The following is a 72,089-nucleotide window of genomic DNA, read 5'->3' as shown; positions in this document are numbered from 1 at the left end:
AGTAAACACACTTAAGGATACCATCTAAAACCGTGTACCCCTCCAAATGGGCCATCCTTTGGCCGTGAACACCTTAAGAAGCCTTAGTTTGGCCGTGAACCACCCTAAGAATCCTTAGTGTGGCCGTGAACACCTTTAGGGGACTACCTTTGGCCGTGAACACTTTAAATGAGGTAAGGTAGGGTGTAAACTACTTTAGGGAGCAATGCTTGGGCGTAAACACCTTCGGTGGACCCACCTAGTGGGCGTTAACTCCATTCTAGGAAGCACTATGGCCGTGAACTCAATCCTAGGAGGCATCTAGGCCGTAAACAACTCCATTCCATGGGGTTTACGGACATAAGGAGCGAATAAGACAAGGGAAGTTGACCTTGAGATATGATGACTCATCTATTTCCAATATGATCCCAGTTAACCACGTAATAACCCCCAGATACCCATGCTTAAACCCCCAGTTAACCAAGCAAACACCTTATCACTCCCATCCTCCCTTTATGAACGAAAACCACTCCTCACATATCACAGTTATCATATTAACTTTCTGTGAACTTCTAAATTTACTCTCAAACGTAATCAAGCTTCAAGTCATAATTATACTTACTTCTTCAAAGCATTCCCTAGATTATTGTAAGTATCTCATATTTGACTAGTGAATCCACATATTGTTTTATTTAATTTCCTTCCATTTACAAGTGATTAGGCTTGAAAACCTCTCAACATCTCTTCAATTCATCCACCAAACCAAACCAATGTGAGCTTCATACCCCTATATTTTCAAGTTTTTCTATGTTTTGGGGGGGGGGGGGGGGAATACAAGTCAAACTATGTTTATTTCACAAATAACTACAAGTTTTTCATCTTTATGTTAAGGATAAATTATTATTCGTACAAGTTATGGTATTCTCTAGTTTTGATATAAATATGGTGGAAATGTATATATCTATCAGCAAAACTAACATGACCAATGTTAAGAAAAGTTAAGATCTGTAAAGTACATGGCTTTTGGGAAACTTTATTAAAAGATAGTTTTACTAGTAAGCTTTGATACAGTATAGTCATTTACAAATCTAGTGGGTTTAATACCTAAGTAATATGTTTTGATTTCATATTATTCATGCCAGAACACACCTTCACATTTATAAAAAAGGGTATATAAATAATTTCAAACCAACAAGATAAACTATAATAGGTATAGTTTATGGAATAAATGAACTTTTTTACAAAGTTACATGTTATTTACTAAAATGGTTTTCACTTATTACTCGTAAACTCGTCGAAGCAATTTGTGAGATGTCTTCACGTACTTACCTAAGTACCAACCAAGTCCTGACTTATTAACCAGAGTCTCCTGGAAGGAGAGCGTGAGTTTGTGTATAGATCTATACGGGACTGACAATCCCGCACCCTGACTGTTAGCTATAATTGGAATAGAAGTTCTAGGGTGACAAATGTCATTAACAATTTCCGACGTCTGAAGAACGCCGTATCAGGCCATCTGTCATATTAGCATGGTTATAAGAACTGGCATGGAGAAAACAACGACACTTTTACGTAGTAATACACTTTTCTTTAAACAGTCTTAAGGGGATATTAACTCTGTGATTACTTAGCATATACATCAGGGTTATATAAAATTAATGTCCGGTAGACAGTGGAATGTGTGATTTCCGCCTTACTTCCTGTTCCTTGTTTGGTTGTGGGCTTAGGGAAGATTTATCCATTCGACTGTCTGTTCGATCTCGATTTTATGCAACTTGTATATACCAAGTGATCATAGGAGGATATTATCATCGCATCTAGTTTATAGGGCAAACACATCTTCAACTAGTTTAATTTATAAACAAAATTGGGTATCATTCAATTAAGTATGGCATTTTACTTGTACTTTTCGGTATCGAAAAGTTTAAGACTACAATTCGGTTTTATGGAAAGTATGGGACTTTCCAGGATAAACACCATTATTTTACAAACAAACAGTTTACAATTCAACTTTCTGGAAACAAATACGATTAATTACTGAAAACAATACTTTATAGTAGAACGAGTAGAACTAGGAACATCTTTACAAAAGGTTCAACACTTATTTACAACTAGTATAACATAAAGGACCCTTAATTATAAATTCTATGATTTCTTAGATTATACATCAGAGTTATATATAAATGATATCCGATAGGTAGTGGTATGTGTGACTTCCGCCTTGTTTCCTGTTCCTTGTTTGGTTGTGGGCTCAGGGCAGATCCACACATTTAACTGTCCGTTCGATATTTGTTTATATATACCTAGTATGAACTAGGTAATCATAGAAGGAACTAGTATGGGTCACATTTCTTACATTCCATTTCACTAAGAAAATATAGGATGTTCTAAAGGAACACACAAACATTTTCAAGGAACAATAAATTACTTTCTAAAAGAAAATACTTATGAACTCACCAACTTTTTAGTTGACGCTTTTCAAAATGACTTGTATTATCAGGGAACCAGTAGGCAGGTACTCAACTTTCTTGAGGGACGACGTCGTCGTCTCATGTTTTTCCTACTTTTTAGTTATTGTATTCAACTTTTGTGTAACTTGTGAACAAATACAATATGTAAACAATGTAAGTTTGTTATCTCAATGTATGAATGTTTGTGTTGCTATGTTTCATTACTATTCAATTGTTATGATACTGTACATGACGTCCTCCGCCCCTGAACGTTTCCGCCATTCTGGTTTGGGGTGTGACAGATTGGTATCAGTGCATTGTTTATAGTGATCTAGTATATCAAGCCATACTAGATATATAACTATAAATACAATGAGACTAAAACACTCTGACTAAAAGTATACCTTAAAAGTATAATTATTTTATAGAAGTATACAAACTAGAACAGTGTCATAACAAGAACAAAACAAAAGTATTTAAATCTTGGACACTACAGTCAAACCTGGACAGTTATGTAATTGTATCTGGGATAAATATAACCTGATCAACTATATTTATTTGAGATACGACCAACATGTGTTTGGGAGTGGTTGTAGCGTTGCAACAAGCGTAAAACATACCAACTCTATATCAAAGGAATACCAGAACCAAACATAAAGCTTAAAATACTATAGGAGTATTTTATGATACTATACAATACCAACAAGACTGAAAACTTATCAACCTCGTATACCAAGAAGCTCTGGAATCAAACCCGCAATTAAAATACCATAGGAGTATTTTAGGTACTATAAATAACTTATGTGAAAACTAAAAGGCCCTTACTGGTAGGTTTATAATTACTGAGTGTATACGTTAAGGTTATGTATAATTGAGATTTTATAGACTTTGAATTTGGGTTCTTCGCTCTACTTCCTGTTCCTTGTTTGGTTGTGGACTTAGAGCAGGATCACTTATTCGAAGGCCTAATTGATCTTGGTTATATATAATCTGTATACACTACGTGATTATAGAAGGACCCGGTAAGGATCACCCCCATAAAAAATATTTTTAATACGAAATGGTTTATTAATCTAATACTCTCTTTACACACTCCTATTCTCGCACAACCGACACCCCCGACATCACAAACAGCCAACAGAGGAGTCAAGGCAGAATTAAAAGAGGGTTCACGAGGAGGATTCTGAGAAAGGATCGAACGAAGAGAAAGGCGTTGGAGAGATCGTCAACAAACCTTACCCTATTAGGAACAAACTAGAGAGCACCGTATGCGTAACACTAATGACTAAGAAATTGATATAACCTAGTGAGTCAGTGATTGCACTAATCATACTATGTGTTAGATTTATAACGTCCTTCGTCACAACTAATAACTACAAATCAAGTCATGAAGATTCAGTGAGGGTGGTCACTATTGAAAATTCATAAGTTTATTTTCATATAGACTTCTATTATCAATGGTTTACAAAGCACTTTCGAAGCATGATACACACGAAACTATAATAACCTAGTTCTTATGACATTCGATTTATAATCTCTACCAATACCTTACCGACCTTTCATCTTTCAAAATCTATGACAGAAAGATGCCGCCTCGTAGATATATCAGGCGTAACAACAACACGATGACAAATCCACCGCCGCCACCCCCTCAATATGACCCCGCTATGTTCCAGGTTGCGGTGACTGCCGCCGTAGCAGCCACCGTGACTCATATCAACGCAAATAGTGCCAGCGGAGCAGGAAGTGGTACCAACAACTTTAACCACAGAATTAGCTACGGACACCCCGGGGAGTGTACATATAAAGACTTCGTGAATTGCAAACCCAAATCCTTCAGTGGAAGCGGGGGAGTCATTGATATAATGCAATGGTTCGAGAAAACAGAGTCGATTTTTGAAATATGCGCGTGCCCAGAAGGGAGCAAAGTGAAGTTTGTTGCCTCCACCTTTTTCGACAGGGCCCTTACATGGTGGAATGGCCATATCAAGTCACTGACCCTTGCAGCGGCTAACTCAATGGACTAGGAGAACTTCAAATCCATGATGATGGAAGAGTACTGCCCGAGGGGCGAAGTACAAAAACAAGAACAAGAGCTCTGGAATCTAACGATGAAAGACTTCGACATTACTGCTTACACAGCCAGATTCAGTGACTTAGCTATTATGTGTCCCAGAATGGTCACTCCAGAAAGTAAGAAAGTGGAGAGATACATATGAGGACTAACTCCTTCGATCCAAGGGAACGTGATAGCTGCCAACCCAGTCACTTTCGATAGTGCCAAGCGTCTGTCACAAACCCTCATGGACCATGGAGTCCGCCAAGGTGTGATGGCCCCCGTTCCTAAAACATCCAAAGAAACTAAATATAAGCGGAAGTCTTGGAGCAAGAAAAAGGGACAGCCAACACCAGAGCCCCCAAAGAAACAGCAGATTGTTGTTGTTCATGCTACCACAACCCCTGTCGCTCTAGCACCCGCTAGTCGTTACACTAGAAACCTTCCGAAGTGTAACAAGTGTAACTTTCATCACACCGGAGGTTTCCGGGAGATGCATTGCAGAAATTGCAACAAGAAGGGGCACACCACCCGTTTCTGTAAGGCACCGGCACAACTAATCTCCCAAGTCTCATGCGTCGGAGTGAGACAAGCCTGTTACGGGTGTGGTGAAACAGGACACTATAAGAGGGATTGTCTGATATCAAAGAATTCTGGCGAAGATGGAAGAGTGTTTATGATCACCGCAGGAGAGACCCTCCCAGAACCACCTGTGAATAGCGGTACGTCTTCTCAATAAAAATAGTTTAAGGCTTAAATTTTTAATAAATAATTATAAATTACTCTCTCGTTCGAACAAAACACATCATTCATATAAAAACTAAGGATCCGAACAAGTGAGCTATGATGGCTTAGTGTATACATAAGATTCATATATAATTAAGATTATAAAGGCTTAGAGTGTGTGACTCCGCCTTACTTCATGTTCTTTGTCTGGTTGTGGATTTAGGGCAGAGTCACTCAGTCGACGACCTTATCAATTTTAATTATACATGACTTGTATACACCAAGAAATTATAGAGGGACCTGGTAAGGATTATATTATGAAATTTCCTCATTGTAAATTATCGGAGCGCTCGTACTGCTAGTACGCAGTAGTAATAAAAAGAATAAAATTGAAAGTACTAGAAGAGTACACATAGGATGCGCTATCGCTCTAACAAATACTTTTTCCTAATCGGCCTAACACCTATTACTATAAGAAGTTCTGACGCTGTCATTAGAAATGGATTGGTTTGGTCCTCACCATACTAATTTCCTGTGATACAAAGAGACCTTTCGCCTTACCCGACCGATTAACAAAACTCTTTCAACCCATAACGACAAATCCCCAAACCATCTCTAGCATCTAGGCTCGCGAATACTTATGTAAGAGATACCACGCTCCTTCCTAGCCTCAATAAAGATGAGAAACAGGAAACATAGACATCGAGGGAATCCCAGAGGTTTACAACCTCCCCCAGATATCCCCGAAGCTCTTTTAGGAACATCACCCATGTGATAAGTTGAGTTCGGAATCGACTCGACTCTTAGAACCATTCCAGTAACCAAACCCCCAATACCACCTAGCATCAACACAAAAACAGATATTGTCCGATCAATAGAACGACCTAATAAGTAAGGAAATTATCAGAACAAACCTCTAACCTCAGAGAACACCTTTCTGACTCAGAAGGAGGAAAAGCGGATTGCCCATAGGACCACTGACAACTAAGAGTCAAGAAACCCATCGTCAAGCATCGATATCCCTATTCCGAATCGACGGTCCACTCAGCCAACTCTAAGAACCAAGCAATAGTCGACATTCCACTAGTGCATAATTCCGTAAGAAGAAAACCCCCAAGGCAGCCAAGGATTCGTAAGGCCAGCTGCACCACACGCACCCTCAACCTTGGTAGAAATAGTGTCAATCCTTAAGGCCTAGGAACACTACTTCTTGGACACCAGGAGCACAATCTTTAGAAGAACATTCGAGATCTTCTCCAGGATAGGTCCGGTAACCTATAGCCTTCGGTTACCATAAGAAATCAGCTTCGTACATTTCATATTCCACATATTCAACCCTAATAAGTGTTTGACCGCCGACGTGCTCGTAGTCCCACTCGACGAGATCAAGGTAAACAAGAACCCACACCCCGAAGAGGGGCATGTGGGAATCATGAGCAGAGGAATCAAAAGAACAAGGACAAATACCAATAGCGAAAGTCCTTCGGAACACCCAACAGAACGAAAAGATCAGATGAAACATGAATACTTGCAACTTTCCCCAAGCTGCAAGAGCAGTTCAAGAAGCGAATTTTGGGACGAAATTCCATCTAACGGGGGGGATGATGTGACAACCCGAAATATTTGGATCAAGCAAGGCCTAAATTGTAACCTTATTACAACGAAAACCTTGGAAACCATCAGGGCATAAGTGCATGTATATGGAAGTGTACACTTTCGAAGCCACATACAAGGTAATCTCTTGAAAGTAACCAAGTTTATCAAGGCAAAAACTAGAAAAATGGATTTGATTAAGAATCACATGATATAGATATAAGAACTTGTGTTATGTTGCAACCTTGAATGCTTGAACATTAAGGACATCATTTTGAGCTTTCTAAGCACTAGAAACATATACAAATTTATAAAAAAAATCACCCAAAATGTAAACACACTTAAGGACACCATCTAAAACTGTGAACCCTTCCAAGTGGGCCATGCTTTGGCCGTGAACACCTTAAGAAGCCTTAGTTTGGCCCTGAACCACCCTAAGAAGCCTTAGTGTGGCCGTGAACACCTTTAGGGGACCACCTTTGGTCGTGAACACTTTAAATGAGGTAAGGTAGGGCGTAAACTACTTTAGGGAGCAATGCTTCGGCTTAAACACCTTTGCTGGACCTACCTAGTGGGCGTTAACTCCATTCTAGGAAGCACTATGGCCGTGAACTCAATCCTAGGAGGCATCTAGGCCGTAAACATCTCCATTCCATGGGGTTTACGGACATAAGGAGTGAATAAGACAAGGGAAGTTGACCTTGAGATATGATGGCTCATCTATTTCCAATATGATCCCAGTTAACCACGTAATAACCCCTAGATACCCATGCTTAAACCCCCAGTTAACCAAGTACACACCTTATCACTCTCATCCTCCCTTTATGAACGAAAACTACTCCTCAGATATCACAATTATCATATTCACTTTCGGTGAACTTCTAAGTTTACTCTCTAACGTAATCAAGCTTCAAGTCATAAGGAAACTTATTTCCGCAAATCATTCCCTAGATTATTGTAAGTATCTCATATTTGACTAGTGAATCGACATTATTTTATTTAATTTCCTTCCATTTACACATGATATTATGTGTTGATATTCCTAGGATATACTAAGTTTCAAAGAGTTTATCAAACTCTTCAAGTGATTAGGCTTGAAAACATCTCAACATCTCTTCAATTCATCCACCAAACCAAACCAAGGTGAGCTTCATACCTCCATATTTTCAAGTTTTTCTATGTTTTAGGGGGGGGGGGAGATACAAGTCAAACTATGTTTATTTCACAAATAACTACAAGTTTTTCATCTTTATTTTAAGGATAAATTATTATTTGTACAAGTTATGGTATTCTCTAGTTTTGATATAAATATGGTGGAAATGTATATATCTATCAGCAAAACTAACATGACCAATGTTAAGAAAAGTTAAGATCTGTAAATTACATGGCTTTTGGGAAACTTTATTAAAATATAGTTTTACTAGTAAGCGTTGATACAGTATAGTCATTTACAAATCTAGTGGGTTTAATACTTAAGTAATATGTTTTGATTTCATATTTTTCATGCCGGAACATACCTTCACATTTATATAAAAGGGTATATAAATAACTTCAAACCAACAAGATAAACTATAATAGGTATACTTTATGGAATAAAGGAACTATTTTACAAAGTTACATGTTATTTACTAAAATAGTTTTCACTTATTACTCGTAAACTCGTTGAAGCAATTTGTGAGACGTCTTCACGTACTTACCTAAGTACCACCCAAGTCCTGACTTATTAACCAGAGTCCTGGAAGGAGAGCGTGAGTTTGTGTATAGATATATACGGGACTGACAATCCCGCGCCCTGACTGTTAGCTACAGTTAGGACGGAAGGTCTGGGGTGACAAATGTCATTAACAATTTCCGACGCCTGAAGAACGTCGTATCAGGCCATCCGTCATATTAGCATCGTTATAAGAACTCACATGAAGATAACAACGACACTTTTACATAGTATTATACTTTTTTTAAACAGTCTGAAGGGGGTATTAACTCTGTGATTACTCAACATATAAATCAGGTTTATATAAAATTAATGTCCGGTAGACAGTGGAATGTGTGATTTCCGCCTTACTTCATGTTCCTTGTTTGGTTGTGGGCTTAGGGCAGATTTACCCATTCGGCTGTCTGTTCGATATCGATTTTATGTAACTCGTATATACTAAGTGATCATAGGAGGATATTATCATCGCATCTAGCTTACAGGGCAAACACATCTTCAACTAGTTTAATTTATAAACAAAACTGGGTATCATTCAATTAAGTATGGCATTTGTACTTGTACTTTTCAGTATAGAAACATTTAAGACTACAATTTGGTTTTATGGAAAGTATGGGACTTTCCAGGATAAACACCATTATTTTACAAGCAAACAGTTTACAATTCAACTTTCTGGAAACAAATACGATTAATTACTGAAAACAATACTTTACAATAGAACGAGTAGAACTAGGAACATCTTTACAAAAGGTTCAACACTTATTTACAACTAGTATAACATAAAGGACCCTTAATTATAAATTTTATGATTTCTTAGCTTATACATCAGAGTTATATATAAATGATATCCGATAGGCAGTGGAATGTGTGACTTCCGCCTTGTTTTCTGTTACTTGTTTGGTTGTGGGATCAGGGCAGATCCACACATTTAACTGTCTGTTCGATATTAGTTTATATGTAGCTAGTATGAACTAAGTAATCATAGAAGGAACTAGTATGGGTCACATTTCTTACATTTCATTTCACTAAGAAAATATAGGATTTTCTGAAGGAACACACAAACATTTTCAAGGAACAAGAAATTACTTTCTAAAACAAAATAATTATGAACTCACCAACTTTTTAGTTGACGCTTTTCAAAATGACTTGTATTATCAGGGAACCAGTAGGCAGGTAATCAACTTTCTTGAGGGCCGGTGTCGTCGTCTCATGTTTTTCCTACTTTTCAGTTATTGTATTCAACTTTTGTGTAACTTGTAAACAAATACAATATGTAAACAATGTAAGTTTGTTATCTCAATGTATGAATGTTTATGTTGCTTTGTTTCATTACTATTCAATTTTTATGATACTGTACATGACGTCCTCCGCCCCCGAACGTTTCCGCCATTCTGGTTTGGGGGTGTGACAACGTGTTTCCTTAATGCGATCTCTAACACTTCGCATCAAGCTCACTATGATGCGCCCTACTGATTCTGATGTTGATTCCCTTCTTCCTGCTTCAAACAATCTGAAGATCGATGATGTTCCTGGTAACACGGATGATCCATCGACCAACGAAGTTGAGAAGACTCTCATTGATGATGTACCTAGTTACACCTTCACTCCGGATGAACCTCCTCAGAACAGTCTTGTTACTGCAGATGAAGTTAAAGTGATGTTTGAGGATGATTCTAAGGTTTCTACTCTTCCGTCACAAACAGTGTTTCCTTTCCCAATACAATCCACATCCAAATTTCAAAATGGCTTCGGATTATCCTCATCCTTGGATGAAATGGATATTGAGGATAAGGATGGTGATCAAGGTAATCAAGCTCAAGGTGATCAAGATGATGATACTAAGGGCGCTGAACACTGTGATGATAATGATGATGGTAATAGAAGATCTGAAATCTCTACCTCGGACACAAGATCCTCGGATGAACAAGATTTTGATACTTTCACTCTCTTAGAATTCTGATATAATGTTGACAAAGTTAATTCCAAAGTCAACAACGTCAATACCAAGGTCGACTAACTTGACTCAAAATTCGATTTGGTGATCAAATCTCTGTGACAACCGTCAATTTCTGGTCAAGTCAAAGTCAAATAAAGTCAACAAATCAACCAGTAAACTCAACTAGTGCTTGTGTGATATGACTTACTCTATGTGTACTAATTTACAACTCGCTATCTTAATATAAATTATCGTTTAGAATTTTCTCGTGTTCAGAAAATCTAAACCCTAATAAGGGTAAGTGATTGGACTACTCGATAAAATATTAATACATACCTTACGGGAGCGTATAACACTCATAACAAGGCAAAACGGGGTTTACAAACCTTGCATTTTGAAGATAAACACTCGCAAAGGTCATAAACAAAGTCTCTCTCAATCTCTCTCGCTATCTCTCTCTCTCTCTCTCTCTCTCTCTCCCCAATCTCTCTCAAATTTCTCTCAAAATCTCTTTCAACTTTTTATAATCACCCGAGGCATCCCGACTCTTAATTTATTCGAAAACAACTCAAAACAGGAAGATAAATGGAGAAACAGCCTTAAGGAACCGAACCCTCTTGAGAACCGAAACTCTAATGGGAACCGAAACCCTAGGAACCGAACCTACGAGAACCGAACCCAAAAGAGGAACCGAAGTCGTTGGGGCCGAAACTGCAAGGACCGAAACCGCCTTGGACCGAAATGAACCGAGCCTTCGGTCCATTTCGCTCCTTATCACATTCGCTCCTAATCGCTTTCGGTCCGGATCGGACTTTCGGGCTGAAACTCATTTTCGCTTCATTCATTCTACCTTCACCTGCACCTCAGGACCGAAACCTCTTAACAACCGAAATGAACCGAGCCTTCGGTCCATTTCGCTTCCTGTCACTTTCGCATGCTCCAAGGACCGAAACCACTTTCGGTCTCAGCATCAAGAACTGAACCTACCTTCGGTCCTCAACACCAAGAACCGAACCTTTGCGGGTTCGCCTCTTTTGTCCGGTTTTCGAGTACTTTCGCGTTTTAAGCCCGTTTTTCATGATTTTGACGGGGGGTTTTCACCCAAACCCATATGTTAATATATTAAACTCCATAGACCCATAATTTAATCATATCTTTGAGGGAAAATCATATCTTTGGACAAAATCCTGTACAAGGTATGGCTTTGGAGTGTTGACTTTGCCAAGAATCTATGACACCAACCACCCACCCATTCCATGACCACTCCATGCCACTATTCCCACCTTACCTTAGTCAAATCGAGATCTCCCCATACCTCTATCAACTCTCTTCCATCAACTCACTCTCTAATCCCTCACTCTCCTCACTATAAAACCCCACTCTCCTCCTCCCAAGACACAGTTTTTACACCCTCTCATACTTCTCTCTAAAAAGTCGAGTTCCTTTAGGAGTCACAAGTTCTTCCCCTGTTGCAGGTAAGTTTTTCCTTCCCACACATAAACATTCTACACTACTTCACTAAAATCATGGAATTCTTACACAAATATCGACATATTTCTTCTTAGATCTTCAAACCTTCAAGCATCTTCCAAGTGTTCTTGACTTGGAAACTCATTTTCTTCATCATACATCTCATAAAACCACTCAAGGTGAGTTCATATCCCTACATTTTCATGTTTCATTCACGTTTTAGGGGGGGGGGGAATACAAGTTAAAATACTAAAAACTCAACATAACTCAAACAACAGCTTTCAATAGGAAAGTTAAGTCCTATTCTCGGACTGTTTTGAACACCTTAAACTTCTTAGTTTTCAAAACTGTACAATGTGCAAATAGTTCAGCTTTATACCTTTAAAAAGACTACTTTCACAAGTTCACACGATTTTTCTACAATGTATGGCGATTTTTACAAAACTGCCTATCACTACAGATTCAACTTCGGACCAGTCTGTGAAGATGATCAATTTAATATAAGTTAGGGACTTCTAAAAATAATAATATAATTATGAATAAACAAGAGACAATTTCTAAACTCTCAGAGTTTACGGATTCAGTTTTTGACTCCGTATGATTTTTATATGATTTTCGTAAAACAGTGTAGGAAAGTGAAAAGCAAGCTTAACAGCTCACTGTTTTAACACACTTTGTAACATGTTGAGCAAAGTGTTTATCACTAGGTTTCTATACGTTGAATGCATTTATTGTTACTTTAACATTATATTCAGAAATGGTTATTCATGATAAAGGTTTTCATTCACTTAAACATGCATAATAAACTATTATAGATATAGTTTATGGAATTCACACTACAAACTTGTCATATAAAGGGAATTCATTTCCACCATACAAAAGGTTTTACTTGCACACTACACGTAAACTCATTAACGTAAGTTGTGAGACAATTCTTCAAATGTACTCTTAGAGTACAGGTTAAAAATTCCTGTAAGTTATAACCAGAATCTCTTGTACGGAGAGCGTGATAATTATGTGTAGATCTATATTGGGATTGACACCCCACACCTTGCTGCTAGCTACAGCGGGACCTGCAGGTCTACGGGTGACAAAAGTCATAGTATCTTGACGTCTGAAAAACGTTGTAGCAGGTTCACTCTAGTTATAGTATGGTTATAACGACTCACATAGGAAGTTAACAACATTTCAAGTTTACGGGAAAATGCTACTTTACAAAAAGGGGTTTATCTATCTAAAACTGCATACTCTCAGTCTTGGGATTTAAGACTACACGACTTTGTATATGGAAAATATTAGATTTTTCTTGAGTATTCATTTACATTTACAAACAATGGTTTGTTTCAACATTTCATCCAAAAGATTATGAACTCACCAACTTAATTGTTGACACTCTTTCAAAACTACCTGTATTCTCAGGAAATCAGTGAAACAGGTAACCAACTGCTTTTGAGGATGGGACGCAAGACGTCAATTTATACATTTTTGTCATCATAATGTAATTGATTTTGAAACATGTAAACTCATACTATGGTGTAACTTTTTCAATTATATTTATGATGGTTGTATTTACTATGAGCACTATTATACTTGTTGTTGTGATACTATACATGAAGTCCGCCACCCCCGGACATTTCCGTCATCCTTGGTTTGGGGGTATGACAGATTGGTATCAGAGCATTGTTTATAGTGAACATAGTATATCATACCACATAAGATATACAAACCATAAACACAAAGGGACTAAGATTCTCTGATTTAAAGGTTTTCTCTACAAGTATACTTTTAAAAATAATAAAAGCTTTATTTTTATGAAAAAGTATAATTACATACATGCATACCGGTATAGTGTCACGTCTAAGGAAAACACAAAAGTTAAAAATAGAGGAGTTGTGCAATGTGAATATGCCCCGGGATATGCAATCAAGTCTGGGAGGAATATAGTCTGATCAACTATATTCGTCCGAGAAGTGACCAATATATGCCGGGGGATAGTCATAGTGGACAATAAGTCTATCAACTTACCAACACCCATACAAGAAACACGTTAAGAATCAAACACAACCGTTAAAATACTATAGGAGTATTTTATGTTAACTAAGCACAATATTTCTAAGATTCATTATGTGCCTCTCACACCCCTATTCTCGTACAGACGACATGGTAGGATTTCATTTACCCGGAGACCCCTACTTTCCGAACCAGGGGAACGGTGGTTGGTTCAAAGCAGAACCAGAAGAGGATCCCGAGGAAGTATTCGAGGAGGAAGCTGAAGAAGACCCCGAAGAGGACGAAGAAGAAGAGGAATGGGAGGACGAAGAAGAAGAGGAAGAGCCGGAGGAGGAAGTTATCAACCCTCCTTACATCACCAGGGTGCCTGCGAACCGATTTGGCTACAACGGGCCCGAGCCCCGTTGGGCAACAGTGATCGAGAGATGGAGCCGTCAACAACGAGAACGATCACCATTTGGCGATCAACGGGGTTTCTACGACCTCAGTCATGGGGGACCGGCTGACAGAGCCCTCCCAGTCGTGATCCAGCAGATCACGAACCTTGGGGACCAGAATAGGGAAATGGCGAATCAAGTTCGGGATCTCAACGCTGTTATAGAAGCCTCAGATGCTCGTACCAGGGACTTGGAAAGAGACTTCTATCCCATGGACCAACTCATCTAGGACCTTACCACCGCTCGGGCGGAGATAAAGGAGTACCAGATAAGGCACGCGGCTCTCGAGGAGAGAGTGATCGCGGCCGAACGCCGAATTGCGGGGCTACAGGGAGCCTCGACCTCGTCTCAAGGCCCGCAAGGGACCAGCTCATACTACCTGTCTCGAGTAGTGCTTGCACTACTCACATTTTGTTATAAACTAGGTTTATGGGTATGCGTTGGGGCTACTCTTCCCTGCAAGTAGGTTTAACCCTGCTTCTAAGTGATTACACTAGTCGAAGGGTCTATGTGCTGTCAAAATTTTCCGTTTCGTTGATATAATGTAGACCTTTTATAAGGTCAAATTTTCCTAAAAACATGTACTAAATTGTATCAATGAAAATTGGCATGCATTTTATTTATTGGGAGTTCACCTCAGATTGCATAACATGGCATTACAAATGATTTGCTTATGGTAACTCTGAGATTATTTAATATATACCTCGAGGTTATATGTAATTAAGAGGCGATTGACTTAGAAATGGTGAGTCCGCTTTGGATGTTGTTCCTTGTTTGGTTGTGGACTTAGGGAAGACTCATTAAGTTCGACGGTCTATCGGACCTTAGTTGCACACAACTAGTATACATTGAGTGGTCTTATGAGTAGATCAGGCATGGAACAAAGATTACAAGATTTCATTTGAGTCATTAGTACTGAATTCATAAGTTTATTTATATAGACTTCTACTATGAATTGTTTGCAACATTCGAAAAATCGGGAAATACTATACTTGAAAACTAATAACCTAGTTTTGCAACACCCGCCTAATAACCATTACTAAAAGACTTATACTCATTTCGTCTTTCAAATTCTATAACAGAAAGATGCCGCCTCGTAGGTCTGCTAGACGCACTGGCGGAACGCAAACAATTCCACCACTGCCGCCTCCCCGGTATGATCCTGTTATGTTCCAAGCTGCGGTCACGGCCGCGGTGGCAACTGCTATGTCCCAAATCAGCACTGATGGTGCCAGGAGGACAGGGAGTGGTACTAATAACTCCATTCAAGGAGATAACCAAGGGCGTTCGAGAGAGTGTTCCTTTAAGGACTTCACTAATGGCAAACCCGATTCGTTCAAAGGTAGCGGGGGAGTCATCGATTTGATGCAGTGGTTCGAGAAGACCGAATCTGTCTTCGAGATCTGTGCGTGCCCCGAAGCAAACAAAGTCAAATTCGCAGCTCACACTTTCACCGGCAGGGCCCTTACTTGGTGGAACGGCCACGTAAAATCTCTAACTCTCGTCCTGGATAATTCAATAAGGTGGGAAGACTTGAAAACCATGATGTTGAAGGAGTATTGCCCAAGGGGTGAAGTGAAAAAATTAGAACAAGAACTGTGGAGGCTTAAGATGACGGGCTCTGACCTTGCAGCTTACACTTCCCGATTAATTGATCTAGCACTCCTTTGTACGGCGATGGTCACTTCGGAAAGCAAGAAGGTGGAACGATATCTCTGGGGATTATCTTCCCAGATTCAAAATAGCGTGTTGGCCTCATGGCCAACTACCTTCGACAATGTCAAGGAGTTGGCACAACAACTCATTGATCATCGGGCCAGCCATGTCACTTTGACAACCACCTCCGATCAAGAAAGAGGAGGGAACAACAAGTGGAAGTTATGGGATAATAAAAAGAAGCTACCAGCGTAGGATACCGCCAAGAAGCAGAAAACTGTTGCCATCCATGTTGCCACTACTCCTTCCACTCCATCACCACTGAGACAATATGTTGGAACCCTCCCCAAGTGCAACTTTCACCACACCGGTCCTTGTCGTGAAATACACTACAACCGCTGTAACAAAAAGGGGCATACCGCTCGTTTCTGCAGGGCGTCTTCCCAACAAGCCAACGCCGGAGCAAGCCGAGCCTGTTACGATTGCGGGGAGACTGGGAACTACAAGTGGGACTGCCCAAAATCTAGAAACTTAAACACCGGCGGTGTCGGAAGGATCTTGGCCTTAGGGCAAGGAGAAGCAAGGGAGAATCCCGCGGTGGTTACCGGTACGTTTCTCCTCAATAACTCATATGCATTCATATTATTCGATAGTGGAGCGGAGAGGAGTTTCGTTAGCCACAAATTCAAACAATCATTAAAACAAAATCCCCAAACACTAAAAGATACATACGTCGTAGAAATGGCAAATGGAAAGACAGAAAGCACTAACGACATATACTCAGGGTGTACCCTCACTCTAGACAATCACTCATCCAAAATCGATCTATTACTGGTCTCAATAAAAAGCTTTGACATCATTATTGGCATGGATTGGTTAAGCTCAAATCGTGCTGACATTCTGTGTTACGAAAGGGTCGTACGCCTTAATTTGCCGTGTGGCGAAACTCTCGTCGTCTACGACGACAAGCCTAGTGCAAACTTACAAATCATCTCGTGCGTCAAAGCCCAAAAGTATCTCCGCAAGGAATACCACGTCTTCTTAGCCCACGTAGTGGATAAGAAAAATGAGGTGAAAAACATCAAGGACATTTCGGAGGTCTGTAATTTCTCTGACGTATTCCCGGAAGACCTTCCCGGAGTTCCATCCGCACGACAAGTCGAATTCCGAATCGACCTAATCCCCGGAGCTACCCCCGTAGCCAAAGCGCCCTACCGTCTAGCGCCAGCCGAGATGCAAGAACTATCCGGCCAGCTAAATGAACTACTGACCCAAGGGTTCATTAGACCCAACTTCTCACCTTGGGGAGCACCAGTTCTGTTTGTGAAAAAGAAGGATGGATCGTTTCACATGTGCATCGACTACCGCGAGCTAAATAAGCTTACCATAAAAAACCGATACCCTTTACCCCGAATCGACGACCTATTTGACCAACTACAAGGAGCATCTTACTTCTCAAAGATCAATCTGAGGTCGGGATACCATTAACTACGAGTTCAGGAGGAGGATGTTCCCAAAACGGCGTTCAGAACTCGGTACGGTCACTACGAGTTTGTAGTAATGCCCTTCGGGTTAACAAACGCACCCGCAGTGGTCATGGATCTAATGAACTGAGTGTTCCGGCCTTACCTAGACAAGTTCGTGATTGTGTTTATAGACGACATCTTGGTCTATTCAAAGAGTAAGCAAGAGCATAGCCAACATCTACGACAGGTATTGGAGACACTAAGGGTGGAAAAATTATATGCAAAATTTTCAAAGTGTGAATTTTGGATCCGAGAAGTGGACTTCCTCGGCCATGTGGTTAGCGAGAAAGGGATACACGTGGATCCCTATAAAATCAAGGCAATCGAGAACTGGTCAGCACCAAAGACGCCTACAGAAATCCGCCAATTCTTAGGCCTCGCTGGCTACTACCGAAGGTTCATCCAAAACTTCTCCAAGATTGCCAAACCACTTACCACCCTAACCCAAAAGATTGTAATTTTCAGCTGGGGAGAGAAACAAGAAACCGCCTTCCAAACATTAAAACAGGCCATGTGCAGTGCCCCGATTTTATCCCTGCCAGAGGGAACCGAAGACTTGGTGGTCTACTATTACGTATCAAACCAGGGTCTGGGGTGTGTGTTAATGCAACGAGGAAAGGTCATTGCCTACGCATCGAGGAAATTAAAAACGCACGAGGTCAACTATGCTACACATGACCTCGAATTGGGAGCAGTAGTATTCGCCCTAAAGATCTGGAGGCACTACCTTTACGGGAGAAAGTGTACCATCTTTACCGATCACAAAATCTTTCAGCACATCCTCAATCAAAAAGAGCTCAACATGAGGCGGAGACGATGGGTAGAACTACTGAATGATTACGAGTGTGAGATACGTTATCACCCAGGTAAATCCAACGTGGTAGCTGACGCCTTAAGTCGAAAATAATACTCGGGTCGCCGAGTAAAGTCATTAACCATGACAATCCATTCGCACCTGTCCATACAAATCAAAGAGGCTCAGGTGGAAGCTTTGAAGCCTGAGAATGTGGCGGGTGAGGCATTAAGAGGAATGGATAAAAATCTAGAAGTCAAGGACGACGGAGCTCGATATCTCATGAATCGAATTTGAACACTAAAATTTGGCGGGTTCAGGGACGTCGTCCTGAACGAAGCGCACAGAACTCGATACTCCGTACATCCCGGTTCGGACAAGATGTACCTGGACCTAAAGAAACTCTACTGGTGGCCTAACATGAAAGCTAAAATCTCTACCTACGTGAGCAAGTGTCTGACTTGCACCAAAGTTAAGGTAGAGTACCAAAAGCCTTCGGGACTACTCCAGCAACCTGCGATACCCAAATGGAAGTGGGAACGAATAACCATGGACTTCATATCCAAACTGCCTAAGACAACGGGTGGTCTTGATACCATTTGGGTAATCGTCGATATATTGACCAAATCCGTGCACTTCTTGCCAATAAAGGAGACTGACAAGATGGAAAAGTTGACTAGGATGTACATCAAAGAGGCTGTACGACTACATGGTGTGCCGATATCCATTATATCTGACAGAGATATTAGATTCACTTCACAGTTCTGGCAGTCCTTACAGAAAGCTCTAGGGACCAGGCTAGACATGAGTACGACCTACCATCCACAAACCGACGGGCAGAGTGAAAGAACTATTCAAACCTTGGAAGATATGCTAAGAGCTTGTGTTATTGACTTCGGTAAAGCGTGGGATACCCACTTACCACTTATTGAATTCTTGTACAACAACAACTATCATACTAGCATCAAGGTCGCGCCATTTGAAGCTCTTTATGGCCTCAAGTGCAGATCACCATTGTGCTGGGATGAAGTGGGAGATACACAATTAGCAAAAGGGCGAGTCCCTAACAGCACCCTCACTGGCCCTGAAATCATAAGGGAAACTACGGAAAAGATTGTTCAAATTCGAAAAATACTAAAAGCATCTCAAGATCGACAAAAGAGGTACGCCAATAAGCACACAAACCCTTGGAATTCTAGGTTGGGGACTGGGTGCTACTGAAGGTCTCACCATGGAAAGGAACGATACGTTTTGGTAAACGTGGTAAACTAAATCCAAGGTATATCGGGTCGTTCGAAATCCTTGCCAGGATTGGCCCGGTAGCATACAAACTTCGGCTACCCCAATAACTTAACAACATACACCCGACCTTCCACGTGTTAAATTTAAAGAAGTGTCTGTCTGACGAGACTCTTGTGATCCCACTCGAGGAAATCGAGGTCAACGAGAGTCTCCACTTCGTAGAAGAACCGGTGGAAATCATGGATCGAGAGATCAAGAGAACAAAACAGAGTCGTATCCCTATTGTGAAGGTCCGTTGGAATGCTAAACGAGGACCCGAGTTCACCTGGGAGCGCGGAGATCAGATGAAACAAAAACACCCACATCTTTTCCCCAACGCCTGAAGTCCCGGTCGAAACGCTAATTTCGGGACGAAATTCCTTCAAACGGGGGGATGATGTGACAACCATCAATTTCTGGTCAATTCAAAGTCAAATAAAGTCAACAAGTCAACCAGTAAACTCAACTAGTGCTTGTGTGATAGGACCTACTCTATGTGTACTAATTTACTACTCGCTATATTAATATAAAGTATCGTTTAGAATTTTCACGTCTTCAGAAAATCTAAACCCTAATCCGGGTAAGTGATGGGACTACTCGATAAAACATTAATACATACCTTACGGGAGCGTATAACACTCATAACAAGGCAAAACGGGGTTTACAAACCTTGCATTTCGAAGTTAAACACTTGCAAAGGTCACAAACAAAGTCTCTCTCAATCTCTCTCGCTATATCTCTCTCTCCCAAATCTCTCTCAAAATCTCTTTCAACTTTTTATAATCACTCGAGGCATCCCGACTCTTAATTTCTTCAAAAACAACTCAAAACGGGAAGATAAATGGAGAAACAGCCTTAAGGAACCGAACCCTCTTGAGAACCGAAACTCTAATGGGAACCGAAACCCTAGGAACCGAACCTACGAGAACCGAACCCAAAAGAGGAACCGAAGTCGTTGGGGCCGAAACTGCAAGGACCGAAACCGCATTGGACCGAAATGAACCGAGCCTTCGGTCCATTTCGCTCCCTATCACATTCGCTCCTAATCGCTTTCGGTCCAGATCGGACTTTCGCGCCGAAACTCATTTTCGCTTCGTTCATTCTACCTTCGCCTGCACCTCAGGAACGAAACCTCTTAACAACCGAAATGAACCGAGCCTTCTGTCCATTTCGCTTCCTGTCACTTTCGCATGCTCCAAGGACCGAAACCACTTTCGGTCTCAGCATCAAGAACTGAACCTACCTTCGGTCCTCAACACCAAGAACCGAACCTTTGCGGGTTCACCTCTTTTGTCCGGTTTTCGAGTACTTTCGCGTTTTAAGCCCGTTTTTCATGATTTTGACGGGGGTTTTTCACCCAAACCCATATGTTAATATATTAAACTCCATAGACCCATAATTTAATCATATCTTTGAGGGAAAATCATATCTTTGGACAAAATCCTGTACAAGGTATGGCTTTGGAGTGTTGACTTTGCCAAGAATCTATGACACCAACCACCCACCCATTCCATGACCACTCCATGCCACTATTCCCACCTTACCTTAGTCAAATCGAGATGTCCCCATACCTCTATCAAATCTCTTCCATCAGCTCACTCTCTAATCCCTCACTCTCCTCACTATAAAACCCCACTCTCCTCCTCCCAAGACACACTTTTTACACTCTCTCATACTTCTCTCTAAAAACTCGAGTTCCTCCAGGAGTCACAAGTTCTTCCCCTGTTGCTGGTAATTTTTTCCTTCCCACACATAAACATTCTACACTACTTCACTAAAATCATGGAATTCTTACACAAATATCGACATATTTGTTCTTAGATCTTCAAACCTTCAAGCATCTTCCAAGTGTTCTTGACTTGGAAACTCATTTTCTTCATCATACATCTCATAAAACCACTCAAGGTGAGTTCATATCCCTACATTTTCATGTTTCATTCACGTTTTAGGGGGGGGGGGGGGAATACAAGTTAAAATACTAAAAACTCAACATAACTCAAACAACAGCTTTCAACAGGAAAGTTCAGTCCCATTCTCTGACTATTTTGAACACCTTAAACTTCTTAGTTTTCAAAAAGATACAATTTTCAAATAGTTTAGGTTTATACCTTTAAAATGACTACTTGCACAAGTTCACACGATTTTTCTACAATTTATGACGATTTTTACAAAAATGTCTGTCACTACAGATTCAACTTCGGACCAGTCTGTGAAGATGATCAATTTAATATAAGTTAGGGACTTCTAAAAATAATAATAAAAATTATGAATAAACAAGAGACAATCTATAAACTCTCAGAGTTTACGGATTCAGTTTTTGACTCCGTATGATTTTTATATGATTTTCGTAAAACAGTGTAGGGAAGTGAAAAGCAAGCTTAACAGCTCACTGTTTTAACACACTTTGTAACATGTTGAGCAAAGTGTTTATCACTAGGTTTCTATACGTTGAATGCATTTCTTGTTACTTTAACATTATATTCAAAAATGGTTATTCATGATAAAGGTTTTCATTCACTTAAACATGCATAATAAACTATTATAGATATAGTTTATGGAATTCACAGTACAAACTTGTCATATAAAGGGAATTCATTTCCACCATACAAAAGGTTTTACTCGCACACTACACGTAAACTCGTTAACGTAAGTTGTAAGACAATTCTTGAAATGTACTCTTAGAGTACGGGTTAAAAATTCCTGTAAGTTATAACCAGAATCTCTTGTGGGGAGAGCGTGATAATTGTGTATAGATCTATATTGGGATTGACACCCCACACCTTGCTGCTAGCTACAGCGGGACCTGCAGGTCTACGGGTGACAAAAGTCATAGTATCTTGACATCTGAAAAACATTGTAGCAGGTTCACTCTAGTTATAGTATGGTTATAACGACTCATATAGGAAGTTAACAACATTTCAAGTTTACGGGAAAATGCTACTTTACAAAAAGGGGTTTTATCTATCTAAAACTGCATACTCTCAGTCTTGGGATTTAAGACTACACGACTTTGTATAAGGAAAATATTAGATTTTTCTTGAGTATTCATTTACATTTACAAAAAATGGTTTGTTTCAACATTTCATCCAAAAGCTTATGAACTCACCGACTTAATTGTTGACACTCTTTCAAAACTACTTGTATTATCAGGAAATCAGTGAAACATGTAACCAACTGCTTTTGAGGATGGGACGCAAGACGTCAATTTATACATTTTTGTCATCATAATGTAATTGGTTTTGAAACATGTAAACTCATATACTATGGTGTAACTTTTTCAATTATATTTATGATGGTTGTATTTACTATGAGCACTATTATACTTGTTGTTGTGATACTATACATGAAGTCCGCCACCCCTGGACGTTTCCGCCATCCTTGGTTTGGGGGTGTAACAATCTCTTTCTTAAATCATGTTAGACAATCAGACGATGCTACTTAAGACTAAAAAAATCTGATGTCACTTGCCAAGTTCTGATGACCCTTGTTAGGAAGTAATGTGGATAACAAGCAAAACTAAAGGCACACAAATACATAGTATTTACGTGGTTCGGTCAAGGTGACCTACGTCTATAGGCAAGAGGGGAGTATTCTTTATTTTAGAGTTCTCAAACAGAGGTTACAAGTACACTTGACAATAGATTTGTCCTACTCACTAAGGATACAAGCGAGAAGACACATCAAATGACTAAGAAGGCATTCATATTTATAGTCGAGGTATCAAACCTAAAACTATCATGGCCAAGCCTATTGGCCCATACGCCCATGAATGATGCCAACCAATCATATTCTGTCATGTAACATCTTTTAGAATATTCTTCCATGCCATACAACCCATGAGCATCAGCAACATACATAATGGACCACCTTAAACATAGTGGAGCAACATGATGCACATGTGGAGCATCATGATCACTAATGGCCCAACATCCATCATGGTGGCACAACATGGTGTATTTCTTGAGCATCATCATCTTCTAAGCATACGTGGATCACCATAACAAAACAAAGGAATCAATATGGTGCATCATGTATCAAGATGGTCAATGATGGTGCAACATCTCCTTCATGGCGCAACAATCCTTCTTGATGGAGCAACAACATCTCCATGGCTTAACATCTCCTTGGATCAAAATCTCCTTGGCTCAACATCACATTCGCGTAACTTCATACATGATGGCTCATCATGCTATCACTTGGCACAACATCCCCAAGGTCGGCGCAACTTCCTTCTACATGGCGTAGTATGATGTTCCATGTTGCTCTAAGTGCTCCAAGTTACTCCAAGTGTTATATGTTGCTCCAAGTGCACCATGTTGCTCCAGGTTCTCCAAGTTGCTCCATGTTGCTCCAAGACACTCCAAGTTTCTCCATGTTGCTCCAAGTTCCTCCAAACCAATCCAAGTTGCTCCAAACCTCCTTTTGGAAGATCCATTTCTTTGCTACATAATCTGTTCCTTTGTATGATGATCCAAATCCATCTCAGATGATCTGTTCCTTTTTCACCTGCTCCATAAACCTCAAGTGCTCCATTGAGATCTAAGTGCTCCTAATGCTCCATATGCTCCAAATGCTCGAGTCACATTTAACAGATCAAGTATGTTGCTCCCTCATAATTTTACAAAGCTAATCATCAGTGTTCAAGACATTTGTGGTTGATGATCGTTGACCTAATTTCTTACGGTTTTCGCAATATTCTTACTCCTTTTTTTTGGAGTTCTATTCAAGATATAATAGGTTGTGAACATAGTTGCACCCCAGAATCCATCACTCAGACCGGAATAGGATAACATGGAATTAACCATTTCCTTTAACTTCTTGTTCTTCCATTCAACCACACCATTTTGTTGTGGTGTACAAGGAGTTGTGGTTTGATGTATTATTCTAGTAGATTCAAATAAACTAGATTATAATACTCACCACCTCTGTCGGTACGCAAAAATTTTATCAAATCATTCTTATGTAGCTCTAATTGGTGTTTATAAATTTTAAAGTTATCAATAGCTTCATCTTTTGAATGTAACAAATAGATATAACAATATCTAGATGCGTCATGAATAAAATTAATGACATACTTTTTGTTTCCTAGAGATGGTGTTTAATGAAAATCACATAAATCACTACTTATGACTTCCAACACTTTGCTTTCTCCGTGAACATCCTTAAAAGATTGTCTATTGTTCTTAGTTAACATGCAAGTTTTATACTTTTCATTATTTATTTCAAAATTAGGTATTAGACTCATTTTAGACATATATTTTAATCTTTTATAGAGAACATGTCGTAGTTTAGCATGCCATAAATATGATTTATTTAAGTTGTTGCTAGTACTAGATTTTGTCATGCAAATTGAATTATCATAAGAAGGATAATTTGGATTAAGCATAATCATACCATTACATACATAACCAAATCCAACAAAATTACCATGTCTTGAGAAGATATACTTGTCACTTTGCAACATTTGTTTGTAGCCACACTTATATAACACAATTTCAGAATCTCTTTCAACTTTTTATAATCACCCGAGGCATCCCGACTCTTAATTTATTCGAAAACAACTCAAAACGGGAAGATAAATGGAGTAACAGCCTTAAGGAACCGAACCCTCTTGAGAACCGAAACTCTAATGGGAACCGAAACCCTAGGAACCGAACCTACGAGAACCGAACCCAAAAGAGGAACCGAAGTCGTTGGGGCCGAAACTGCAAGGACCGAAACTGCCTTGGACTGAAATGAACCGAGCCTTTGGTCCATTTCGCTCCTATCACATTCGCTCCTAATCGCTTTCGGTCCGGATCGGACTTTCGGGCTGAAACTCATTTTCGCTTCATTCGTTCTACCTTCACCTGCACCTCAGGACCGAAACCTCTTAACAACCGAAATGAACCGAGCCTTCGGTCCATTTCGCTTTCTGTCACTTTCGCATGCTCCAAGGACCGAAACCACTTTCAGTCTCAGCATCAAGAACTGAACCTACCTTCGGTCCTCAACACCAAGAACCGAACCTTTGCGGGTTCTCCTCTTTTGTCCGGTTTTCGAGTACTTTCGCGTTTTAAGCCCGTTTTTCATGATTTTGACGGGGGGTTTTTCACCCAAACCCATATGTTAATATATTAAGCTCCATAGACCCATTTTTTAATCATATCTTTGAGGGAAAATCATATCTTTGGACAAAATCCTGTACAAGGTATGGCTTTGGAGTGTTGACTTTGCCAAGAATCTATGACACCAACCACCCAACCATTCCATGACCACTCCATGCCACTATTCCCACCTTACCTTAGTCAAATCGAGATCTCCCCATCTCTTCCATCAACTCACTCTCTAATCCCTCACTCTCATCACTATAAAACCTCACTCTCCTCCTCCCAAGACACACTTTTTACACCCTCTCATACTTCTCTCTAAAAACTCGAGTTCCTCTAGGAGTCACAAGTTCTTCCCCTGTTGCAGGTAAGTTTTTCCTTCCCACACATAAACATTCTACACTACTTCACTAAAATCATGGAATTCTTACACAAATATCGACATATTTGTTCTTAGATCTTCAAACCTTCAAGCATCTTCCAAGTGTTCTTGACTTGGAAACTCATTTTCTTCATCATACATCTCAGAAAACCACTCAAGGTGAGTTCATATCCCTACATTTTCATGTTTCATTCACGTTTTAGGGGGGGGGGGGGAATACAAGTTAAAATACTAAAAACTCAACATAACTCAAACAACAGCTTTCAACAGGAAAGTTCAGTCCCATTCTCGGACTATTTTGAACACCTTAAACTTTTTAGTTTTCAAAACTGTACAATGTGCAAATAGTTCAGCTTTATACCTTTAAAATGACTACTTTCACAAGTTCACACGATTTTTCTACAATTTATGGCGATTTTTACAAAAATGTCTGTCACTACAGATTCAACTTCGGACCAGTCTGTGAAGATGATCAATTTCATATAAGTTAGGGACTTCTAAAAATAATAATAATTATTATGAATAAACAAGAGACAATTTCTAAACTCTCAGAGTTTACGGATTCAGTTTTTGACTCCATATGATTTTTATATGATTTTCGTAAAACAGTGTAGGAAAGTGAAAAGCAAGCTTAACATCTCACTGTTTTAACACACTTTGTAACATGTTGAGCAAAGTGTTTATCACTAGGTTTCTATACGTTGAATGCATTTATTGTTACTTTAACATTATATTCAGAAATGGTTATTCATGATAAAGGTTTTCATTCACTTAAACATGCATAATAAACTATTATAGATATAGTTTATGGAATTCACACTACAAACTTGTCATATAAAGGGAGTTCATTTCCACCATACAAAAGGTTTTACTCGCACACTACACGTAAACTCGTTAACGTAAATTGTGAGACAATTCTTCAAATGTACTTTTAGAGTACGGGTTAAAAATTCCTGCAAGTTATAACCAGAATCTCTTGTAGGGAGAGCGTGATAATTGTGTATAGATCTATATTGGGATTGACACCCCACACCTTGCTGCTAGCTACAGCGGGACCTGCAGGTCTACGGGTGACAAAAGTCATAGTATCTTGACGTCTGAAAAACGTTGTAGCTGGTTCACTCTAGTTATAGTATGGTTATAACGACTCACATAGGAAGTTAACAACATTTCAAGTTTACGGGAAAATGCTACTTTACAAAAAGGGGTTTTATCTATCTAAAACTGCATACTCTCAGTCTTGGGATTTAAGACTACACGACTTTGTATAAGGAAAATATTAGATTTTTCTTGAGTATTCATTTACATTTACAAACAATGGTTTGTTTCAACATTTCATCCAAAAGCTTATGAACTCACCAACTTAATTGTTGACATTCTTTCAAAACTACCTGTATTCTCAGGAAATCAGTGAAACAGGTAACCAACTGCTTTTGAGGATGGGACGCAAGATGTCAATTTATACATTTTTGTCATCATAATGTAATTGATTTTGAAACATGTAAACTCATACTATGGTGTAACTTTTTCAATTATATTTATGATGGTTGTATTTACTATGAGCACTATTATACTTGTTGTTGTGATACTATACATGAAGTCCGCCACCCCCGGACATTTCCGTCATCCTTGGTTTGGGGGTGTGACAGATTGGTATCAGAGCATTGTTAATAGTGAACATAGTATATCAAACCACATAAGATATACAAACCATAAACACAAAGGGACTAAGATTTTCTGATTTAAAGGTTTTCTCTACAAGTATACTTTTAAAAATAATAAAAGCTTTATTTTTATGAAAAAGTATAATTACATACATGCATACCGGTATAGTGTCACGTCTAAGGAAAACACAAAAGTTAAAAATAGAGGAGTTGTGCAATGTGAATATGCCCCGGGATATGCAATCAAGTCTGGGAGGAATATAGTCTGATCAACTATATTCGTCCGAGAAGTGACCAATATATGACGGGGGATAGTCATAGTGGACAACAAGTCTATCAACTTACCAACACCCATACAAGAAGCACGTTAAGAATCAAACACAACCGTTAAAATACTATAGGAGTATTTTATGTTAACTAAGCACAATATTTCTAAGATTCATTATGTGCCTCTTATACCCCTATTCTCGTACAGACGACATGGCAGGATTTCATTTACCCGGAGACCCCTACTTTCCGAACCAGGGGAACGGTGGTTGGTTCGAAGCAGAACCAGAAGAGGATCCCGAGGAAGTATTCGAGGAGGAAGCTGAAGAAGACCCCGAAGAGGACGAAGAAGAAGAGGAATGGAGGACGAAGAAGAAGAGGAAGAGCCGGAGGAGGAAGTTATCAACCCTCCTTACATCGCCAGGGTGCCTGTGAACCGATTTGGCTACAACGGGCCCGAGCCCCGTTGGGCAACAGTGATCGAGAGATGGAGCCGTCAACAACGAGAACGATCACCATTTGGCGATCAACGGGGTTTCTACGACCTCAGTCATGGGGGACCGGCTGACAGAGCCCTCCCAGTCGTGATCCAGCAGATCACGAACCTTGGGGACCAGAATAGGGAAATGGCGAATCAAGTTCGGGATCTCAACGCTGTTATAGAAGCCTCAGATGCTCGTACCAGGGACTTGGAAAGAGACTTCTATCCCATGGACCAACTCATCTAGGACCTTACCACCGCTCGGGCGGAGATAAAGGAGTACCAGATAAGGCACGCGGCTCTCGAGGAGAGAGTGATCGCGGCCGAACACCAAATTGCAGGGCTACAGGGAGCCTCGACCTCGTCTCAAGGCCCGCAAGGGACCAGCTCATACTACCTGTCTCGAGTAGTGCTTGCACTACTCACATTTTGTTATAAACTAGGTTTATGGGTATGCGTTGGGGCTACTCTTCCCTGCAAGTAGGTTTAACCCTGCGTCTAAGTGATTACACTAGTCGAAGGGTCTATGTGCTGTCAAAATTTTCCGTTTCGTTGATATAATGTAGACCTTTTACAAGGTCAAATTTTCCTAAAAACATGTACTAAATTGTATCAATGAAAATTGGCATGCATTTTATTTATTGGGAGTTCACCTGAGATTGCATAACATGGCATTACAAATGATTTGCTTATGGTAACTCTGAGATTATTTAATATATACCTCGAGGTTATATGTAATTAAGAGGCGATTGACTTAGAAATGGTGAGTCCGCTTTGGATGTTGTTCCTTGTTTGGTTGTGGACTTAGGGAAGACTCATTAAGTTCGACGGTCTATCGGACCTTAGTTACACACAACTAGTATACATTGAGTGGTCTTATGAGTAGATCAGGCATGGAACAAAGATTACAAGATTTCATTTGAGTCATTAGTACTGAATTCATAAGTTTATTTATATAGACTTCTACTATGAATTGTTTGCAACATTCGAAAAATCGGGAAATACTATACTTGAAAACTAATAACCTAGTTTTGCAACACCCGACTAATAACCATTACTAAAAGACTTATACTCATTTCGTCTTTCAAATTCTATAACAGAAAGATGCCGCCTCGTAGGTCTGCTAGACGCACTGGCGGAACGCAAACAAATCCACCACCGCCGCCTCCCCGGTATGATCCTGTTATGTTCCAAGCTGCGGTCACGGCCGCGGTGGCAGCTGCTATGTCCCAAATCAGCACTGATGGTGCCAGAAGGACAGGGAGTGGTACTAATAACTCCACTCAAGGAGATAACCAAGGGCGTTCGAGAGAGTGTTCCTTTAAGGACTTCACTAATGGCAAACCCGATTCGTTCAAAGGTAGTGGGGGAGTCATCGATTTGATGCAGTGGTTCGAGAAGACCGAATCTGTCTTCGAGATCTGTGCGTGCCCCGAAGCAAACAAAGTCAAATTCGCAGCTCGCACTTTCACCGGCAGGGCCCTTACTTGGTGGAACGGCCACGTAAAATCTCTAACTCTCGTCGTGGCTAATTCGATAAGGTGGGAAGACTTGAAAACCATGATGCTGAAGGAGTATTTCCCAAGGGGTGAAGTGAAAAAATTAGAACAAGAACTGTGGAGTCTCAAGATGACGGGCTCTGACCTTGCAGCTTACACTTCCCGATTAATTGATCTAGCACTCCTCTGTACGGCGATGGTCACTTCGGAAAGCAAGAAGGTGGAACGATATCTCTGGGGATTATCTTCCCAAATTCAAAATAGCATGTTAGCCTCACGGCCAACTACCTTCGACAGTGTCAAGGAGTTGGCACAACAACTCATTGATCATCGGGCCAGCCATGTCACTTTGACAACCACCTCCGATCAAGAAAGAGGAAGGAACAACAAGTGGAAGTTATGGGATAATAAAAAGAAGCAACCAGCGTAGGATACCGCCAAGAAGCAGAAAATTGTTGCCATCCATGTTGCCACTACTCCTTCCACTCCATCACCACTGAGACAATATGCTGGAACCCTCCCCAAGTGCAACTTTCACCACACCGTTCCTTGTCGTGAAATACACTACAACTGCTGTAACAAAAAGGGGCATACCGCTCGTTTCTGCAGGGCGTCTTCCCAACAAGCCAACGCCGGAGCAAGCCGAGCCTGTTACGATTGCGGGGAGACTGGGAACTACAAGAGGGACTGCCCAAAATCTAGAAACGCAAACACCGGCGGTGTCGGAAGGATCTTGGCCTTAGGGCAAGGAGAAGCAAGGGAGAATCCCGCGGTGGTTACCGGTACGTTTCTCCTCAATAACTCATATGCATTCATATTATTCGATAGTGGAGCGGAGAGGAGTTTCGTTAGCCACAAATTCAAACAATCATTAAAACAAAATCCCCAAACACTAAAAGATACATACGTCGTAGAAATGGCAAATGGAAAGACAGAAAGCACTAACGACATATACTCAGGGTGTACCCTCACTCTAGACAATCACTCATCCAAAATCGATCTATTACTGGTCTCAATAAAAAGCTTTGACATCATTATTGGCATGGATTGGTTAAGCTCAAATCGTGCTGACATTCTGTGTTACGAAAGGGTCGTACGCCTTAATTTGCCGTGTGGCGAAACTCTCGTCGTCTACGACGACAAGCCTAGTGCAAACCTACAAATCATCTCGTGCGTCAAAGCCCAAAAGTATCTCCGCAAGGAATACCACGTCTTCTTAGCCCACGTAGTGGATAAGAAAAATGAGGTGAAAAACATCAAGGACATTTCGGAGGTCTGTAATTTCTCTGACGTATTCCCGGAAGACCTTCCCGGAGTTCCATCCGCACGACAAGTCGAATTCCGAATCGACCTAATCCCCGGAGCTACCCCCGTAGCCAAAGCGCCCTACCGTCTAGCACCAGCCGAGATGCAAGAACTATCCGGCCAGCTAAATGAACTACTGAGCAAAGGGTTCATTAGACCCAACTTCTCACCTTGGGGAGCACCAGTTCTGTTTGTTAAAAAGAAGGATGGATCGTTTCACATGTGCATCGACTACCGCGAGCTAAATAAGCTTACCATAAAAAACCGATACCCTTTACCCCGAATCGACGACCTATTTGACCAACTACAAGGAGCATCTTACTTCTCAAATATCAATCTGAGGTCGGGATACCATTAACTACGAGTTCAGGAGGAGGATGTTCCCATTACGGCGTTCAGAACTCGGTACGGTCACTATGAGTTTGTAGTAATGCCCTTCGGGTTAACAAATGCACCCGCAGTGTTCATGGATCTAATGAACCGAGTGTGCCGGTCTTACCTAGACAAGTTCGTGATTGTCTTTATAGACGACATCTTGGTCTATTCAAAGAGTAAGGAAGAGCATAGCCAACATCTACGACAGGTATTGGAGACACTAAGGGCGGAAAAATTATATGCAAAATTTTCAAAGTGTGAATTTTGGATCCGAGAAGTGGACTTCCTCGGCCATGTGGTTAGCGAGAAAGGGATACACGTGGATCCCTATAAAATCAAGGCAATCGAGAACTGGTCAGCACCAAAGACGCCTACAGAAATCCGCCAATTCTTAGGCCTCGCTGGCTACTACCGAAGGTTCATCCAAAACTTCTCCAAGATTGCCAAACCACTTACCACCCTAACCCAAAAGAGTGTAATTTTCAGCTGGGGAGAGAAACAAGAAACCGCCTTCCAAACATTAAAACAGGCCATGTGCAGTGCCCCGATTTTATCCGTGCCAGAGGGAACCGAAGACTTTGTGGTCTACTGTGACGTATCAAACCAGGGTCTGGGGTGTGTGTTAATGCAACGAGGAAAGGTCATTGCCTACGCATCGAGGAAATTAAAAACGCACGAGGTCAACTATGCTACACATGACCTCGAATTGGGAGCAGTAGTATTCACCCTAAAGATCTGGAGGCACTACTTTTACGGGAGAAAGTCTACCATCTTTACCGATCACAAAATCTTTCAGCACATCCTCAATCAAAAAGAGCTCAACATGAGGCGGAGACGATGGGTAGAACTACTGAATGATTACGAGTGTGAGATACGTTATCACCCAGCTAAATCCAACGTGGTAGCTGACGCCTTAAGTCGAAAAGAATACTCGGGTCGCCGAGTAAAGTCATTAACCATGACAATCCATTCGCACCTGTCCATACAAATCAAAGAGGCTTAGGTGGAAGCTTTGAAGCCTGAGAATGTGGCGGGTGAGGCATTAAGAGGAATGGATAAAAATCTAGAAGTCAAGGACGACGGAGCTCGATATCTCATGAATCGAATTTGAACACTAAAATTCGGCGGGTTCAGGGACGTCGTCCTGAACGAAGCGCACAAAACTCGATACTCCGTACATCCCGGTTCGGACAAGATGTACCTGGACCTAAAGAAACTCTACTGGTGGCCTAACATGAAAGCTAAAATCTCTACCTACGTGAGCAAGTGTCTGACTTGCACCAAAGTTAAGGTAGAGTACCAAAAGCCTTCGGGTCTACTCCAGCAACCTGCGATACCCAAATGGAAGTGGGAACGAGTAACCATGGACTTCATAACCAAACTGCCTAAGACAACGGGTGGTCTTGATACCATTTGGGTAATCGTCGATAGATTGACCAAATCCGTGCACTTCCTGCCAATAAAGGAGACTGACAAGATGGAAAAGTTGACTAGGATGTACATCAAAGAGGTTGTACGACTACATGGTGTGCCGATATCCATTATCTCTGACAGAGATATTAGATTCACTTCACAGTTCTGGCAGTCCTTACAGAAAGCTCTAAGGACCAGGCTAGACATGAGTACGACCTATCATCCACAAACCGACGGGCAGAGTGAAAGAACTATTCAAACCTTGGAAGATATGCTAAGAGCTTGTGTTATTGACTTCGGTAAAGCGTGGGATACCCACTTACCACTTATTGAATTCTTGTACAACAACAACTATCATACTAGCATCAAGTTCGCGCCATTTGAAGCTCTTTATGGCCTCAAGTGCAGATCACCACTGTGCTGGGATGAAGTGGGAGATACACAATTAGCAAAAGGGCGAGTCCCTAACAGCACCCTCACTGGCCCTGAAATCATAAGGGAAACTACGGAAAAGATTGTTCAAATTCGAGAAATACTAAAAGCATCTCAAGATCGACAAAAGAGGTACGCCAATAAGCACACAAACCCTTGGAATTCTAGGTTGGGGAATGGGTGCTACTGAAGGTCTCACCATGGAAAGGAACGATACGTTTCGGTAAACGTGGTAAACTAAATCCAAGGTATATCGGGTCGTTCGAAATCCTTGCCAGGATTGGCCCGGTAGCATACAAACTTCGGCTACCCCAAGAACTTAACAACGTACACCCGACCTTCCACGTGTTAAATTTAAAGAAGTGTCTGTCTGACGAGACTCTTGTGATCCCACTCGAGGAAATCGAGGTCAACGAGAGTCTCCACTTCGTAGAAGAACCGGTGGAAATCATGGATCGAGAGATCAAGAGAACAAAACAGAGTCGTATCCCTATTGTGAAGGTCCGTTGGAATGCTAAACGAGGACCCGAGTTCACCTGGGAGCGCGGAGATCAGATGAAACAAAAACACCCACATCTTTTCCCCAACGCCTGAAGTCCCGGTCGAAACGCTAATTTCGGGACGAAATTCCTTCAAACAGGGGGATGATGTGACAACCATCAATTTCTGGTCAATTCAAAGTCAAATAAAGTCAACAAGTCAACCAGTAAACTCAACTAGTGCTTGTGTGATAGGACTTACTCTATGTGTACTAATTTGCAACTCACTATATTAATATAAAGTATCGTTTAGAATTTTCACGTCTTCAGAAAATCTAAACCCTAATCCGGGTAAGTGATGGGACTACTCGATAAAACATTTATACATACCTTACGGGAGCGTATAACACTCATAACAAGGCAAAACGGGGTTTACAAACCTTGCATTTCGAAGTTAAACACTCGCAAAGGTCACAAACAAAGTCTCTCTCAATCTCTCTCGCTATATCTCTCTCTCCCAAATCTCTCTCAAAATCTCTTTCAACTTTTTATAATCACTCGAGGCATCCCGACTCTTAATTTATTCGAAAACAACTCAAAACGGGAAGATAAATGGAGAAACAGCCTTAAGGAACCGAACCCTCTTGAGAGCCGAAACTCTAATGGGAACCAAAACCCTAGGAACCGAACCTACGAGAACCGAACCCAAAAGAGGAATCGAAGTCGTTGGGGCCGAAACTGCAAGGACCGAAACCGCCTTGGACCGAAATGAACCGAGCCTTCGGTCCATTTCGCTCCCTATCACATTCGCTCCTAATCGCTTTCGGTCCAGATCGCACTTTCGGGCCGAAACTCATTTTCGCTTCGTTAATTCTACCTTCGCCTGCACCTCAGGAACGAAACCTCTTAACAACCGAAATGAACCGAGCCTTCTGTCCATTTCGCTTCCTGTCACTTTCGCATGCTCCAAGGACCGAAACCACTTTCGGTCTCAGCATCAAGAACTGAACCTACCTTCGGTCCTCAACACCAAGAACCGAACCTTTGCGGGTTCACCTCTTTTGTCCGGTTTTCGAGTACTTTCGCGTTTTAAGCCCGTTTTTCATGATTTTGACGGGGGGTTTTCACCCAAACCCATATTTTAGTATATTAAACTCCATAGACCCATAATTTAATCATATCTTTGAGGGAAAATTATATCTTTGGACAAAATCATGTACAAGGTATGGCTTTGGAGTGTTGACTTTGCGAAGAATCTATGACACCAACCACCCACCCTTTCCATGACCACTCCATGCCACTATTCCCACCTTACCTTAGTCAAATCGAGATCTCCCCATACCTCTATCAAATCTCTTCCATCAGCTCACTCTCTAATCCCTCACTCTCCTCACTATAAAACCCCACTCTCCTCCTCCCAAGACACACTTTTTACACCCTCTCATACTTCTCTCTAAAAACTCGAGTTCCTCCAGGAGTCACAAGTTCTTCCCCTGTTGTTGGTAATTTTTTCCTTCCCACACATAAACATTCTACACTACTTCACTAAAATCATGGAATTCTTACACAAATATCGACATATTTGTTCTTAGATCTTCAAACCTTCAAGCATCTTCCAAGTGTTCTTGACTTGGAAACTCATTTTCTTCATCATACATCTCAGAAAACCACTCAAGGTGAATTCATATCCCTACATTTTCATGTTTCATTCACGTTTTAGGGGGGGGGGGGATACAAGTTAAAATACTAAAAACTCAACATAACTCAAACAACAGCTTTCAACAGGAAAGTTCAGTCCCATTCTCGGACTATTTTGAACACCTTAAACTTTTGAGTTTTCAAAACTGTACAATGTTCAAATAGTTTAGGTTTATACCTTTAAAATGACTACTTGCACAAGTTCACACGATTTTTCTACAATTTATGGCGATTTTTACAAAACTGCCTATCACTACAGATTCAACTTCGGACCAGTCTGTGAAGATGATCAATTTCATATAAGTTAGGGACTTCTAAAAATAATAATAATAATAATGAATAAACAAGAGACAAATTCTAAACTCTCAAAGTTTACGGATTCAGTTTTCAACTCCGTATGATTTTTATATGATTTTCGTAAAACAGTGTAGGAAAGTGAAAAGCAAGCTTAACAGCTCACTGTTTTAACACACTTTGTAACATGTTGAGCAAAGTGTTTATCACTAGGTTTCTATACGTTGAATGCATTTCTTGTTACTTTAACATTATATTCAGAAATGGTTATTCATGATAAAGGTTTTCATTCACTTAAACATGCATAATAAACTATTATAGATATAGTTTATGGAATTCACAGTACAAACTTGTCATATAAAGGGAATTCATTTCCACCATACAAAAGGTTTTACTCGCACACTACACGTAAACTCGTTAACGTAAGTTGTAAGACAATTCTTCAAATGTACTCTTAGAGTACGGGTTAAAAATTCCTATAAGTTATAACCAGAATCTCTTGTGGGGAGAGCGTGATAATTGTGTATAGATCTATATTGGGATTGACACCCCACACCTTGTTGCTAGCTACAGCGGGACCTGCAGGTCTACAGGTGACAAAAGTCATAGTATCTTGACGTCTGAAAAACATTGTAGCAGGTTCACTCTAGTTATAGTATGGTTACAACGACTCACATAGGGAGTTAACAACATTTCAAGTTTACGGGAAAATGCTACTTTACAAAAAGGGGTTTTATCTATCTAAAACTGCATACTCTCAGTCTTGGGATTTAAGACTACACGACTTTGTATAAGGAAAATATTAGATTTTTCTTGAGTATCCATTTACATTTACAAACAATGGTTTGTTTCAACATTTCATCCAAAAGCTTATGAACTCACCGACTTAATTGTTGACACTCTTTCAAAACTACTTGTATTATCAGGAAATCAGTGAAACAGGTAACCAACTGCTTTTGAGGATGGGACGCAAGACGTCAATTTATACATTTTTTTTCATCATAATGTAATTGATTTTGAAACATGTAAACTCATATACTATGGTGTAACTTTTTCAATTATATTTATGATGGTTGTATTTACTATGAGCACTATTATACTGGTTGTTGTGATACTATACATGAAGTCCGCCACCCCCGGACGTTTCCGCAATCCTTGGTTTGGGGGTGTAACAATCTCTTTCTTAAATCATGTTAGACAATCAGACGATGCTACTTAAGACTAAAAAAATCCGATGTCACTTGCCAAGTTCTGATGACCCTTGTTAGGAAGTAATGTGGATAACAAGCAAAACTAAAGGCACACAAATACATAGTATTTACGTGGTTCGGTCAAGGTGACCCACGTCTATAGGCAAGAGGGAAGTATTCTTTATTTTAGAGTTCTCAAACAGAGGTTACAAGTACACTTCACAATAGATTTGTCCTACTCACTAAGGATACAAGCGACAAGACACATCAAATGACTAAGAAGGCATTCATATTTATAGTTGAGGTATCAAACCTAAAACTATCATGGCTAGGCCTATTGGCCCATACGCCCATGAATGATGCCAACCAATCATATTCTGTCATGTAACATCTTTTAGAATATTCTTCCATGCCATACAACCCATGAGCATCAGCAACATACATAATGGACCACCTTAAACATAGTGGAGCAACATGATGCACATGTGGAGCATCATGATCACTAATGGCCCAACATCCATCATGGTGGCACAACATGGTGTATTTCTTGAGCATCATCATCTTCTAAGCATACGTGGATCACCATAACAAAACAAACGAATCAATATGATGCATCATGTATCAAGATGGTCAATGATGGTGCAACATCTCCTTCATGGCGCAACAATCCTTCTTGATGGAGCAACAACATCTCCATGGCTGAACATCTCCTTGGATCAAAATCTCCTTGGCTCAACATCACATTCGCGTAACTTCAGACACGATGGCTCATCATGCTATCACTTGGCACAACATCCCCAAGGTCGGCGCAACTTCCTTCTACATGGCGCAGTATGATGTTCCATGTTGCTTTAAGTGCTCCAAGTTACTCCAAGTGCTATATGTTGCTCCAAGTGCACCATGTTGCTCCAGGTTCTCCAAGTTGCTCCATGTTGCTCCAAGACACTCCAAGTTTCTCCATGTTGCTCCAAGTTCCTCCAAACCAATCCAAGTTGCTCCAAACCTCCTTTTGGAAGATCCATTTCTTTGCTACATGATCTGTTCCTTTGTATGATGATCCAAATCCATCTCAGATGATTTGTTCCTTTTTCACCTGCTCCATAAACCTCAAGCGCTCCATTGAGATCTAAGTGCTCCTAATGCTCCATATGCTCCAAATGCTCGAGTCACATTTAACAGATCAAGTATGTTGCTCCCTCATAATTTTACAAAGCTAATCATCAGTGTTCAAGACATTTGTGGTTGATGATCGTTGACCTAATTTCTTACGGTTTTCGCAATATTCTTACTCCTTTTTTTTGGAGTTCTATTCAAGATATAATAGGTTGTGAACATAGTTGCACCCCAGAATCCATCACTCAGACCGGAATAGGATAACATGGAATTAACCATTTCCTTTAACTTCTTATTCTTCCGTTCAACCACACCATTTTGTTGTGGTGTACAAGGAGCTGTGGTTTGATGTATTATTCTAGTAGATTCAAATAAACTAGATTATAATACTCACCACCTCTGTCGGTACGCAAAAATTTTATCAAATCATTCTTATGTAGCTCTAATTGGTGTTTATAAATTTTAAAGTTATCAATAGCTTCATCTTTTGAATGTAACAAATAGATATAACAATATCTAGATGCGTCAGAATAAAATTAATGACATACTTTTTGTTTCCTAGAGATGGTGTTTAATGAAAATCACATAAATCACTACTTATGACTTCCAACACTTTGCTTTCTCCGTGAACATCCTTAAAAGATTGTCTATTGTTCTTAGTTAACATGCAAGTTTTATACTTTTCATTATTTATTTCAAAATTAGGTATTAGACTCATTTTAGACATATATTTTAATCTTTTATAGAGAACATGTCGTAGTTTAGCATGCCATAAATATGATTTATTTAAGTTGTTGCTAGTACTAGATTTTGTCATGCAAATTGAATTATCATAAGAAGGATAATTTGGATTAACCATAATCATACCATTACATACATAACCAAATCCAACAAAATTACCATGTCTTGAGAATATATACTTGTCACTTTGCAACATTTGTTTGTAGCCACACTTATATAACACAATTTCAGATAAGAGATTCTTTCGAATCCCTGGTACATACAACACATTGTCTAAACATAAACATTTTCCAAAAGTAAAATTAAGTAGAACAAATCCTAATCCTTTGATTGGTTTAGTTGCAACATTTCCCATCTTCACAACATATCCATCTTCAATTGGTTGACATTCTTTAAGCCAACAAAGATCCTTGCAAACAAGAATTGTTGCACCAAAATCATCCTACCAATCAACATCATCATCATACACATAAAATGCCTCAAAATGTACAAAAACATAATTATGAACATAAATAAATTTATGCGCTAAATTAGAATCCTAACCTTGTTGCTTTTGCAGATCCTTAGACCCACTTGGACCAACATCTTTGTTCACTTTATGAACACAACAATCCTTATTGAAATATTGGTTTGTTAAAGTTCCAACACACCAATTTGGACATTTTGTTGGAAGATTTATCATCTTTTCCTCTGTACTTCTTTTTTACTTTAGATTTGTTAGAATTCTTTGATCCATCACATTCCACCATATTCATAAAAGAAGAGCCAACTTGGTTCTTGTCTTTAATATTATTTTCAAGTTCTTGAGTCCTTAAAGACTCTCTAGTTATTAAATAGCTTCCGCTTTGAACTAAAGTTAAATCTGCCTTGTTATGTTTCAAAAGTATGTTTAACTCTTTCCAGGAAAGAGGCGGTTTGTCAATGATGACAACCACAAAAATGGCTTCATCCATTTTCAGATTATGTTGGAAAAACTGTCTTAGAATCCTTAACAGTTCATGGAATTGTTCCATGACAGGCCTAGTATCAACCATCTTGTAACTCATGAAGTTACTAACCATAAACTTCTTACTAGAAGCATCTTCTACTACATACTTGGATTTCAATGAATCCCATAGTTCCTTTGCAGATTTGACATTTTGTTAAACATCAATTAGAGAGTCATACATACCATTGAGAATGTGGCCACGATAGATGTAGTCATCGTTCTCTCACTTCGATCTCCTCCTAGTTGCTTCTAAGGGTTCATCTTCGACGTTTTCAGGCATTGGTGTACTCAGAACATATACCACTTTCAAAGTAGTTAGGAGGAAATACATCTTCTTCTACCATCTACGAAAATTCCAACCTCAAACTTCACCAACTTGTCAAACTTGTTGTTCATGTTCTTCATAGATTCTTCATTCAACATTGTTACATAATGCTTTAATCTTTGTTAGAAAAATGGGGTGTTTCAAATGCTTGGAAAATACTGAGTCATGATATCACTTTCAGATTAAAGCATTTAAATGGTACACTCAAAAATCTATAATCAGATAAAACTCAGTATATGAGATAAAAAAATAAAGAATGATGAATGTTATTGTCTTGTGTGGACCAAAATTATGACCAAAATGGAATAATAACTCCTACATTTGAAAACTGCCAAAAACTATCATAAGGTAGTTTCAAAATGTCATGAAACTGCCACTAAAACGGTTCCATGCCATGGGTAAACCATCAGGGTCAACGTCAGTGGCTTTTCCCCTTAGACCCAGCCAGAGGTTGCAGCCCCTTGGACCCCACTAACAGGGTGTTGCCGCTGGACCCGCATAGTTCAGAAAATCAAACAAGTGTGTACTCTACACCACTCTTACTTGTTCAAAATTTATCAAGATGTATTGGTCAACAAATTAATCTAATTACACTCGTATAACATTGATTAAGCAAATCACCATCACGCAACAAGTGTGAATACTTCATCAAAAGTCTACATCAGGTTTTTGAAGATATCCCTTCACCACGAGTCTTGCTTTATACTTTATCTTATTAATATTTGGATCTTTTTGAACTTGTAAACTCATTTTAGTTTAAAGGGTTTACGACCCGGTGTAGATCTATCAAGCTACAAGTTCAGCTCTATTAGTTACATCGAACTTGACTTCCATTGTCTTCACCTTAAAATTGTTTGTGATTGCAACCATAGTATGATGTGAGTTTATCTTCATCTTGTAAGAACAATAACTTAACACAGTCTTCACAGATATTAACAGGGTGTGATACCTCTTTGGCACACCTCACCACGAACTTGATGTTGATTATGTTGCTAATGAGAGAGAGAGAGAGAGAGAGAGAGAGAGAGAGAGAGAGAGAGAGAGGGGGTTAGGGAAAGAATTAGGTTGTAATTAACGAAGGCTTGATACTTTATTGTTGATGAGAAATTATGGAAACCCCTATAGTAGGTCCATCCACCATACAACAAATAGATACATATGCACAATACACATAGATAATACACAAATAAAAGAAACTATCTATCAACCGTTAACACTGCTAGTAATCATTTGCTATAAAAAATGGATCGATTGTCATATACTTCAATTTTGAAATGGTCTAAAGAATCTAATTAACGGTTGCGATATTTTAATTTTTTGTTAGGATATGGTTCCCTTCACAGTACACACCCGGAAACCGATGCCTTAGCACTCGAGGTGTCATTGTGTCAATATGCCATTTTTAACGTTTAATAATAATAATAATGAATTATTAGCTTCCAAACAACCTTAAAACACATGGGCATCTTAAATTCTTAAATGCATTAAATGAATGCAAGATTTGAGTTCAGTAATTAAACTGCTGGCAGAAAACGAAAGAGCATGACCAATCAATTACAGCAAAGAGGGTTAGTGTTCAAGGTATTAATGAAGCTTCAACAACCTTCGTTCCATTGCAGTTAATACGAATGGCAGAAATAATAATTGGTCTGTGAATTCAAGTGATGCTGTAAAAAACAGCTTTTGGTTCGTAAAGATGGCGATGGGGTTGATAAACATGCGAAAGCATGTTCTTCGTTTAATCTGTCTTGGCTAATTTAGGAAACTGAAGTGTCCACATGGGCAAATCTGACAGAATGAAATTACGACACACTTTATTTTTATAGTGAGGAGCCGAAAGCAACGCCATTACTACCATTGTGGCACTACTGTTCTTAACTTCCCTATACGATCTTTATCAGCATTTGTTGTTTCGAAGGGAACAAGAAATCTATTTGCTACCCACCTCACAATTTCAAGAAAATCTTCGCACTTGTTTTAGTGGTGACTATGGAGTGGAACTGGGAGATTGAAATGCCAAAGAGTTTAGCAATTTCTAGCCATGAAAATGATGATCATCATTATTCTTTTTCGGGTCTGGTGGAAGAAGGTGCAGTTATATCGGGTGAGGCCTTGATTGGGTTGAAGCTAGGGCGTGCATCATCGTGTTCTCCAGTCGTGAAGAGAACTCGAGGGTCATATCAGAGTTCTCATTTGGCACGTTGTCAAGTTGAAGGCTGCAATCTTGACCTTGCGTCAGCTAAAGATTACCACCGTCGGCACAGGATTTGTTCTGATCATTCCAAAAGCCCGAAAGTTGTTGTTGCAGGGATGGAACGTCGGTTTTGCCAACAATGTAGCAGGCAAGTTTTGCTTTATCTATTATAACCACGTTCAATTCAAATCGTGGGGAAAAAATTGGCTTTATCAAATATGACTTTTGGTAAAATGGTGTATTAGTGATTGCCATTAATGAATAATCACAACATGCCATCACCAAAATTAATAGTTTATTCCAAGGCCTTTGTCACAAATATAACCCGGTAAGCACAACTTGGCATCACAAAACGGAGCAGTTTATATGTCATAATAAAATGATTTTACGTCATCAAAAGGATGTAGTTAAATAGCCAAAATCGGTTGTTAACTTTCTAAGGTCCCAAAATGTTTTGTGAAGATGTCACACTTAGTGATGGATGTTGACCACAACTTGCCATCACTAAAAACCACAAATTCATCCTTCCATGATGGTGATTTTCCGTAACCAACATAATTTCGTGGAATAACCTATTCTAATTACCTAATTTAGATCGTTATCTTTCACAAATAACTTTAGGTAAGATGACTCATTTAGTCATTAATCACAACTTGCCATTACTAATGCGTCCGTTCATCCAAAGGATGTACTTATTTGTTATTTCTCTACCATTATTTCAAGAGGTAATGTACGACAATTTGATTGGTAATTTTGAAGGTTACATGATTTGTCGGAATTTGACGAGAGGAAGCGTAGCTGTCGTAGACGCCTGTCAGCACACAATGCCAGACGAAGGAGGCCGCAGTCTGAGGACACGTCATTCAATTCCACAAGTATGTTTACATTTTGTCCCATGACATGTGAATTCGTTCTCATCTTCTAACATTTATTTTTGAGTTCAACAGATAGGAGAGCACATATGAGTTTTCTCGTGAACAGGGGCTCGACCCCATCCCCGAACTCAACTCCACAAAGTTCTTCCAACTTCATAGGTCGAGGCCTTGACGTGATACCCAATGGTACTTTATCAGACCGCTCGTCTTTCCATGGGGTCATGCATAGAAACGTTAATCATGAAGGTATGCAGCCTAAATAAATCGTCACGATAACTATTAAATCTTGTCATAATAAATTCTCAAGTTTAGTCGAAAGCATTTTGACACTAGAATAACGTAATCTCTCTCTCTCTCTCTCTCTCTCTCTCTCTCTCTCTCTCCAACGAGAGCTTTTATACATCGGGTCGGCGAGACGGATCAACCTGAAGACCCATGCGTTTATGAAGAATCCAATAAGCGATCGAGCTTACTCATTCTCATTCACCTATGCAACATCTACAACTTAATCCTTTCTTCTTTCAACTTCGTTCACTTTACTCTTGAGCGCATTAGCCCAGCTTCAAGCCTAAACTTGTTTAGCCCATTATTGCACACAGATCCAATACGAAATCTGTAACATGTTCCTATACTATCTGACCAACCAGAATAAGTTAAATTCTTTTATTTTATGTCCATTTCAAAATAAGATTGAACTGATACATGATTTCAATATAGGAAAAAAAATATGATATTGAACCATGTTTAGCTCTAATTTTTATTTTTATTTTTGCTAATTTATACAGGTTTAGAAACAAATTCTAACATGATTTACACAATGGAAGTTCAACATGCTTTCTCTCTTCAGACGACAACTTCTTGGGGATTTAATGGCCCCGGTGAACCTTCAAGTTTTGATCAATTTATACATGGAAACAACATCGACTTGACACAAAGTGAGATGCCACTCGAGCTTCAAAATAGCTGCAACGATCAAATACCACCTCATAATTTCGACTACTTTTCTTCCGATTAAGCTTGTTTATTTGTAGTTCATGAGAAGCGTTTCTCAGGGAGGATTTTGGATGTTAAGGTCGTTAAGTTGGTGTTAGATTCAAAATCATAATAACGTCAGGTTCTATTAACGGATTAGGGTTGTTATAATATATATATATATATATATATATATATATATATATATATATATATATATATATATATATATATATATATATATATATAATATGTGTGAAGGGGTTGTAAGTTTCTGTGTGATGGATTGAATAGTAAACATGCTACACCTATTATGATTTTCAAGGTCACGTGAGATATGGATCTTCATAGGTGCATAACTTAGTTGAAGGGCTTTTCGAGAATTAGTTTTCCGTTTAGTTTGGTCCAAACCAGTTTGTTATACTTAAATTTAAAATGATGTTGTTTTAGGTTTTTTTTATCTAAATAAGAAAATGTAAGAACTTTGTTGATAATAGCGGTTTAGACAAAAAAAAAAGTCTAAGTAACTGAATCGCTTAAAGATTGCAATATACCCACTAGAATATAAATACAAGAGTACAACCGAATATATTATATTTGGAAAAAGAGATCGAGAAAAAATTTAAAAGATAATTCAAATATATTATATCTAATAGTCCCCCTCGGTTTGAGAAGTAATCATACGAATGCATAGACTGAACTTGAATCTGGTGAAAAGGTGCCAAGTAAGACCATTGCTAAAAATATTAGCATATTGGTAGTCAACACGAACGTGAAGGAATCGAACATAAATGAAGCATGTTTTCTCTAACAAAGTGTATGTCAATTTCTATGCGTTTCATACAATGATTTTGAACTAAGTTTTCAGAGAGGTAACTAGCTGAAATATTATCACATTATATTAGCATGGCTTGGCGACTAGGAACCAATAGTTTAAGGAGAGGATTTTGAAGCCAACTTATTTCAAGTTTTCAACGATGACATTTACAACACACTGGTATTCAATCTCAACACTAGAGTATGAAATTATCGGTTGGCACTTTGATGACAAGAAGAGTAGGTATTTTTCTAAAAATATGAGTAGATTGAAGTTGAACGATGTGATTCAGGGAATCCCCAATCAACATTAGAATATACGGTGAGCATTGTTGATTGTGAGGGAGTTATATGTAAACTATGGTAAATGGTGTATTTAAGGTACCTAAGAATACCTAAGAATACGTTGATCACGAAACTTATTGCACACCATAAGTGAGGCATGGACGACTGAATGTGAGTTATTGTAGGGGACCTTGAAAGATTTTGGTAATGAGTATCAATGGGTAGTGGGTCTCATCTATTATATTGAGTTTGGAGGCAATGTTAACATGTGTAGCATTGGGCTTATAATTTGTCATATTAGCTTGTGCAAGAATGTATGCGACATAAGATTCTTGGGACAAAAAGAGCAAGTATTGTTGGTGTTTGTGTAATGATCGAGTTTCAGGTACTCTTCAAAATTAGACTTTGTTTTAAAAAGATTTCACTTTGGTCCCTGTTACATTGGGCGCAACATGGAGTACGTTGGGCGTACTCCCTTAAATGAATCATGGGTGTTGATGCCATACATTGAGCATACCCATGTGTACGTTGGACATACGTACGCAGACCACAAACCCTAATTTTTAGGGTTTGACCCCTATTTAAATGCCGTTATGAGCCTTGAGGCTGCCCCCTCATCAGCCCCCTTTCCTTTAAAGACTCCCCACGAAACCTTAGCCTTTCCTTGTGTGTTTTGAGCTTTGGAAGTGAACTTTTGGTGCTTTTGGTGTATTGTGAAGAAGTAGGAGCTTGGTGATCAAGCATTGGTTGGAGTGAAGCTTGAAGATCCATAATCTTCCTTGTCTTGGCAAGCCTCAGAAGGTATAAAGTTACAACCGTGATGATTTATCTTCTTAATCTAGCTAGTTTAGAGATTTTGGTTTATTTTGGTCCCTTGAGTAGTTTCTTGTGAGTATAAGCTAATCCAGGAGCTTAGGATGGTAGATCTTAGTGTTTCTGAGGTCCTTTAAGCATTAAAATGGTAGCTTTATGGGTTTAGCTCAACCATGCAAAGGTTGATGTTCATTTCATGAAGTTAGAGTGTGAAAATTGGGTTTTGGGGCTTATTAAGCCATGCACAAGCATAAAGCTTCCGAATTTATGGATTAAGACCTTGTTTTGGACTAGATCTGAAGTTTGAACGAAAGGGTCTTAACAGATTAATCCATCCTTATGGGGTTTGGGTTTCAAGCCAGTACGTCGGGCGTACTTATATGTACGCTGAACGTACTGGGTTTGAACCATATCTTCTAATTGGTGCGCGTACGTGGGGCATACGAGTTGGGCATGTTCGGCGTACTCCCAACTGAGGGCTAATGGGTTTTGGGCCATTTTCGGGTTCTAGTACTTTTGGGCTTGGGTCATGGTGTCTGGGCCGATTAAAGAAAAGGGTAAAATAGCCCTTTTTCCCTAAGGATCGGGTTTTATGAATTAGGTTCCCAGTTATGGTATATGACCTAATTGTTAATTCCATTTTTATTATTTGTGATTTAGTGTGGGGATTCTTCAGTTCAGTAGCCCGATTGTTATTGTCTATCAGTAGATAGAGGTGAGTCTCCTCATAGTGTTTGGCGGGTTGAAGGCACCAATAACGACCCATGGATTATTGTTATTAGTATGCTAGTTGTCTGTGTGACTCTTGCATGTGTTGTATGTGTTTGTCTGTATACCGGGCAGGGCACGATGCCAGGCGGGGCTTGATAAGTGTGTTGGGCGGGGCCCATCGTATGTTATTGACAGATTTGTACCGGGCGGGTCTCGATGTTGGGAAGGGCCCATTGGATAACGGCCAAGGCCCATTGTATGTATGGTATGGGGTATTTTGGGGAACTCACTAAGCTTTGTGTTTACGGTTTTCAGTTTATGTTTCAGGTACTTCCGGTTCGAAAGGGAACGACTCAGGACGATCGCATCTCACACACTAGGATTTTCAGGATTCCTTGAATCTGATGTATTTCATGGATGATTGTTGACATACTTTGATTTCCTTTATGACTTTTATGAACATCATGGTTGATGGTTTTACAAATAAAAAAATAAAATTTTTTGTTATGATTTTTGGGACGTTACAAGTTGGTATCAGAGCCTTAGTTTGAGGGATTCGAGCATACTCTCGGGTGTGTCTGAACTCAAACTGAGGGTTTGGTGGATTTTTCATAAAAAAATGTTTTATTAAAGGATTTTCTAATAAAAGAAAGGGGTGTAGTGCATTCAATCGACCGACCTCAAGTAAGTTTTCCCAAAATACCCATGCATGTTCTATGTGATATGCTTTGAATTGTGAATTTGTGAATCGCTTCCTAGAATAGGGATAAGTATCTACTCAGGATTGCATGATAGAATGCTAGAAGAGATACATTTATATGCCTACTGTATGAGTTTATAGACTTGCATGCTAGTATTGGATCAGTCAGTTGATAGGACGGTCTGTTTAGGTTATGCTTTAATTCGGATTAGTCAAAGCTCGAATGTTGCTTGCTTTGTGCTTTTAGGAATTCCCATTAATATCAGATAACTAGTAAGCAAATGCGTTAAGTTACATATTACTAAGATTAGATACTTTTAGGAGGTTAGGTTTAACCCTATTGCATAACTCTTGTTTGAGTCCAACCATTGCAGTGTGAGACCTTTCGGTCAAAGAATTATCTGGTGTCGTAATATGTAATTAGTTAGAAGGTGTTAGAGAGTTCCTTCTGCAGCTGATGGAGAATAGTAGTGTGATGGTAGTTCTAGGAGAACCTAGGAGGTGATTCGGTGCAGTGAGATTTGATCTGCTAGAGATCGTCTGAATTGATACGGAAGTATCTTGGGGAATTCGGGGCGATCCTTGAGGAAAGTACGGATAGATGTAGAAGCTAGTATTGGGCCCGTACTACTGGAAGCAAAGGATCTGTACTCGAGTCAAGGAAAGCCACGATGATACCAAGGAGCTTGTAGAATGTGGGGTTTTTCGAGTATATTTTGATGGTTTGTATGGTTTATTTTCAGTATGGTGGTCACTCGAGGAAGTTCTGATGGAGATATGGGTGTCGGTGTTGGTTCTAGTGTCGGTGATGGTTCGGGTTCTGGCTATGGAGTCGGACATATGGATGATTAGATGTGGCAGTTCATTTCATCAAAGATTACCCGCGGTATTCTTGGAGCAGACTCCAGTGATCTTCGTTACGATCAAGGAGGGTATCATGGAGATTTTGGATGAGCGCTTGGGCGCTTTTCGTTCTGAGATGGTGGCGATGGTGGGATCTCTCTCTTTGACTCTCCAAGAGTTTCATCCATGTGGGGCTCCATAGTTCTTTTGGAAGAAGGACCCAATTGCGAGCAGGTGTTCGTTAGCGGATGTCACAAGCGCCATCTGTACTAGTTGTGTGTTGGGCGTACCAAGGGGTACGTTGTGTGTACGTGGTCAGCCCCTTGATTTTAGTCAAGCGTGTAGTATGCCCCGTGTACATGTTGGGTACGCCCAACATACTCACCGAGTTGACCCGGTTGACTCGGTTGACTTTGACCTTGATTTAGACCAAAGTTTAACCTAGGGCTATTTTGGGTATTTTGAGTTGTATTTTGAGTTTTGGTCACTATGTCTATAAAGGTGAATGGTAGAGTTAATTTTGGAGCAGCGTATTGTTTCAGCTTTTCATCTGTCTGCGAGATGAGTCTTCTCATTATATCCATGGGTCGAAGGCACCAACGGGGCCCATATGTATATATTAGGTTGGATTATACCCCAGGGTTAAGCCCAGCTGCATGTTTGGTATGTGGTACTTTGGGGAACTTACTAAGCTTTGTGCTTATAGTTTATGTTTATGGTTTCAGGTACTTCCGGTCCAAAAGAGAAGGACCCGACGTTATGGAACGACATCCTCCCCTCATGATTTCTGCATTTTGAATATTTGTACTATGATATTTTGGATATTATATTTGGTGATGGTTTTTTAAACAATTAATGAATGAAATTGATAGTCTTTAAATGAAGAAATTTATCATTGTTTTTGGGCTGCTACAAGTTGGTATGAGAGCCTTGGTTTGAGGGATTTGAGCACACTATCGGGTGTGTCAGAACTCAAACTGAAGAAATGATAATCTTTTTAAAGAAAACTGAAATTGAATTTCTAAAAATATTTTTAATAAGTAAAAGGGGTGCGATGCATGCAATCAGCGGAGCTCAAGTAAGTAGTTCCTAAAATTACCCATACCTAAGTGTTATGATTAGTATGCTCAATTTGAGAATTGCATGCTAGCATAGGGCTAAGGATACTTTCAGGAATTATACGATAGAATTTCCTGATATGAATGATGCATTATAGCCTAGGGGAATTTGATGCTATGTATTACATGGAATTGATATCGGCTCAGTTAATTGCTAAGTGTGTGCTTTCAAAGTTGTATACGACTATGATCATATAGTCCTAGAATTATTGATTTGACCTCATTTCTTGTTCCTTGTTTGGTTGTGGACTTAGGGTAGATTCATCATTTGACAGTCTATGTGATTCCACTTGTGTATAACTTGCATGCATAAGCCAACCAGCGGTGTTGATTAAGGTTCTCGGTATTGCGAGCGGTGGGAGTTAAGGATTCCTAGGAAAGTATAGGATATGTATGTTGTTAGCATAAGGAATGGTGTGTGGTTCAAGTATGCTGATTTAAAGGAATCGGGACGACTCTTGAGGAGGGTACAGATAGGTGTGAATGGTGGTATTGGGCCCAAACTACTGGAAGCATAAGATCTGTACCTGAGACCAGAGCAGGCATGGAGACTCTAAGGAGACATGTATAGTGAGATTTCCCTCGAGTCTAATGATGACTTTTTATACGTTGTGTTTCAACGTGAGTATGGTGATGACTACTTGAGGAGGTTCTGGCTATAGTTCTGGTTCAGGTTCTGGATCAGGCGCAGAATTGATTGATGAAATACTGTACGAATTTAATGCGGCTGAGGTTACTCGCGGTATTTTGGATGCTACTCCGGTGATGTTTAGTACCTTCAAGGAGGGGATTATGGTGTTGATGGATGAGAGCCTTAGGACTTTTCAAGCAGATATTGTTGCGGGTCAGATAAGGGCTTGAACTCCCTCATTCTGGGAGTTTAATTATTGTGTAGCTCTTGAATTCTTTGGGGCTAAGGCCCCCATCGCTAGCCGACGTTGGATCACTGACATGGAGAATGCTCAGTGGATGAGTTTTTGCCCTGAGGGGGCAAAGGAGGGATTTTCATCATGCTTGCTGAGGAATGGAGCACGAGACTGGTGGGATAAGGTTAGTCGTGTTGTAGGGTCAGCGGCAGTGGCAGTGGCAATTATGACCTAGGAGGATTTTGTTTCGAGGTTCCAGAGGGAGTTTTCACCGGTTATCGAGGTGCAGCAACTGCCGAGGGAGTTCCAGGACCTTCGCCAGACTACTGAGACTGTGGCGGAGTATGCTACAGATAAGGAGATGAAGAAGACGAGATACCATGATATCTTGAGAGAGGATAGCAGGGAGTTTGTGAAATTTTCGGGGTGTATGACCTTGGATGATATGATTGAGAAGGCCCGTGAGCAGGAGATCAAGTTGGAGCTCTAGACAAAGCAGAAGTTGGAGCAGGTACGGATAGCAGTGGGCCATGCTAAGAGTCCCAAGACTTCCGACTCATGCATTAGAGGTCCGTAGGGTCGAAGCTGTTACGGTAAGTGCGGCAAGCCGCACTATGGGGCGTTTCGATTGATGGGTTCAATATTTTTCGGTTGTGGTCATTCGGGCTACATGACTAGGGACTGCCCAAAGAGTGCTCTGATTTGCTTCCATTACAATCAGACCGTCCATAAAAAGGCTGATTGACCGAGATTTTCACGAGGAACAGCGGTGGTGCCTCGTCCGGCCACGTTGAGGATTACTAATGGCCGCCAGGGCAAGGCGGAGGTACCTGTGGTGAAGAGCAGGGCATTTCAGCCGACCACTGACAAGGCCCGTTCAGCACCGGATGTGGTTACTGGTATGTGACTTATTTCTATCTTTTATTGTTTTCCTAATTTATGCTCATGATTATATATGATCTTATATAGGGACCTTTTGTGTTAATGGTATGACTGCTCATGTTCTGTTTTATTCAGGTGCTACCCGATCCTTTGTGTCTCTTGCGCTTATCAAGAAGTTTTGTGATGCTCTCGGGACTATGGATTACCCGTTGGAGGTCAAGATTGCAGATGACCATACTGTGAGTGCTTCGAGGGTTCATCGTGGGTGTATTATTAGTGAGAGATACTCAATTGATTTTGTGTCGATTTCTCTGCGAGGATCATAGGTTATTATCAGGATGGATTGGTTAGGCCCCAATGGGGCCATGATTTACTATGAGCGCAAGCTAGTGAGATTTCAAAGCCCGCTTGGGGGAGAATTGGTTATTCCTGGCGAGGGAGCTTGGCATGAGCCAACTCTTTGTTCAGCTACAAGGGCATAGAGATATCTGTTGGATTAGTGTCTAAGTCCATAACTATATTTAGTATGTACTTGACCCGACCAGGCATGGTCCATTTGGGTTGCATGGCATCATGCACTTGGATAGACTAAATGAGAGAAATAAGACACTTATGGTTATTAATATATTATAAGTTCTAATATATTAATAATAAGAATAATAATATTTAATTAGTATTGATCAAGAATTAATTTAGAATTAATTATGTGATCAAAAGAAGACTAATTAAATATATGGGTTGATTGTGTAAATCATCCATAACTTATATAGTGGGCCAAAGCTCCATGGATAATTAAGTTGGGTTAAACCCATAGGATACTCCATGGATGCTCCATGGAGGTTACTTAACCCATGGGTCATGGAAATGAAAGGTCATGACAATTAGGGTTTACATGGCGTAACCCTAATTGTAACATACTATATAAGCATCATATTATTCACCAAAATCGGCCACTATGTGTGAAAAAGAAGGGCTAGCCGATTTCTTGAAGTGTGGATTTCTCTCTAAGTTATTCCAAGAGCATTTGATGTTGTGTGAGCCATTTGAGGTGTCACATTTGAGGCACTAGGCACTCAAGCCCCATGGAGTCAAGCTACACTACAAAAGGTATGTATTCTATCTATATTATTACCCAAGTATCTATGATTGTATGCTAGATAGGGTAATACCTTGGAATATTAGCATTTGCATGTATATTAGAGAAAACATAGATCCAAGGTATTTAGGGTTGCATGTACACCATAGGAGTGTTAGAATGCTCAAACCCCAACAATATCTTCAGCAGGGTTGTTTAGGATTTTTGTTTTATGTGGCGGATAATCAGGTGGAGGGCACGGAGACATTGATTAAGGTGCCCATTTTGCGGGATTTCCCCGGTGTGTTTCCTGAGGAGTTACCAGGAGTGCCTCCCGAGAGGCAAGTCGAGTTCCGGATTGATTTGGTTCCTGGTGCGGCTCCAATAGCCAAGGCACCGTATCACTTGGCACCACCAGAGATGCAGGAATTATCTATCCAGCTTCAGGATCTGCTAGACAAGGGTTTTATTCAACCGATCAGTTCTCCGTGGGGGCCACCGATCCTGTTCGTGAAAAATAAGGACGGTTCACACAGGATGTGCATTGACTATCGGGAGTTGAATAAGCTAACGGTGAAGAACTATTACCTACTCCCAAGGATTAATGATTTGTTTGACCAACTTTAGGGTGCATCTAGGTTTTCCAAGATTGATTTGCGATCATGGTATCATCAGATGAGGGTTAGGGATGATGATGTGCAGAAGACATCCTTCAGGACTCGTTATGGTCATTACGAGTTCGTGGTGATGCCATTTGGTCTCACCAATGCATCAGTAGCGTTCATGGATCTCATGAACTGGTTTTACAGGCTGATGCTGGGTCGGTCAGAGATAGTATTCATAGATGATATTCTGGTCTACACTAAGACCAAGGAGCAACACGAGTAACACTTGTGAGAGGTGTTGGAGACCCTGAGAAGGGAGAGGCTTTATGCCAAATTCTCCAAATGTGAGCTTTGGTTACGCGAGGAGCAGTTCTTGGGGCACATCGTCAATCAGAAGGGTATATTGGTTGACCCGGCCAAGATCGAGGCTGTGATGCGATGGGAGGTTCGGAGGACCCCATCTGAGATTTGGAGTTTCCTAGGTCTCACGGGGTATTATCGGAGATTTATCCAAGAATTCTCCAAGATTGTAGTGCCTTTGACCCGCTTGGCGAAGAAGAATGTGACTTTTTGGTGGGGGCCTGATCAACAGTTGACTTTTGAGACTTTGAGGAAAAGATTGTGTGAGGCCCCGATTCTCGTTCTTCCCGAGGGTTTGGATGATTTTTTGGTTTATTGTGATGCCTCTATTTAGGGCTTGGGAGTTGTTCTTATGCAGAGGGGTCATGCGATTGCTTATGCTTCGAGGAAGCTAAAGCCTCATAAGGAAAATTACCCTACGCATGACTTGGAGTTAGGGGTTGTGGTTTTTGCCCTCAATATTTGGAGGCACTACCTATATGGGGTTCGGTGTACTATTTACACTGACCACAAGAGTTTGAGGTACTTGATGGATGTAAGTCCCTGATCTGCTTGTGTATCAATCAGATCCATTTGATGGTGCGGAATCCCAATCAAACGGATGATGTCAGATCAAAATAGAAGAGAAGGAGAAGAAGAATAACTTGAATCTATGATGTATTGAATGAATATGATTGATGCTCCTTACAATAGATTCACACACACACACTCTCTTCTTCTCTCTATTTTCTCTCTCTACAATAAGCTCTCCTCTTCTCTAGCCTTCTAGCCTTCTTTACACACTCCTCACCCTATATATATGAAATATGGGCCGTACATAGGTGTACGGCCGTACACCCGTGTACGGCCGTACACACAAACCTCAAACACATACAACATTACATAAAAATATATTTTCCTAGAAAAGCAAAGTATAAACCAATATTAGACCCAACAATCTCCCCCTTGGTTTATAGCTTTCTTTTCTAATTGACCCAACAAGCTCCCCCTAAAAAAGTAGTTGGCTTTTCTTGTCAATCTTCATTGGGAGCTTGGCTTCAGCATTAATCTTCAAATTCTTCACAACTTCAAGATGAACATGATGAATCTTTAATTACTGACTTCATCTTGAGCACTTGGGCTTTTCTTCAGAATTTGGCATTGAACGCACGTTGGGTGAGGAGGCTTCTTGAAAAGATTCTTGAAAATGGCGCTTTCAGCTTGAGAATATTCAGAGAGAACAATAGAGAACGAAACTTCTGGATCACTTCAGCAGGTTCAAGAATAACAGCAAATTGATTGATGAGGCTTCAATGCAACTTGTCACATAATCTTCAAGTCAGCTTCACCTTGCTTCTGGGGTTGAAGGATTGAATGTTAAAAGAATAACTTCATTTCTTGCTCCTTCGAATGAGAATTCTTCGATGCTCACGGATAAAGCCTTGGCTCAGAAATTTTCGATTCAGTATCCATGAGTCTCATCTACATCTGAATTCACTTTTCAAGACAAAACAAAACTAAAAGAAAACTTAGCACACAATATTTTTGGATTTTTCTTATTTTCTGAAAAAAAAATAAAATAGAAACAAAAATATTTTTGGTTTTTTGATTTTCTTGAACAAGAAATAAAACAGAAATAACACTATTTTTGGATTTTTAATTTTTTTGATTTTTGTTTGATTTTGAAATTTTTTTTTTAATTCTCCCCCTAAATTTGTGCATAGAGGAAAATTATGAACAAATTTAACAAAAACAAAAATATTTGGGATCAAAGTTGTCAAGCAATCCAATATCGTTTATCAGCACACGCTTGTATGTCTAGATCTGGTCAATCACCGGTATTGTGGTCCACTTAAACACAAAGGATGTTGACAATTTGGACAGATTATAAGTGACAAATCATTGTGATATATATTCCTAAATGGACATTTAGCTGACGACGACCAAGGATATTGTTGTCCACTTAAATTAAGCGGCAAGATCTACAGACAACCTATTAAATGGTTCAATTTTAGATGTACTAGAACGTGTTTCCCACTTCCCGATATACCCCGGTAATCAAGAGCTTCCAAAGAACTCCTTACTTTAGGTGAGTATTCAATCATTAAAAAAGAAGACAGATATAAAAGTGCATATGTTGTATCCCAGGTCGGATGTCTTCCAATCACACAGAGGGAACAACATATGACTAACAGAGATAGAGGGATTGAGAGGTAGAATGTTGCATATGTTGTGTTCCAGGTCGGATCATTTCAATCACGCAGAGGAGACAGCATATGACTAACAGATAGAAAAAATTGCATAGATAAAGAAGATGCATAGAAATAGAGTTGCATATGTTGCATTCCAGGTCGGATTTCTTCCAATCACGCAGAGGAAGCAACATATGACTGACAGATAGAAAGCAAGAAAATAATTTCCTACAGACCTACTTTATCAGAACCCCCCAGTCGCCCTATCAGAACCAGAATTAAAGACATAAGTTCGTACATCAAGGAAATGTTGAGCCACGGTTCTAGATAATTAACTTTTAGTGTATCTCGCAGGTTCCCATGTTTATCTCACTGCTCAATCTACCCGAGCGTCGTATGGTCAAACCAAATGAAACTATCTAAGTTCATATTAGTCAAGTCCTTTCAAGGTCAATCAATGTCTAGTCCTTTTGAATCCTTTGTGCCTACCAGCACATTGAATACAAAGTCTAGACAATTCGGCTTTAGTGCATTACACGAATTGCATATTTCCCTTTAGCACTAGACTTCATATCACTTCCCAAAACAATACCTACTAAAGAAAAACTATAAGAAAGAAAATAATTGTCTTCAAAATGAATCAGTGTAAGATAAACTCAGGAGTATCGAGAAGAAAAATCAAACCGTAAGTCACCGATTGAATTTGCATCCAGAAGGTCTGAGAACAGCACGCATAATCTCAGAATAGATCCGAAAATTCTTCATGTCATTAAGCACAAACCCCATGAGTGATCCCTTCCTTTCTTCCTTTTCCACAAAGGACACATACTCTTAAACAATGTTCTGAGTGTTGTACAGTTGAGAGATGCCTCCTATCATGTGCCTGGAACAGCCACTGCCAACAAACCGAAGTCTTATGATATGCCTCCATAGCTGCTCCGACACATAGCAGGATCAGTTGGTCTTTGGAACCCAGACCATTTTGAAACTGGGTTGACCTTTGTCATCCTTGCACGGTATCCTCTCCCATGACATATCCTGTTTATCACAAACAAAAGATGAAGAAACGTTAGAAGCATTAGGAGATTTGGGAGAGTGAACCTTCGGTACCCATCTGTAGTCAGGTTTAACCCATTTCTTTTTTGATCGGATGGGTGCCTCGGCACTTGATTTTGAACTTGAAGCCGATCTTCGAGATGACTTTGACCTAACCGGTCTTGATTTCACTGGAGCATCTCTTGGATTGGACTTCTTGGCCGACATTCCCTTCTTGCCCTTGGGATTTTGATTCTTGGCCTTTTGCGCGTTCCAGTCGCCATTGTCTGAACGTGACCTTGAGGGGTTTCTTTAGGGGTATCTCCCTCTTGGTGCGTTTTGCCACTCTTGTGCATAGTAGGGAACATATGCTCGATTAGGACAATTTCGGGCAATATGTCCAGGTGTTCCACAGTGAAAGCAAGTCTTTTTCTTCACTGGGAAGTTGTTTCTTCCTGCCCCTGGTGACGTGTCCTTGCCTCGTCTCTGATTGTTCCCACAAGCACACTTGCAGCAAGTCGGCTGTTTCACTTGGTTTGGTGGCCCATACTTCTCAACAACATGTTTGTTTGGAGTAAATAAGTTAGAAGCAACAAATTCAGAGTTCAAGGAGACATTGGTTTGTTCAACAGTTTTCTCCTTGTTCTCATCTTCAGTTACTTTACCTGAACAAGAAGTAGAAGCATTAGAATCGTTCAGCTCAACACTTTCTGGCACATCCACGGCAGAATTATCAAATATATCATCAAATATATCGAAAAAATTTAAGTCTTCAGACTTTGACACAATTTTATTATCAGACACACTCTCTTCAGCTGCTTGCTTTGATTGACTTAAAGATTGATCTGCATGGGAAGTAGAAACATTAGTATTTTCAACATTAATACTACCTCCTAACACAAATCCATATTTAAGATGTGGCTCTCTGTCCTTTTCCTCTTTTGTCAATGGCTTAAACTGATAATTATGATTATAAGGAGGAGGCACTTTGTCATATTCTAAACCCTTTTGCTGATTCTCTTTGAATTGCAAATTATGTTCTATCATGGATGCAACTACTTCACTTGACACATCAAATTTTCTAAAAGTAAAATCTGCATTTTCAAATTTGTTTTTCAATGTGTCAAGCTCAGCAGTTACCTCAGCAAGTCGTTCAGTCACATATCTATAATTCGCACTCTTATTGCTATACTCTTCCTGAAGTTTTCTAAAGTCTTTGGTTTTTGCTTCTAATTCAACCTTCAGGGGTTTCTGACCTTTACTAAGTTGATATCCTTCGTGTTTTAGGTCCTCGTTCTCTCTGCGTAATAATTCGATATGCTCAAGTAAATTTTTAACTTTATTAATGCATGTTTGAGAACAAGAAATTTCATTGACTTTGGTGTTTGAAGAACTCATTGTTTATCAAAAATGCCCTTTGACTAAAAACTCAAAAGTCAACCTTAAAAGTCAAATTTAAAAAGTCAAACTTAAAAGTCAAACCGAAAAGCTAAATTTGAAAATTTAAAGGTCAAACGAGAAAGTCAAAATTTAAAGTCAAAGGTCAAACTTTAAAGTCAAAGTCAAAATTTTAAGTAAAAAGGTCAAAATAAAAGTCAAAAATTAAAAATTAAAAATTAAAATTTTTGGAAGAAAATAGAATTTAAAAATAAAAGAAATTTGAATTTTGGGCTAAAAATGTCAAATTTGCGAAAATATGGACCGACAAAGGAATCCTTTTCAATTAAATTCTGAAGGTTTATAGCATGTGACAGGTTGGTTCAACTGGTAAGGCGGAGGGGAAAGGAGGCGGATGATCCGGGTTCGATTCTTGGCAAATGCAAAATCGCTTCCCCCCCCCCTTTTTTTTTTTAATAAGACGCTGCTGCTTGCGAGGACGACTGCTGCGAAGACTCGCACACGCTGCTGACCGAGACCGAGGTGCGAACCGGAGACGCTACAGGACTGCAAACCACCGAGGCCGCACACCGAGCCGTACACTCCGAGGCCGCACACTCCGAGCCGTACACCTTCAACTGGCCGCACACCTTCAATCAGATCGCGAAAAAAACGACGTTTTTCACCATTTTTGCTCCAAAACTCGATCAAAAACTCGTTTTTATGAAAAACGCGAAGATCAAACCCCCCCCCCCCCCTAATTTTCATAGATCTATCCAAAAACGCAAAAATCTTTCAAAAATAAGATCAAATAAGCTCCAGATCTGACAAAATTGATTGATACAATCCAAGCTCTGATACCACTTGTAAGTCCCCAATCTGCTTGTGTATCAATCAGATCCGTTTGATGGTGCGGAATCCCAATCAAACGGATGATGTCAGATCAAAATAGAAGAGAATGAGAAGAAGAATAACTTGAATCTATGATGTATTGAATGAATATGATTGATGCTCCTTACAATAGATTCACACACACACACCCGTGTACGGCCGTACACACAAACCTCAAACACATACAACATTACATAAAAATATATTTTCCTAGAAAAGCAAAATATAAACCAATATTAGACCCAACAATGGATCAGCCGAATCTGAATATGTGGCAGCGGAGATGGTTGGATGTGGTAAATGACTATGATTGCGAGATCATGTACCACCCTGGGAAGGCCAATGTGGTGGTCGATAATTTGAGCCGTAAAGCAGTGAATGCTCCTATCAGCGACATTTTTTTGAGGATGGTTATTACTTCACCTTTTTTGGATTTGATCAAAAGGATCTGGCGGAGGGATTGAAAAAGGAGAATTAGAAGGTTGAGCGAATCAGGGGGCAGATTCCTTTATTTGTCAGAGACAGTCGGGGTTGTTGACTCAGTTTGGTAGTGTTTGGGCGGCTACTGGTGGGGTGAGACAAACATTTTTGGATACGGCTCATAAGTCAAAGTTTTCGATCCATCCGGGGGCCACGAAGATGTATAGGGATCTGAAGTTGAGTTATTGGTGGCCCTGTATGAAAACAGAAATAACATGGTTTGTCAAGCGGTACCTGACTTGCAAGAAAGTCAAGGCCGAACATCAGAGACCTCACGGTAAGATGCAAACGTTACCCATTCCTATGTGGAAGTGGGAAGATATTACCATGGATTTCATCACAAAGCTGCCAAGGATTGCACGTGGAGTCGATCCTATATGGGTTATTGTTGATAGATTGACCAATAGTGTACATTTCATACCGATTGCTGAGAGTATATCTGTTGAGAAGCTAGCTGACATATATATTGAGGAGGTGGTGGTTCGGCATGGAGTTCTAGTTTCGATGGTTTCAGACCGGAATGTTCGTTTAACTTCTAGGTTTTGGGGGAAGTTTCATGAGGAGTTGAGTATACATGTGCATTTTAGTACGGCATACCAACCCCAAACCGACAGTCAGAGCGAGCGTACGATTCAGACACTCGAAGATATGCTCCGGGCATGTGTATTAGATTTTGGAGGAAATTAGGATACTTACCTTCCACTGACCGAGTTCTCTTACAACAATAGTTATCATGCCAGTATTGACCAACCACCTTTTGAGATTTTGTATGAGAGGAGGTGCAGGATCCCGGTTTGCTCGAGGGAGGTCGGGTATCGGGTTATGGGGAGTACTAAGGTGGTACTCAAGACCACTGAGTTGATTCAGCACCTACGTGATAGGCTGCGATTCGTGCAAAACCGACATAAGACTTATGTAGACCGGCAACGTTCAGATCTCGAGTTCCAGGTGGGGGACTTGGTGCTTCTAAAGGTGTCACCTTGGAAAGGTGTCATCCGATTTCGGAAGTGAGGCAATTTGGGTCTCAGATTTATTGGACCCTTCATGATTTTCGCCCAGGTGGGCAAGGTAGCATACCGGTCGGATTTGCCTGACGAGCTCAGCCAGATCAACAACACCTTCCATGTTTCTCATCTTCGGAAGTGTGTGGTCGATGAGTCTGTGATTGTCCCTTTGGATGATACTCAGTTCGATGATCTCCTGAATTATGTGGAGTGATCAGTAGGGATCTTGGATAGGAAGACAAAGTCCTTACGAAACAAAGTGGTGTCTTTGGTTAAGGTCCAATGGCAGCATCGGGAAGGGTTCTGAATGGATTTGGGAGCCCGAGGTGGAGATGCGAGAGCACTAACCTGATTTATTCGTGGCAACAGACTTCAAGGACGAAGTCTAGTTCGAGTGGGGGAGAGTTGTAACATCTTGATTTTTCAGGTATTCCATTTTGGCCCTTGGATTGTGAATTGTTCGCAAGGTTGGTCCTTGATGGTATTTTCGTAATTTTTAGCCATGCACACGTACGCTGGACGTACGCTGAGCACGCAGGGTGTACATAGCCAGGGTGCAAACCCTAATTTTTAGGGTTTGGACCCTAATTAAACATCTTTATGGCTTCATACTCTCTCTTAACTCCAACCTCTTTCCTCATTTCAAAACCCTAAAGTGTGTTAGTGTATTTTGAAGCTTAGAGAGTCTTTTGGTGCCATTTTGGAGCTTTTAGAGGTGAAGGAAGAACCTTGAAGTTGTGATGCTTCACTCAAGGCTTTGGATCCAGAAACTACTCTCCTTTATGCATCTTTTGGAGAACCTTGATGAATGTTTCATTAAGATCTAGTTCTAGCTTAAAGTTGGCACCTTTTGTCCCAAATCTTGATCCTTGTGAGTATGGAATACTCCTGGACTTTTGAGTTGTCCTTTCAGAGGTTTAGGGTGTGATAAATCTTAAAAATGTGATCTTGAGTATTAGTTTCTTTCCATGCATGATCAAGGTTATCTTAATGGGTCAAGAAGCTAGCATTTTTGATGTTGAGATCTTAATGGCCATGCAAAACCATAAAGTTGGAAACTTTAGGGTTAAGGACATCCATTTAGGGATATATTTGAACTTTAAACAAAAGAGCTTAAGGATTAATGTCACACCCCCAAACCGGAACGGCGGAAACGTTAGGGGGCAGAGGACGTCATGTTCAGTATCATAACAATGCACAATAGTAAGACAAGCAACAACATCATCCATTGCATTAGTAATATAGTTAATACAAGTGTGAATAGTGTACAGTTTGTAAGACACCAAAAATATATAATCAAAATAAAGATGAGTCTTGAATATGCTCCGTCTTCTCAAAACCTGGCCATTTGTACCTGTCTATTGGTGACCTGAGAATACAAGTTATTTTGAAAGAGTAGATCAGCATTAAAGCTGGTGAGTTCATAAGTATTTTTGTGTCAAATGATTTCATTAGTTTGATGAAAATGTTTGTAAGTGTTTTGATGTAATTGTTTGTATACTTCCTAGAAAATCTTATATTTTCTACTAAAATGGAAATTAGTCTTCTACCAAGACCCGATTGTTTTGTATGTTTGTTCTTTTGTAAAAATGTATGTTTTCCCAAGTTTATGACTATCTTTACTAGAAAATAGTTTGCATTACCTTTTATGTGAGAATATCACTATGTGAATGTAATGGGAAAATGAAGATGTACAGCAGTATTGTATAAAGTAATTACTGAAGTACTAACCACCTTAAAACCAATTAGTTAAATTAAGGTAAAATGTGATAAGGTTATAATCATGCTTGATTGACTAGTATAAAACACGACGTTCTAAAGACATCGAAATGGTATGACATTTGTCACCCGTAGACCTGCAGTTCCCACTGTAGCTAGCAGCAAGGTGTAGGATGGTCAATCTCGTATAGATCTATACACAAACTCATGCTCTCCCTCCAGGAGACTTTAGTTACAAAACATGACACAACAAGCATATTGATGTGCCATGAAATAGTGGCTCACGTTATTGTTATCTTGTTCTTGTTATAGAATGTTTGTTCCTTCCTGTTCTAGTTATAGTATGTTCGAACTGATTCATGTATGAACTGACTCTTGTAAGAACTGACTCATGTAAGAACTGACTCATGTAAGTTTCACTGTTCTAGAAGTAGTAAGTACTAATCCTCTAAACTATACCTATTATAGTTTACTAGTATGATTGTTTGACTGTTACTGATTTATAGAAAAAGACTCAATTACTCACCAAGCAACTAAGTTAAGTATAATCATTAAAAATGGGTTTAATATTCATATATGTATTTAATAAGTATAACTATGATTTAATCGACATTCGGACTAGTGATCCTACCCCAAGCCCACAACCAAACAAGGAACAAGAGTCAAGGTATCTAGCAATAGTCCTAAGTCTGTTAAAGCATACTTATACGTAAATAGATAGACGAATATGATTTGATATAAAAGAAGTTTATAAAAGCTTTAAAAGAGTTTTCAACAAGTTTTGAGTATAAGAAATCCTTTTGGATGTTGTTTTCACATGTAAATGGTTAACACAATTTCATTGTGTTCTACTTGTATCCCCCCCCCCCTAAAAGCATTTAAAAGCATTTAAAAGTGTAGTTGTAGGGGTATGAACTCACTTGTAGTGAGTGATTCGAATGAAAGATCGATATAGGATGCTAAGCATGCCAAGTGAAGTCTCGAGCACAAACGGATCCTATTAAGCATATAATAAGACATATATGTATACAGTTAGTGTATATAACAACTAACATGTAAGGGAAACAATCTTAGGAACTGGGAAACACTTTCAATGAAGTGTTAGAATCACAAATGATTGATTGAAGGGTGTTCATGGCCACACAAGGAGTTTTCACGGCCTTAGAAGGGTTCACGGCCATAGAACACATGATGTGTTCACGGCCCAAACTCGATCTTATCAAGGATTTACGGCCATGGATGGAGGGTTCACGGCCCAACCTTGCATCTAAGAAGGGTTCACAGCCCTATGAAGGGTTCACAGCTGTGAACTCTTGAAGATTCATGCAAATAAGTGTTGTAATCAAGGTGGAAATCAAGTGTTTCTAAGGGACAACTAGAAGATGGATGAGATACTTACGTTTTGGAAGCCTTTAGAAGTGTTCATGGTTGAAGATAGTTGAGAGAGAAGGGATGTGTTCACGGCTAGAGTTGAAGAAGTGAAGAAAAATGAGTCAACTCTATATATATGAAGGATGTTCACGACCCAAAGATGGGTTCACGGCCGTGAACCTAGATGTAGCCGTGAACTCCTTTTTGATGGTGTTTCCGGCTCGATTGCAACTCTAAGAACTCAAGATAACACTTCCTAACACGCAATCCATGAGTGTACTAGGCTTAGAACTCTCAAACAGACCCTTAACAAGGCTAAAAGATAACAGAAACAAGTCTGACTTTTGATTGAATTGATTGACTTTACAAGATAGAAATTTCGGGTTGTCACATCATCCCCCCGTTAAAGGAAATTTCGTCCCGAAATTAGAGTTTAAGCGAATACAGATAGACTAAGGGAAAAGATGAGGATATTTTAGTTTCATTTGATCCTCCCGCTCCCAAGTGAATTCAGGTCCCCGCTTTGCATTCCAACGAACCTTCACTATTGGGATACGACTTTGCTTCCTTTGCTTGACCTCCCAGTCCATGATTTCTACTGGTTCTTCCACGAAGTTGAGGCTCTCATTGATCTCAATTTCATCGAGTGGGATAACAAGAGTCTCATCGGATAAACACTTTTTCAGGTTCGAAACGTGGAAAGTAGGGTGTACGTTACTAAGTTCTTGAGGTAGTTTGAGTTTGTAAGCTACAGGGCCGATCCTAGCGATAATCTCAAAAGGCCCTATGTACCTTGGATTTAGCTTCCCACGCTTTCCGAAGTGTATCAAGCCCTTCCAGGGTGAGACCTTCAATAGAACACGGTCACCAACCTGGAATTCCAAAGGTTTCTGTCTCTTGTCAGCATAGCTTTTCTGTCGGTCTCTAGAGGCTTTCAATCATTCACAAATTTGAACAATCTTCTCTATCGTTTCCCGAATGATTTCCGGACCCGTGAGAGTGCTATCAGGAACTCGTCCTTTAGCTAACTGTGTATCACCCACTTCAGCCCAGCACAGAGGGGATCTGCACTTTCAGCCATAGAGGGCTTCAAATGGAGCAAACTTTATACTTGTGTAATAACTGATATTGTAGGAGAACTTGACAAGGGGTGAATGAGTATCCCATGCCTTTCCAAAGTCTATCACACAGGCTCGCAACATATCTTCCAGATTTTGAATAGTCCTCTCACTTTGTCCGTCGGTTTGCGGATGGTAGGCTGTACTCATGTCCACCCTAGTTCCCAGGGAACTTTGTAGCGACTGCCAGAATCTTGAAGTGAATCTACTATCTCTATCAGAGATAATAGATATAGGAACACCATGTACTCGTACAATTTCCCTAATGTAGGTTCTTGTTAGTTTCTACATCATGTCGGTTTCTTTGATAGGTAGGAAGTGTGCGGACTTGGTTAACCTGTCTACGATCACCCAAATGGTATTGAGACCACACGTTGTCTTGGGAAATTTGGTTATGAAGTCCATTGTGATCCGCTCCCACTTCCACTCAGGTATCTCCGGTTGTTGTAGTAAACCTGAGAGTTTCTGGTATTCGACCTTAACCTTGGTGCAAGTAAGACACTTACTCACGAAGGTAGCAATCTCTGCTTTCATGTTAGGCCACCAGTATAACTTTTTGAGATCCAGATACATCTTATATGAATATGGGTGGATGAAATATTGAATATTGTGCGCTTCCGTCATGACCACGTCTCTGAAACCACCGAGCTTCAGTGTCCAGATCCGATCCATGAGGTACAAGGCTCCGCCACCCTTGACTTCTAAGTTTTTATCCATCCCTCTAAGCCATTCACCCGCCACATTTTTAGGCTTCAAGGCTTCTAGTTGAGCCTCCTTAATTTGTGTGGATAGATGTGAATGGATAGTTATAGTCAATGACTTGGCTCTACGACCAGAGTATTCTTTCCGACTTAGGGCGTCAGCTACTACGTTGGTTTTATCGGGATGATAACGAATTTCGCATCCGTAGTCATTGAGTAGCTCGACCCATTGTCGTTGTCTCATGTTGAGCTCCTTCTGGTCGAATATATGTTGAAGGCTTTTGTGGTCTGTAAAGATAGTGCTTTTCGTACCATACAGGTAGTTGTTGGGTTTTAGTATACTACAACATCCTATGGTGCACATACAACCCTAAATACCTTGGATCTATGTTTTCTCTATTATACATGCAAATGGTTTCCAAGGCATTAAACCTATAACTAGCATGCATTTGACATAAACCATATAATATACTAGTTAGGGAAACATACCTTTTATGTGGCTTGAAGTCTTGATGTACTTGGCCTTAAGAGCTTAGCACCAATAGTATGAAATGCCTCAAATGGAATCACAACACACCTAGGACAAAGGTGGCTATTGAGAGAGAATTCCATGCACCAAAACACCTCCATATTTCTCTAAGAAAAGAAGTGGTGATTTTGGCTATGGAGTAACCTATTTATATGTAGGATTCCAAGGGTCATGGGTATAACCCATAATCCATACCCATGGGTTTTATGATCCATGGTTCATGTGACCCAACTCTTTATGTATCCATACATAAACTTGGTCCAACATGGATCATAAGCCCAACACATATAAATATAACTAATTATCATAATTAGTCCCCATAGATTTAATTAGTCTCTTTTGATCACTAAATTAATTCCAAATTAATTCTTGATCGATACTAATTAAAACATATGATTTCATATTAATATATTATAACTTATAATATATTAATAAACCATAAATAACCTTCTCTCAAAAGTCCATCCTAACAAATTGTCCTGATGATATGCAACCCAAATGGACCATGCTACTCTCAGGTCAAGTACATACCAATAATAGTTATGGGCTTAGACATCTAATCCAACAGTCTCCCACTTGGATAAGTCTAAAACTATTATTGCAAGTACGACTTCATAACCCGACTAGCAATCGTAGCTCTTAAAGCCGCTGTCGAACTCTGAACAAATCAATGACGCATCCATTAGATAAGGGATCATATATTCCTCCATTCTAGATATCATATGGACTGAGACATGGATTATAATCATTCTCTCTGTCCATTTGTTGTTTCCCGATTTTCGATCTATGATGACTGACTGATTGAACAAATCAAATCAGTCCTGGCTTGGCCAAGCACTCACATGTGTCATCGCTAAATCATTGAGGGGACCACAGATATCGCTTTTATCCCGAAGGTAAAAGGAATGGATAAACTTCGACTCATATGGCTTGTTCTACTACTTGTTGAATCATACACAAAGGCACGTTTTATAACATCGAGTTACCAAATGCATTTTCGTGCAATCAATGTATAACCAACTCATAGTAACGACTCATATCTCTAGGTTTGAAGAATATAAGATATTGTCGTCTCATGATCACTCGTGATAAAATCCATGAAGTGATTCAAATGAGCGCGGGTTGAATCCAATACTCAGAACTTATGAGCACTCATGAGTGTTGTTGCACCACTTTGTCCACCAACTTGGACCTCTACAAACCAACCCATGACAGTCTTGATTCATATATACTTCCAACATATGACTGACTGTGGATGGTTTGAATAACTTAATCATTCAGGAAGAGCGACTTAGTTATTCTGGAAGTCAAAACATGCAAAGTGAAACACAAGAATAAATGAATCAAATATGGTATCAAACCCTATGAATATAAATAAACACTTTTATTTATCACCATACTGATTACTCATTATTCATTGTTTCGGTTTTATCAACTTTATACTTGAATTAAAAACACTAGTTGTCCCATGCTCCAAGCATGTACACTATGTTTTTCTTAAACAATAGCTTTTCCATACACCAAGTATGCACTCTATGTTTGTCTATGATCCTTACTTTGTGAAATAAACCAATTGAACATAATTTCAATGATTCTAATTTCACACTCCCAAATCCTTATCGAAAAATGTGAGAATTTCAAATTCCTATCATTTATCGAAATCTTTTTAGATTTTAAACTTATATGCACTGACCCTCCTGTAATGAATATGTACAAAGTCACAAAGACTTGTCAACAGTCATTATAAGGTATTCCAATGGAGATCAACTCCATGGAAACTAAGTCTCATATTCAAAGTACATTGCTTTGGACATGCTTCTTGCATTAAGTTTTCTAATCTTACACAGATAACTTCCACCTATGGAGACAACTCCATATTCTCATTTTGACTATCACTTCTGAATAAGAGATGCCTCTTTTCAGAATATGTCAATATGGTCCTTCCAAAATTAGCACTATACTTCCAACTGTCCCTGAGCAACCAATCTTTGGTAAACCTCATATTGTCCTCAACAATTGCTTAATCATTTTAGTCATATCCAATTCTAGACCTTTTCCCTTCTTAATGCCTCTGGGCATTTGGAAAAATTTAGAAATGACAAATATTATAGCACATGCAATCGATCCTGTACCCAAAGCAAATGGTACACGATTCATGATGTCTCACATAAAGACATGATTCTAGACCAGTCTTTTGCTACAATATTTTTATTTGCCATGTTTTCAAAATTTGACTATGAAGAGGGATGCCGTAATCATAATCAAATTTTGAGAACACAATATATAGAATTTCCTTAAGTTGAACCAATCCAACATGAAATTCATATATATATATATATATATATATATATATATATATATATATATATATATATATATATATATATATTCTTGACTAAAGATGATTAAGGTCTCAATCTAAGCCTTTAGAACTGAAATGAAGTATATCCTCTCCCTTAATTATAGCAAAACAACTTTTTCAATCCCTGCAGCCTCACGAATTGAAACTTTTGTTTTCTATAATTAACATTGCTAACTTGCAACACTAACAATAATTATCATGCTCCCACTAACATGATGATTATTAGCATAACACTTATGCTCCCACTAGCTTTGACATGTACTCAGAAATCAGCTGGACTTCTAGAAATCAATACTTTATTGACTTTCTTACCAAAGTTCAGATTTCTGATACGAGATGCTTTGATAAAACTTTATCAAAATCATACACCTTTCCTTAGATAGCATGCATGTGTGTCTAAACAATTTCAGAACTATGAAAAGGGATGCCGTAATCATAGTCTCAATTGTTTAGACCTTTTGCCATCTGCTTCAAATCTACTTGGTGGAAGTGTTTCCTCACCATCATTTTCATGAATCGGAGAGAAACCTTATGACCCTTAGATTTTATGGTGTATGTGTTCTTATCCATGTGAATCGTCAAAACCATAGTCACAAGACAAGGATAATGACAAATCCAAACTCATATGGACTGAACTTATGCAATCTTAACTTCTTGCCACCTGGCAGTACAGGGTCTGCCATTGCTTCCAAGTTGTTATGCAACCAATTGAGAACTTTCAGAACTCCTATGCAAAGCCAACTTTAACTGGAATGGGCACAGAATATGTCAACACGATAGGTTATAAACCTCAAGTCGTGTGCTAGTGAAGAACCTCAGGTTTTATTCTTGATTAGTTCTTGAAATTCTTTTTAGGATCTTTAAGACTCCCACTATCCTCTTGACATATAAGACTATCTTGCCAAATATTTAAGAGATAGTGCGGATTCTTTATCAAGACAAACACTTCACACAATTGGCCCTAGTTGGTCTTTGTTTTATCCAAAACATCACAACTTACCAATTTCAAATGTACAAGAGTAGGACACTTTTACTCTTACATTTGACAAGTGTTTTAAACCTTTCTTTAAGATATGTCACTCAAGTTACAATCTTGGAGTATGACTCTAAGAATTGTTTTGGAACGAAGTATGACTCATCTTCCTGATCTAACCATTTCAACAATTCATGACTCCTCTTCTTAGTCATAAGAATGCACTAAGATGACCTTTAGAGGACTAATTGTGATATGATTTCTAAATCATTAAGATGATCACAAACATGATACTAAAGTACTCTCCCATCTTTTCAGATTTGAGAAACTTTTATCTTTCTGCCTAATTTGATTCTTCCCATTCATTCTGCCATACATTGAGACTTTTCCAATGTTTCAGAATTATACTTAAACTTGTAAGTATAACCATATTTACTAAACTTTAGTAAATCAAATAGTCTTAACGAGCTTTGTGGTGGACATGACCAGTGCACAAGAATGTGTACTCGATCCCTTTAGTCCTTCACTTGACTCACACATCCATGTGAACAAGTAATTAGTCTTGATTTTCCAATGCTTGAAAGTTCTCATTCATCATACTATTCAACTTGCATGATTCCTAGTTTCGGTCCAATTGAAACTTGGGTGATGAGGAACTTTCCTGATTTGGTAAATTTAGACACTACCACAAATGAAAGAATCAAATCCATTTTCCAATATTGCTGTCAGTGGAATCATATAAGCAACAATTTTCCACAAATGCCCTTGTAAGGATACTTCAAATAAATAAAATTAAACAATTTTCTTTTATTTTAAAACTTTGCGGAAAAACTTATCCTTACAATCCACATGGAAAATTGTTGTTATCTATTCCTTAGCAATATATCATAACTTCTTAAGCAACTGCTCAAAATTCTGATGCGATCGAAATCCACCTTCGCGATTAGAATCAGCATATACTTCCTTTAAGATTTCTCTCTATTCTTTGATTCTTAAACATCAACATGTGACCCGGTCACATCATGTAATGAGGATCTCAGAATAGAACTTAACAGAGTTAGATAATGGGCTCTACCTGATGTAGAGTCAAACTTATTGACTTTAACATCCTTAGGTAAATTTGGCAGCTTTGCAATCAACGCCCCTTCCTTTGGCAAAATAAACATATGGACCCTTTGGTAATGGGACTATCTCAAACTTAGCCTTTCTCTTTACCATTTGGTCAACCGGGTTGACTATGGCCAATCCCTTTCCATTGGGAAGAGAATGCTTTTTCTGGATTTCCAGTGTCACCATTGTCACTGTCCATAAAGTTTTTGGGAAGTTGATCTTCTAATCAAATTTGCTTTACTATCGTTCCAAATCATTGCTGATTCAGCAGCACCAAGCAAATAGATATGATCATTAAGGTTCATGTCATAGTCTGTTTCATAGTAGTCCCAAAGGAACTCACTATGTGACTTAGAAAATGATTGAACATCCAACTTTCTCAAGACTTTGACACCCAACTCTCCCGGCTTGTCAATATGTGACTTCATCTCTAAGATGTGATCACACATAGACCTTGCTTGCCATTAGGGCTTGAGTGACCTTGAACTTGTGGGTTAGGGAGAATAATTGGAGGAGGTGGAGGAAGAGAAGTATGATTTCCATGAGCCAAACTCGGGAAGTCATATTCATTAGGAAAGCTTGGTTTGGGAAGATCATTGTTGTCTAAACCAGACATCAACAATGGGAGAAATTCACGTAAAGTTGATTTAAGTCCTTATATAACACCCAATATGACATATTAAGGCTAGGACCCAACAAACTATTTTATAACTTGGAAGAGGGATGCCGTAATCCAAGCTATAAAATATTTGAAGGTAGGTGAATGACGATTCACCAATTTCCACCAAGATAAACGAAATGTATTATTAGGTTTTAATTGGTTTTGAAACTCCTAGATTCTTTTGAGATTCATTGAACTTTTCAATGGCATGTTTCAATCTCGAGTGTGTCCTTCAGGTTTTGTGACTGGGATGTCGAGGATCACAAAACAAGGTGTGAAGTAACCATGCAAATATACTTGGTAACCTTAATATTTACCCCTCAATCGATGTGCCGGTTAACCACACACGCTCCAAGAATACTATGATAAACATTAAGTTACCCTTTGCCTACCTTGTTAAGTCCAGGTTAGTGTGCCGGTTAACCACACACGCTCCACTAACAGCTTAAACAAAGTGCAAAGTATAATTTCATGGATTAGCACCTTATTCACATTTTCCTAAGTAACTAAGATTGGGAATTTATAAGTGTTTAGTTACTTAGTATTTATCATTATACTTATAATGAAGGGAGAATTATAGTCCTTGTCCTACCTGTTCGGCTAACGACCCTCCACCAGTCAAGGAAGCGGTGAGTGAGAGTGGACACCCATTAAACTGCCATTTTATAGGCAGTAACCTTATACCCCCCTTATAGACCGGCTTCGTGAATAAGGTCTACTAATGGTAAGACGACTTGCTCTTATACATATAATATATTAAACTTTTAATATTATAATAGTATACGGGTGTATTTTAGACATTTAAAATACTTGGTGGTTTAATCTATTAATTAAACTAGACTTTTAATTTAATTAAACTCAAACCATATATTTATGGATTTAATAATACTCTTTTAATTAAACGCTTTAATTAACTATTAATAAAGTCCATAAGAGTTAATTTGAACTATTCAACAAAACATCATAATTCCAATTATTAAACTCAAAATTAAAACCATTTAATTAATTGTTTAAGTTATGAACCCAAGAGTTTTAGAATTCAATTCTTTTTTCATAAAAAACTTTTCTCAAATTCCAAAACTTGAGGGCAAGTTTTGTAATTCTTGAAAACCTTTG

At 39.4% G+C, this 72,089-nt stretch overlaps 1 protein-coding gene across 1 annotated transcript; it reads left to right on the top strand.

The window, feature by feature from the left end:
* The first annotated feature begins 42,066 nt into the window (after positions 1-42,066).
* LOC145115499 (squamosa promoter-binding-like protein 3) lies at positions 42,067-44,554 on the top strand. Its single transcript, XM_079051795.1, has 4 exons — positions 42,067-42,698; positions 43,310-43,425; positions 43,498-43,671; positions 44,211-44,554. Exons 1-4 carry the CDS (start codon positions 42,346-42,348, stop codon positions 44,438-44,440), a joined length of 873 nt encoding a protein of 290 aa, XP_078907921.1. The 5' UTR covers positions 42,067-42,345; the 3' UTR covers positions 44,441-44,554.
* The last annotated feature ends 27,535 nt before the right edge of the window (positions 44,555-72,089 follow it).

This window comes from Lactuca virosa, chromosome 5, assembly GCF_052849685.1.
Source record: "Lactuca virosa cultivar CGN04683 chromosome 5, Lactuca_virosa_CGN04683_v6, whole genome shotgun sequence".
NCBI lineage: Eukaryota > Viridiplantae > Streptophyta > Magnoliopsida > Asterales > Asteraceae > Lactuca > Lactuca virosa.
Note: the sequence above shows the minus strand (reverse complement) of the source record. Positions and strands in the feature narration are given on the sequence as shown.

Coding starts and splice junctions, on each gene's coding strand:
- LOC145115499 (XM_079051795.1), top strand. CDS start 42,346: ATGGAGTGGAACTGGGAGATTGAAATGCCAAAGAGTTTAGCAATTTCT. Junction 43,426..43,497: donor CACGTCATTCAATTCCACAA/GTATGTTTACAT, acceptor TGAGTTCAACAG/ATAGGAGAGCACATATGAGT. Junction 43,672..44,210: donor TAGAAACGTTAATCATGAAG/GTATGCAGCCTA, acceptor TAATTTATACAG/GTTTAGAAACAAATTCTAAC.